This window comes from Manis pentadactyla, chromosome 13, assembly GCF_030020395.1.
Source record: "Manis pentadactyla isolate mManPen7 chromosome 13, mManPen7.hap1, whole genome shotgun sequence".
Lineage (NCBI taxonomy): Eukaryota > Metazoa > Chordata > Mammalia > Pholidota > Manidae > Manis > Manis pentadactyla.
Genome location: NC_080031.1, coordinates 47,811,552 through 47,883,640, shown reverse-complemented (window position 1 = coordinate 47,883,640; position 72,089 = coordinate 47,811,552). Strand labels below are relative to the sequence as shown.

General features: G+C 37.1%; 3 protein-coding genes and 2 pseudogenes across 3 annotated transcripts; 2 read left to right on the top strand and 3 right to left on the bottom strand.

Annotated features, from left to right (window-relative positions):
• Positions 1 to 4,959: 4,959 nt before the first annotated feature.
• On the bottom strand, positions 4,960 to 5,875 carry LOC118935003 (olfactory receptor 14A16-like; annotated as a pseudogene).
• Positions 5,876 to 26,232: 20,357 nt separating this feature from the next.
• Positions 26,233 to 27,156, top strand: LOC118935002 (olfactory receptor 2G3-like). The gene has a single exon (XM_057490446.1). It carries the CDS (start codon positions 26,233 to 26,235, stop codon positions 27,154 to 27,156), a length of 924 nt encoding a protein of 307 aa, XP_057346429.1.
• A 6,425-nt stretch (positions 27,157 to 33,581) lies between these two features.
• On the bottom strand, positions 33,582 to 53,108 carry LOC118935001 (olfactory receptor 10A3-like; annotated as a pseudogene).
• A 235-nt stretch (positions 53,109 to 53,343) lies between these two features.
• LOC118935000 (olfactory receptor 2G3-like) lies at positions 53,344 to 54,270 on the top strand. The gene has a single exon (XM_057490445.1). It carries the CDS (start codon positions 53,344 to 53,346, stop codon positions 54,268 to 54,270), a length of 927 nt encoding a protein of 308 aa, XP_057346428.1.
• Positions 54,271 to 60,474: 6,204 nt separating this feature from the next.
• Positions 60,475 to 61,326, bottom strand: LOC118934999 (olfactory receptor 49-like). The gene has a single exon (XM_036931013.2). The coding sequence runs from the start codon at positions 61,324 to 61,326 to the stop codon at positions 60,475 to 60,477; it is 852 nt and encodes a 283-aa protein (XP_036786908.1).
• Between the last annotated feature and the right edge of the window lie 10,763 nt (positions 61,327 to 72,089).

Below are 72,089 nucleotides of genomic sequence, written 5' to 3'. Positions count from 1 at the left end.
GTGTCTGCTATTTGTACAGACTTTGTTCACCAACCTTCATCTTAATTAAAAAAATATAAAGACTGTATTTTACTATTTCCCCTGTCACAGTCTCTCCTTTCCTCATTATTTCAAATATTATGCTTTTCTTCTATTATGATGGATATTAGGAAGGCCACAGAGTAAATGTTTAGGTTGTTTGGTTTGGGAGAGAAAGGATATAAAATGATTTTAATCTATTAAAAGAAACAATTCCAGTTGTTTTAATGAAAATTTTTAAAGTTGAGAATGTATTTTGGCAAAAAAAGTCAAATTCATTTAAGTGATTTTTAAAATATAATTTTATGGTGATAAAATAGACATATTGTATCTCTGCTGTTGTTCCTGGTAAAATAGTCTATAAACTACTCTCAATTCTTAACCATAGAATATCCCTGACAAGCTCTGAGTGACTGAGTTTAAAAAAAGAAGTTAATGGACGAAACAGGCAGATTTTCATGTCTATCTCTTCTAGCTTGAGGGAAATATAATGTCCAGGAAAATTTGCTTCAAAGATGATGTTCTTAATAATTCTATTTCACTCACATGTAACTCATTAATAGTTTAGGTCTGAAAAGAGAGCACACATTTTAATGCTTAGTATTATTTTTAAGCTACCTCTTAAATTTCTATCTTCATTAATAGCTACTTCCAATCAATTGTTTTAATTTAGTTTAATATTTAATACACTTTTAGATCAGTCTGCTAAATGCTTAAATTCATTGCTAACAGTTGCAACACCTGAGAATAATCGTCATACATCCTTCTAATAAAGATTAACAACCATAATAATTTAATGAACATCTAAAATAATGAGAAGAAAAAAGTACTATTTTTCTCCCATTGAAGTAAAAAGTGGTATTGTTAAACATATTGAGAACCAGATAAGATGAATTATTCAGATTTTATTAGTTTCATTATTTACATTAGCTTACATTACATAATTTGCATTATTACATTAGCTTCTTCTAATCTTAAATAAATCTTTAAATTGGAAATATTTTAAATATAACATGAAATTTCTTCTAAAAAGGGATTTGCTAATATACCTACAATCTTGGTGCATAAAAGAGCCTTGTGTTTTCCAAAGTTCTATTCTTGTGAAATTAATGCTCATCAAAAGGACAGAAGGCTCTTGTACACTCTCATTTCATAGAGATGATGACATGTGTTGATTCATCTGAAGACTCATCATCCGCAAATACTCTTGTTTCATCAATATCTGTATAGGAAGAAACATGGGGCCTGAAGACCTTGGCTATTTTACCTCTGTGGCTTATCTCTCATGGACTGGAATGTTGTCCAAGAATTCTAAATCATCATAATTCATAAATCTATTTCAGACAGAAAACAGTGCTATCTTTGTCTCCATTGACTTGCTTAATTGGCACCATCCTACAATAACTTTCAGTAAGTAATTAGTGCAATCAGTATGTCATAGGTTTATTGTTAATGATTTTCAACAGATGGACAGGAATGTACTTAATTCTAGCTTCCAGTATTTCAAATGTCATTTACTGAGTGCCTCGTGTGGGTGAGACACTTTTGTGGCATCATTTAGTAAAAGTAATGCAGGAAGTCAAATTCCAAAGGTGGGCCGGGGTGTCTGTCTCTTGCCAGAGAATGGACACCTTGGAGAGAAGTGCTGGTGTGTGAGGAGCAGAGAAGAGCCCCGCACAGGGAGGGTGGCTGGCAGTGGGTCTGTGAGGAGCACGGGGTGGGGGTGTTACAGGCGAGAGTCCAGTGCAGCTCCGGGGCAGCAGGTAAACAAGAGATTAAGAGTTGAGGGAAAGAACACGGCTGGAAGAATTAGGGCACGGTGCAGGTCAGGGAAAATCATTAATTGTTGCTGTGAGTGGAGGGAAAGCCATGGGTGGATTCCAGTGAGGAGTGGCATGATCCCCTCATGTTTGAGCTTGATCACTGATTAGACAAGAGTGTGGGGAATTCCTGGCAATTTTGCTACTAATGCTGGTTTCTGATGGTTTGACCTTTGTCCAATGATTACATGTATTAAGCTGCTCTATTCCAAAGTGAAAATAGTGCTATATTCACCTTCGTGACTTGGAGCAAGGCAGGAAGTCACATACCTACCCCTGGTGAGAGTTTATTGTGACTTGGATAAAACAAGTAGATAATGTGGGACAGTTGTTCAGTCGCTGATTATGTTCTTATTGTGATCCTAAAAATGGCTATCGATTTCAAAATACCTATTTATTTTGTTCCTGATAATCCTAATATAATCATACTTTGGGTAATTGCTTTTTTGTGATGTTTAAAGTATTTTTTGAGGCCTATTCACTAAAAGAGATTAAAATTAAACATACAATGCTACAAAAACTAAAATCATATTCCAAGTTGGAGAGCAAAACAACAGTCCAATGCATTTGCCATATCTGCAAGAATTCCACCACTACACAGATTGCTGCTTCGATTATTGTGAAGAAATATAACTGGGAAACTTACTTTCCTTGGCATTGGAAGGATTTTTTCTTTCCACCATCCTTGCTACTTTTACTAACAGCTCCTGTGCTGAAATTCACTGTCACTGTTATTTTTCTATTTGTGTTTTCATCTTATCTTTCTTTGAATGACCTTAAGGTAGTCTACCCCTTTCCAGCATTCACAAATTTCACAAGAATGTTTCAAGATGGAATTTTTTAATGATTTTGTTTGAGAATAAAATACTTTTTGTTTAAATTCATTTCATTCATGTTAATGGATAATTTTGCATCTTTTTATTTGATAATTTTATTCTTTCCTCTTTCTAGAATCATATTAGTTTGACTTTCTTAATTATTATTATTGTCTAATCTTCTCCAACTTTCAACTTTTCTGTTACTTATTTTAAGTCTTTCTGGAAGTTGCTGTTCTTCCAACTTTTCTGTGGTAGAATTTAACTTCCACATTATGTTTCCAACTATTAACTTTTTTATATTTGTTCTGTTTGGATGAATTATCTTCTGTTTTTGTCCTTGAGAACTTCTGCTCTGGGCTTCGTTTTTTCCTATTGTTCCCCACAGGACCTCTGTTTCTTCTATTGTTATTGTTATTTTCATTCCTGTCATTCAAATTAGAAATTTTTCATATTCACCTGTTGAACCTGTACTGTTAAGTTCATAGCTAAGAGTGAAGAAGTTTATTGGGAATTGAGATTGTCCATAACCAAACTTCATTGAGAAGACATTTACAAATTTTGAGAGGTCTCAAATGCTGATTTTTTTAAGAAGTCAGTTTTGCTAGAAGTGTACCACATCCAATATTTCTACAGATTGATAAGAGAGTGTTCAACTGAAATCTGTACAATATCTTGAAAGGAAATACCAGCTTCATAACAGGTAATAACTATTCAAGTAAAAACTCTATTTATGGTTATCCCACATCCCCACTTCCTTTTATTCAGGACCTAATATATCCAGGGATGTTTTCTTTCAACCTCTACAGACTCTACACTCAACTACTTCTGCTAGGCATTTGACTACACTCTTGACTGGAGGTGGGGAGCAAATCTGGAGTTTTATGGACATTTTAAACAGACACAGATCATACCCCCTCCACAAAGTTCAACTCACAGTGAGTCTCAGGCCTATAAATACAACACTGAAGTATAACACGCCTCCAGTACAACATAGAAGAAAAGCTAGGTAACTTTGGGTGTGGTGATGCCTTTTATACAACGCAAAGGCATGATCTGTGAAAGCAAAACTTGAAAACATGGACTTCAATGATATTGAAAGCTCCTGTTCTGAGAAAGTGTCAAGAGAATACACAAGCCACAAGCTGGGAGAACATATTTACAGAAGACATAACTGATAAAGACCCCTATTCAAAATATACAAAGAACTCATAAAATTCAATAGTAATAAATAATCCTATTAAAAAACAGGCCACAGATATTTATAGACACTTCACCAAAGAAGATATACAGATGTCAAATAAACATTGAAAAAGATGTTCGACATCATATGCCTTCCAGGACATGTACACTAAAGCAATGAGCCACCACGACACCGCCTTTAAATGGTCAGCGCCAGAACACTAACACCAGTGCTGGCGCAGAGCAGAGCAGCAGGAGCTCTCGAGCATTATTTGCAGAAGGCAAAAGAGTGCAGGTGTATTGCAGGGCAGTTTGGCAGTTTTTCACAAAAGTGAATATATTCTTACCATATGTTTCAGAATCGATGTTTTTTTTTTTATTTACCCAAGCGAGCTGAAAACTTAGTACATGCATAATACTGCATGAGGTTTTAACAGCGGCTTTATTCCTAATTTATTCCAAAATGTCATAGGTGAAATAATCATATAAATACAGATAACAGGATATTCAGTGATTAATGGAAATGAGCCATTTAGCCATAAAAAGACATGGAAGAAATTTAATGCAAATTACTAATTAAGGAAGCCAATATGAAAATGGACATAGGAGGATCCCAACTATATGACATTCTGGAAAATCCAAAACTGTGAAGACAAAAGAATGATCAGGGGTTGCCGGAGACTGATGGAAGATCCAGAGGAAAAGAGACAGAGCACAGGCAAGACTGGAGTGAGTGAAAATGTTCTGAGTGACATCACAGTGACACCCAGGCCATTAAACATTTATCCGAACCCATAGACTGTAAAACGGTATGAAAGAAGCCCTAATGTAAACTGTGGATTTTTGGCAATTACGAGATGTATTACATCCTTGGTTAAAAAGAAACATATGGTCTGTTTAGTTATATTGCTATGGGGTGAGGCTATGCATTTGGGGTGCACAGGTTATGAGGAAAATCTCCATACTTCCAATTTTGTTGTAAACCTAAAAATTCTCTAGATGTAAAGTCTTCAAAATATTATAACCAAAAATATTTTGTAAATTAAAAGGCTGCATAGCTATAGATGGTAATTATCATAGGAATAAAAGAAAGAATGGCTTTTAATTTTTGGTAAATACTCACTTTAATAACATCCCAGAGACATTTTCATGGCATTATTTCTTAGACTATATATGATAGAATTAAAGGTTGGGGGCACCAAAATGTAGAACACAAAAATTAAAAGGTTGGAAATAGAAAGATTCTGTAAAGTTGGCTTCAGGTAAGAAAAGATGCCAATGGAGAGAAATAATACAACTACCACCAGGTGTGGAAGGCATATGGAGCAGGCTCTTGACTGTCCTTCTGCTGATGGAATCTTCTTGACAGTGGAGAATATATAGACATAGGAAATGATTATGAAAATAAAACAGCATATATCCAACATCACACTAACAAGGATGGGTACAATCTCAACTATTAAATTTTCTGAGCAAGAAATAGCCAATAACTGTGGGGTGTCACTAAAAGAATGATGGACCACATTAGACCCACAGTAGGATAAGGATGAGGTACCAGCTGTGTGCATCACGGCAATCAGACCCAGCCAGGACACAGCTGCCAGCTGAACACATATATTCCTGCTCATAATGACCTCATAGTGCAGGAGGGTGGCATATGGCAGCAGAGCAGTCAAAGCACATCACCATGAGCAGATGCAGCTCTGTGGTTCCTGAGAAAACAACCAGAAAGACCTGGGAAACACATTCAAGGAATGAGATAGAGTTACTGTGAGCCAAAGAGTTGGCAATGGACTTGGGCGCTGTGGCTGAAATTAGGCAGAGATCCACGAAGGGCAAATTCTTCAGGAGGAAGTACATGGGGGTGTGGAGACGGTGGTCCAGAGTTATGATCATGATAATGAGGACGTTCCCCATCAGGGCGCACAGGTAAATCAAGGAGAAGAGCACTGAATGTGTGATGTATGCATCTCCTTTGGTAGGAAATCCCATGAGGATAAATTCAGTCAAAACTGTGAGATTTTTCACTGTTAGAGGCATGGTCTGTATTTAAAAAAGAATAAAGGAATAATCTATTATTAACAAACATCATTGTCAAATCTCAATTTGAACATATAATGAGTTTCTTCGTAAAGTAACCACACAATCTATTTTCCAAAAAATTTGCTTCCATCTAAGTCCTATTCAGTGTTTTGATTAATCATTATGTGATTAATATTGCTTCATTGAACTATATTCAGTTCACATAAATATGCTTATTATATTGTCCAAATGTGTCCTGTGAAAGATGTGGAAGGACTGAAAATTCAATGGACCTAACAAGCCTAAATAACGAATGATCCTTTTCGTGTTTCCCAACGAACACCAGGTAACAAAACCACAACTGGTAAACTTTGTCCCAGACTGAGTGTTCTCACATCCTATCCTGTGATCAATGAGACTTGTTTTATCACACCTTCCAAGAAGTTAAGCAGCAAACAATGCTTAGAAAAAAATGAAAGACAGACCTTCCTCAATCTGTCTATAAGTTAGTTATCTCTTTAAAGTGCTGTTAAAAATTTTTAACAGGTTACAGATTGATCTAGTGACCTCTTTCTCATTTACAACTCTCAGTCTTTATTGACACCCTATCAGTGTCATGTAGATGTCATTCGTGTTTTAGGGGCTGAAAATACAGCATGCCATTTTAATTCTTAGCGTTATATTTTTTTAGCTTCATTTTGAGTTTGTTTCCTTTGTTACTATCTACTTCTCCTTAAATACTGGGTGTAATATTTAACTTCATAAATTAAATATAAATACTTTCAGATTAATATAAATGCTAAAATACATCACTAACAGTTACACACCTGGTTGTCATAAATATTCTAGATCAAAATGTCATGAAATTATAAAACATCATGATCAACACAATACATTAATATAAAAAAAAGAAAGAAACTGAACCCAGTCAAAATATGTTTTAAAATGGTGGTGTTAAGTTGAACTATTTGGCACCAAAGAATAAAATAATCCCTTTAGATGCTTTTTAGTTTTTGTTATTCATAAAGTGAATATTTTAACTACTGCTTTTATTCCTCAAAACTAAAATAAAATTTTAAATCTACAATATTTTAAATCTAAAATGAATTTCCTTCCAAAAAATTTAATAACATACCTTCAATCTTGGGCCATGAAAATTTCAATTAAGTTTGCTTTTAGTTAAATCATCGCCATCACAAAGGAAGAAGGATGGTTAGAGGCTTATCTATTTTGTTTATTTTCTCAAAGAACCAGCTCTTGGTTTCATTGATCTTTTTCTATTGTTTTATTCTTCTCAATTTTATTTATTTCTTCTCTGATCTTTATTACATCTTTCCTTCTGCTGACCCAAGGCCTTATTTGTTCTTCTTTTTCCAATTTCAATAATTGTGTCATTAGACTATTCATTTGGGTTTGTTCTTCCTTCTTTAAGTATGCCTGGATTGCTATATACTTTCCTCTTAAGACTGCTTTCACTGTGTCCCACAGACGTTGGGGCTTTGTGTTGTTGTTGTCATTTGTTTCCATATATTGCTTGATCTTTATTTTGATTTGGTCATTGATTAGGAGCATGTTGTTAAGCATCCATGTGTTTGTGAGCCCTTTTGCTTTCTTTGTACAATTTATTCTAGTTTTATACCTTTGTTGTCTGAAAAGTTGGTTGGTAGAATTTCAATCTTTTTGAATTTACTGAGGCTCTTTTTGTGGCCCAGTATGTGGCCTATTCTGGAGTATGTTCCATGTGCACTTGAGAATAATGTGTATCCTGTTGCTTTTGGATGTAGAGTTCTACATATGTCTATTAGGTCCATCTGTTCTAATGTGTTGTTCAGTGCCTATGTGTTCTTACTTATTTTCTGTCTGCTGGATTTATCCTTTGGAGTGAGTGGTGTGTTGAAGTCTCTTAAAATGAATGCATTGCATTCTATTTCCTCCTTTAATTCTGTTAATATTTGTTTCACATATGCTGGTGCTCCTGTATTGGGTGCATATCTATTTATAATGCTTATATCCTCTTGTTGGACTGAGCCCTTTATCATTATGTAATGTCCTTCTTTATCTCTTGTTACTTTCTTTATTTTGAAGTCTATTTTGTCTGATACTAGTACTGCAACACCTGCTTTCTTCTCCCTGTTGTATGCATGAAATATCTTTTTCCATCCCTTGACTTTTAGTCTGTGCATGTCTTTGCATTTAAGGTGAATCTCTTGTAAGCAGCATGTAAATGGGTCTTGTTGTTTATCCATTCAGTGACTCTATGTCTTTTGATTGGTGCATTCAGTCCATTTACATTTAGGGTGATTATTGATAGGTATGTACTTATTGCCATTGCAGGCTTTAGATTTGTGGTTACCAAAGTTTCAAGGTTAACTTCCTTACTATCTAAGAGTCTAACTTAACTCACTTAATAGGCTATTACAAACACAATCTGAAGTTTCCTTTTTTTTCTCCTTCTTTTTCTTCCTCCTTCATTCTTTATATATTAGGTATCATGTTCTGCACTCTTTGTCTATCCCTTGATTGACTTTGTGGATAGTTAATTTAATTTTGCATTTGCTTAGTAATTAGCTTTTCTACTTTCTTTACTGTGGTTTTATTAATCTGCTGATAGCTATTAAACCTTAGGAACACTTCCATCTGTAGCAGTCCTTCCAAAATACACTGTAGAGATGGTTTGTGGGAGGTAAATTCTCTCAGCTTTTGCTTCTCTGGAAATTGTTTAATCCCTCCTACAAACTTAAATAATCTTGCTGGATAAAGTAATCTTGATTAAAGGCCTTTCTGCTTCATTTCATTAAGTTCATCATGCCACTCCCTTCTAGCCTATAAGGTTTCTGCTGAGAAATCTGATGGTACCCTGATGGGCTTTCCTTTGTATGTGATCTTATTTCTCTCTCTGGCTGCTCTTAGTAGTCTTTCCCTATCCTTGATCTTTGCCATTCTAATTACTATGTGTCTTGGTGTTATCTTCCTTGGATCCCTTCAGTTGGGAGATCTGTGCATCTCCAGCCTGAGAGATTATCTCCTTCCCTCGATTGGGGAAGTTTTCAGCAATTACCTCCTCAAAGACACTTTATATCCCCTTTTCTCTCTCTTCTTCTTCTGATACCCCTATAATGTGAATATTGTTCCATTTGGATTGGTAACACTTTTCTCTCAATATTCTTTCATTCTTAGAGATCCTCTTTTCTCTCTGTCTCAGCTTCTTTGTAGTCCTCTTCTCTAGTTTCTATTTCATTTATCATCTCCTCCACTATATCTAATCTGCTTTTAATACCCTCCCTTGTGCTCTTCAATGATTGGATATCCAACTGGAATTCATTCCTGAGTTCTTGAATATTTTTCCATACTTCCATGAACATGTTAATGATTTTTATTTTGAACTCCCTTTCAGGAAAATTCATAAGGTCAATGTCATTTAAATCTTTGTCAGGGGTTGTATTAATAATTTTACTTTGAACCAGGTTCCTTTGGCATTTCATATTTGTATATGGCACCTTCTAGTGCCCAGAAGCTATACTCTCTAGAGCTGCTCAGCCCCTGAAGCAATGTCAGGGGTTACAGGGGAGTGGTATTGGTGCCTGGGGGGAGGAAAGAGCTGTTTCCTGCTTCCTGGTTGGTATGCCTGTCTCCGCTGCCTGAACCAGTGGGCTGAGCACACAGGTATTAGCCTCTATGCTTTGTGTTTGTAGTTGCTGTAGACATATCTTCCATCTGTCTGGCCTAATGCCAGGGTAGGGTTTCCTGGTTTGAGAGGCAGGTGGGGCTGGCCAGGAGAAAGGTGCAGTAGGCTGTGTATCATGTAAGGGGTCCTTAAAGCTGTGTAGTGAGGGGAGCTAGAGCATGTGAACACCATGAAAGCTTGCATCCTGCTGGGCAGAGGGAACCTGGACAATTTTGTCTACCTGTATTTTCTCCTGAGCAGTAAGCTCTGTGCTATCCTTGCCCTTTTAGCAACCCTCTTGCTAAGGACTTCCTTGTTAGGTAGTATCTCAGACTGCCAGTCTTTATTTTTTCCCAGAGCAGCCAGATATGGATCCCTGCTTTCCACAAGTGGCTGAAATCTCAGTCTCTCCAGGAATTCTGTCTCTCTTAGCTTTCAAAACCCTAATTATGAGAGTACCATGGAAGCACCATGAAATGTAGGTTTGTGCTCTCACAGCAGATCTCCAGAGTATTCAGCAGTCCCAGGCCTCCACTCCCTCCCTGCTCCATTTCTCTTCCTCCCGCTGGTGAACTGGAGTGAGGGAAGGGCTTGGGTCCTGCTGGGCTACAGCTTTGGTACATTATCCTGTTTCATGAGGTCTGCTCTTTTCTGAGGTGTATGCAGTCTGGTACCATCCTTTTTCCTGTTGCTTTTTCAGGATTAGTTGTATTAATTAGATTTTCTTATTATATGCAGTTTTAGGAGGAATCCTCTGTCTCACCTCTCTTGCCACCATTTTTAATCCTAATTCTAGTCATACTTAATAGTGAGAAATTCTGTGTTTGTGCACTAAGGTTAGGAATAAGCAAAAATGTCCTGTCTCACCATTGCTTTTCAACATTGTAGTGTAAGTCCTAGCTAATACAATAAGACAAGAAAAAGATACACAAGATAAAGATTGGGAGGGAAAATATAAAATTGTCTTTGTTCATTCATTGCATAGCAATCTGTGTGGAAAGTCTGAAATCATCAACCCAAAGCCCTTGGAACTAATAAATGATAATAACGAGGTTGCCGGATAAAAGTTAATTATACAAAAGTCAATCACTTTCCTGTGTACCAGACCTGAGCGTGTGGAATTTGAAATGAAAAATACAATACCATTTATATACGCAACCCACAAGTTGAAATTATTAGGTATAATTTAACAAAATATGTAAACAACCTATGGGAGAAAAACTGCAAAATTCTGGTGAATGAAATTATAGAACTACTTAAATGCAGAACTATTTCTTGCTCATTGATAGGAAGATGAAATATTTTCAGGATGTCAGTTTATTCCAGCTGATCTACAGAGTCAGTACAATCCCAATCAAAGTCCAAGTTATTTTGTAAATATTGACAAGCTGATTCTAAAGTTGATCAGAGAGTCAAAAGGCCCTGAACAGCCAACACAATGTTAAGGAAGAATATAAGTAGAGGACTGAAACTATCTGATATTTAAGACTTAATGAAAACTACCATAATTAAGACAGTGTGGCAAAAGAACTGACAGATATATCAGTGGAACATGATAGAGGGCCCAGAAATAGATCCACATAAATATAACTAGTTCATTTTTGAAAAACAAGCAGAGACAATACAATAGAGAAAAGAGTCTTTGTAAATGGTGCAGAAATAATTGGACATCCACATGAAAAATATATAAACACTGACCTTATAGTCTTTACAAAAATGAGTTCAAAATGGATCCCAGACCTAAATGCAAATCATAAAACTTTAAAGCTCCTAGATGATAACATAGGAGAATATACAGATGACCAAAGTTGGTGATGACTTCAAAACATAAAATCAAAGGCATGATCCATGAAATAAAGAATTGAGTAAATGTGCTTCATTAAAATTATCTGCTTGGCAAAAGACATAGTCAGGAAAATTAAAAGATAAGGGCTATAGACTGACTGTGTCCCCCTAAATTCATACGTTGATACCTAACCCGCAATATGATCATGTTTGGAGGTGGGACATTTGTGAGCAAAGCCCTCAGTAATGCAATGAGGGCCCTTATAAAAGCCACCCCACTCCAGGCACCAGCCATCCTTAGCCTTTGACTTCCCAGCCTCTCTGACTATGTGAAATGAATGTATGCTTACCCTATCCAGCCTGTAGCATATTTGTTTTAAGGCAACAAGCAAATGACTGGGAGAAAATATTTGGAAAATATGCATCTAGTCAAGGATTCTTAGCCAAAATATACAAATAACACCTAAAACTCAACAGTAAAGAAACATCCAGCCCAATTATGAAATGAGCCAAGGAGATTAACAACACCTCAAAAGTACATACACAGATAACCAATGAGCATATTAAAGGATTCTCCACATAACATGTCATCAGGAAAATGTATATATAACTGTTGAGATGCCACTGCAGATCTAATAGAATGAACAAAATCCTGGACACTGGGACAACGAAATGACAGTGAAGAGGTGCAGCAAAAAGGACTCTCACGAGCTGGAACACAAAGTGGGAAGCCATGTTAGAGGAGTTTGAAGGTTTCTTAGAAAACTAAGTATGTTCTTACCACATAATCCAATAACCATGTTCCTTGGTAATTGCTAAAAGGAGTTAAAAAATTTATGTACATGATAAGCCTGCACATGGATATTTGTAGCACCTTTATTCATAGTTAGCAAAACTTGGGAGTAACCAAGATGTCAGTGAGTGAATGAAACACTACCCAGTGCCAAACAGAAATGAGCTACCAAGACAAAAATACGTGGGGTAAATTGGTCAGTAGAGGCAAACATCATGTAAATCAATTACACATCAAAACAAAAGTCAGTTGAAATAGGTAGTGCAGCACCTACATCTGGACCTCTAAAATTATTAATTCAAGCCACAGCCATTATTAAACAATACTATTAATTATACTTCTGGTGGAAATTCTCATTACAAGTGAACTTGCAAATATTTACCAATGGACCAATAAATTTCAGTCAGCCCTGGCATTTCAGTATTTTCCCAGCTAATTATGTTAGAAATGCTACCATTTTCTTAAATTGAAAGTTTCTGAAACAAAGAATAATGAGGCTTTTAGTTTTCTGGTTATCTTCTTTTTAAGCCTGAAATTATTCTGAAAACTTATCCTCACTCGTTCTTGTCCCAGTCCTCTTCATCACCCCCAAGTTGTTCCCAGACAGTCAGTATTGTTTTTCAGAACTTCAGCCCAATGTGTCTGCAGAAGCACCAGTCCTGAGCCATCATGCTCACCTCTCCCCATGATGCCAGGACTTTAGAACCCTTCCAGGACCAGCTGCCACCCGCCACATCCTAAGTCCCTTGGAACTGGATGAATGCAGACACAACATTAAATACACACTTAGATCCACAAGATTATTATGTAGTTAAATATTGCTCTCCTGCAATACCTACCTACCAGCTCTGGTCACAGAGGCAAGCTCTGGGCATAAGGGGACAGTGGGGCCAGGAGAATCCTCATAATAACTATAATATGAGCAGCATCAACTCTGTTCTTCCTTTTGCTGAACTGTATACCTCGAATACATTATTTTATCTACAATTCATCCAGTGGGTTAAATAGTACTGATCCCATTTTACAGATAGGAATATTAAATTTCAGAGAGTGTAGGCACTTCACAGGGTCAAAGTAAAGTTTAATGATTTATAAGGTTTCAGTATATGAGATGAATGAGTTCTAGACACAACATAGTGCTTATAGCTAACAACACAGTGTTTTGTGCTAAGAAATTTGTGCTAAGATCTCAAGTGCTTGTTCCATAAACACAAAAAAGGGACATGAGGAGTTTTTTAGAGGTGCTAGATATGTTTATTCCAAAAGTTTAATGAAACCCTGTTGTCCCTCTACAAGTTCCTACGTTCTGATACCTCTGCACATTTCCTGGAGTTGGCAGAATAGCCTGACTCCTTCCTAGCAACTGTTTTCGATTTTAATTTTAATTTTAATTTTTTTTTTTGCTTTGGGCAGAACGCTTTACAGAAAGTCAGGATGGTTGTAATTCCAGGGAGAAAATCCCAGGCAAATACCTTTGAAACCAAAATCCATCAAAGGGAGAAATAAAGTTTATTTCTTACAAGCAGTCATCCACTTCTGTTCCCCCAAGTCTCTTGTGACCCGGCTGCAGAAGAAGCCCCCACCCAAGCCCTCTGGTCCAGAAGTCCTCACTAGCCCTTGTAATTACCTGTTCATATGGAGATGGACTGCTCCTCTCCACCACCCCCTGGAAACACCTACAGTACGGAGATGCACTAAAGCCAAGTGAGAGATTCTGGAACTATTGCAGTTTTACCCACAGTGGTGTATATCCTTGAAAGTCTTGTTGGTATTCAATCCTCCTTAGCTATCATTTCTGATGCCAGAGACTGTGGACATGTAATTTACACATCTGTCCATCAAATAAGAACTATTTATACTGGCCTTAAAATTTAAGGATGTTTGATTGTTGATTTATTTCTAAGCTCCCTCAGGTGAAGGAAGGAATTGCTGTTTTTGTTGATTAAAATCATAATTTGCTAGTACTTTGCATAACACAATTCCTGATTTACATGGAAGACAATATCCACCTGAACCATCTCTACTTCCACTCATATTATAAACTTTTAGGATTAAAATTGCATTTTATTTTACTTTTCTCATAGGTTGCACAGTTTCTAACAATAAATAAATGTTCTAAACTTGTTGAGCTGATTAGTATCACTAGTTTGTTTTAAAAGCAAGTTAAATTAGCAAAACTTTGAAAGCTTGGTATCAAGTCATCATGTATTTCTTTCATTGATTTTAAGATATTAGCACATGCTAATTATGAAGCTATTCATTTTAATTTTATGTATAACAATTACCTAACTCTCAAAATTGGAGCTGTGCCCAGTAATTGAAAGCTTATTGTACCTTAAGGAAAGATTTTAACTTGGATTCAGGAAACAAGGCATCAGATTCAGGAGAAACTTACTGTCCATGTGAGGGAACTCCTACACTGTGTAAGGAAAGGTGACAACGGATTGATAGAAATCAAGTGTCAGTAAGATTGGCCTTATCTTGAGCAGCTCAGAAAGGAAGCTATGCGAGGAAGGTGAACTTTTGTATATTTGTTCAGATGTCCCCGGGGCACCGTCTCAGGTTACAGTAATACACCTGAGTTACACACTCCTTAACAATATGCAGAGCTCTCTTGCAGCGAATAGCCCCCTTGGGACCCATCAGCACAGTTCCCAGGGTGATATCTCAAGAGAGGCACGTGTTCACCATGTAAGATTGCTGCTTTTGGTTAGATTTTCCTAATAATTGCACAGTATGTATTCCCACAGAGAGAAAAGTATCAGACTTTCATGTGCTGATGATCCTGGGGGTCTTGTGCAGATGTGGATTTGGTTTAGTGTATCTGGGGATTTTGCTTTTCTAAAAGCCACAGTTGACTGTTTATTTTGTTTTATAGATTCCACATGTAAGTGAAATCATATGGTATTTCTGACTTATTTCACTTAGCATAATACCCTCTAGCTTCATCAGTGTTGCTGCAAATGGCAAGATCTTGTTCTTTTTTATGGCTAAGTGATAATCCATTATGTATGTGTACCATATCTTTATCCATTCATCTTTTGATGGACACTTTGGTTGCTTCCATATCTGGGTCAGTGTAAACAATGGGGCAATAAACATGGGATGCTTGTAAATTTTTGAATCAGAGAATTTGTTTACTTTGGGTAAATTTTGAGAAATGGGATTAATAGGTCATATGGTATATCTATTTTTAGTTTTTTGAAGAATGTCCATACTGTTTTCCAGAGCGACTCTACCAATTCATATTCCCAGCAGTGTAGGAGGGTTCCCTTTTCTCTACATCCTTAACAACACTTCTCTCTTTTTTTAATAATAGCCATTATGACTGGTGTGCAGCACAAACAAACAGAACAGAAAAAGACTTACAAACGCAGAGAACAGACTGGTGGCTACCATGGGGAAGGGGGATCAGGGTATGGGCAAAAAAGGTATAGGATATAAAGAGGTATAAACACCCACTTACAAAATAAATTAGTCATGGGGATGAAAGTATAACATAGGGGATATATTCAAAAATATTAATTTCTTCATATGTTGATAGATGGAAACCACTTATGATGTGCAGTTAGTAATGTATATAACTGTTGATCATTGTGTTGTACATCTGAAACCAACATAATATTGTATATCAACTAGATTTCAATAAAATAAATAAATCATATTAAAGCCACAGTTGATGCTGATGATGCTAGTCTGAGGACTCTACTACAAATAACAAGGCAGCAGAGTACACAGTGCTTTCTGGAAATGCATGTCAGTGTCAAGACAAATAGCTGTAGGCACATGAGAAGATGCTCCACATCACTAATAACTAGGGAAATGCAAATCAAAACCATAATGAGATATCACCTCACACCTGTTAGAAAGGCACAAACAAAGAAGTTTGAACAAAAAGATAAGATATAACAAGTGTCTATGAGGATGTGGACAAAAGGGATCACTTGTGCACTGTGGGTAAGAAGGTAATATGAGGCAGAAACTATAAAAAACAGTATGGAGATTCCTCAAAAAATAGAACATACAGAGATTCCTTAAACAATAGAATGACTATGTTATTTCAGCAGTTTGAATTATGGCCATTGATCCAGAGGAAATGAAAACATTAACGAGAAGATATGAGCACTCTCATGTTCATTGTGGCCTTATTTACAGTAGCCTTATTTATAGTAGTCAAGTGACCTTTTATATATGAATAGATTAAGAGAATGTGGTATGTTCACAATAATATACATATATATAGTATGTACAATCAATATTATATAGCCATAAAGAGGAAGAATCCCATCATTTAGAAAAAACAATGAGGGCATTATGTTAAATTACTCAGTTAGTGAATGACAAATACTATATTATCTCACATGCATGTCAAATATAAAACAAACAAAATGCAAAAAACACACAAAAATGTAGATAAGAAGAACAGATTGGTATTTACCATAGGTGGGAGGTGGGAGAGGGGGTGAAGGTGGTCAAAAGGTACAAACTCACATTTTTAAAATAAATGAGTCCTGGTGATGTTATGTATAGCATGGTGACTATAGTTAATACTGTGCTATGTGTTAGAGTTGCTAAGAAAGTAGATATTAAAAGTTCTCAAAACAGTAAATAGTTGTCACTATGTGTGATGATGGATGTTAAGATGTATTGTGGTGATCATTTTGAAAAACATACAAATTTTGAGTCATTAAGCTAAACAGTTGAAATGAATATAATGTTGTATGTCAATTATATCTGAATGAAAAGTGTGCTTTCCATATAGTCACACTTCCAAAACTTAAGGTAAACCTCTTTTAAGAGAAAAAACACATGTTATATCCTGAGAGACAGACCAAATGCTAGCCTTCCTATCCCCATCTTGAAATGAAGAAGATATGGAAGATGTGACGGAAATCCACTACCTATGTGTGTGGGTGGGCTCATGACATAATACTGCATGGAGAGATGTCTAATGCACATCAAGTAATTATAGTCAATACTATTGCCTTATATGCTTGAAAGTTGCTATGTGAGATCTTAAATGTTCTACCACACACAAAACAGGTAATTATGTCATATGATAGAGGTGTTAGTTCATGTCACTGTGATAATCATACTGAAACACATACATGTGTCTAATCATCATGTTGTACACCTTACCCAATATTATGTGTCAATAAAGCCAGAAAAGAACCACTTAAACTACATCAAGTTAATTGGTCATTTTGGCTTGGTTTTTATGATTTTTAAAGCTCGTTATTGACTGAAGAATGCAGAAACACATCACCATGGAGACAGGTCAAGGAAGCAGGAAAGAAGACTAGCCTGACCCTCATGCTACCTCCCAGCCCTCAGTTCTCATAGGGTTATGACTTCTCAGCAGAGTCATCATTAGAACATTGTATTGCTCTCTGATTATTCTAGTTACCTCTTGACAATTGAGTTTTGGAGATTTCCCAGTGGTTTCTCGATCATCAAATAGGAGATAGTCAATTAGAAAATAAATTTAAGCATATTCCTGACCTTTGATGATGAAGTTGGGTGAATCCAAGGTGAATTTCTCCAGCACCCCCAGGTTCATTCTACAACTGGGTAGGTCAAAGACTCATATTTGCCTAAATGTTAATTTAAAATCTTCCCATGAACTGAGATTTCAGCAGATTTAAGCTTCTCTGTTGCACTTTCAACATAAAGTGATCTAATATTTCCACATATCTATTTCTTAGCAAGGGTTTGCAAGATCAATTAATCAAAAGTCATTTGTACAAAAATGTTTCTGAGAGAAATTGAGCAGCAATCACTTGATTCCTATAGGTAGATAAGAGGTACCTTAGAACTAATTCTGCCATTTTTATTTGAGCATCTTCCCAGACGCTCACACTTGCAAAATCTCTATAACTTGTCTCCATAAGCAATCACTATTCTTTTTGATGCCCAGATGTTTATATTTTGGAAGATTGCTGCATACTTTTTATTTTGAACTCATGAACTAAACACATGACTGCTTCCTTATTATCACCAACCACCTTGAGGAAAAAAATAAATTAACACTATTTAACAAAATTGGGCATGTGTATATCACATGACCAATTAATTCTACTATTTGGTATATATCCCACCATAATGCACATATGTTCACTAAAAGAGATGTGCAAGAATGTTCATAAAAACATAGCCTCAAAAGTAGAAACCCTGATTGAACCTAAAGAGTACAGTGGATGAGTATTTGTTTTTGCAATAAAATACTCCTAGTAGTAAATAACAAGACTCTGGACTGGACTTCTATAAAAATGCACATATTGTAAATACAACATGCTTGACTATCACACATAAAATATGCATCAGATAAGGCAGATGCAAAGGATGACATATCCATAAATAAGGATCATGATGATAAAGACAAGAGAATGGTCAGTCTTGGAGACCTAGTGACAGGACTGAGGGGGGAGGGGTTCCTGAGATGCAGCTCATGTTCTTTTTCTTGATCAGAGTTTTGTTTACATGATCATATTTATATAGTGAAACTTCATAGAACTTTAGGCTTCTGCTTTGTGAAGTCTTTTTATATATGTATTTCCACAAAATTTTTCTTAATAGAACTCAAGAAACAGATTTTGTAACAAATTAAACAAAGATGAAAATAATCAACACACTGGAATAGATAAATGGCAGAGAGATAGATGGTAGATAGATGGACATAGAGTTAATAGATATACAGATGTATATGGATACATAGTATCAGTGTTTATGTAAATTGCCCAAACTCCCTGAAACCTTCTAAACACAGCTGCTTCTAAAATCAATCGACCCTTCACTCTCCTCTCATGAATTCTTATTCTTCCATCATGTAAGTATCCTGTATCATAAGCCCATTCTGTAGATATTATTTTTACTTTTCCACTAATTGACACTTTCATGTCCCCTCAGGAAATGCTCATCAAGTTCTCTGAAGGAACTCAACAGCAGGATCCTGGAAAGTCTTAGCCAATTACAAATGGAAATAAACCTCTCCAGTAAGAGGTACCAAAAAAATTTCCAGTTGCGCCTTCCCAGAGAGCTAAAGCACATTACTTCATCCTCCCAGGTGGACGGTCATGTTTCACATCACACATTATTTGTACAGACATGCAAGATGACCAGCCAGCTCATCCAACTCCAGCACCTTACTCCCTAGGACATGCTGGTCCTTGTGGCTGAGGAAGTTCCTCACTCCAACTGACCATAATATGGTCCACCAGGTGAGTCCTGATTAATAGAGATAACTCATTTCTACAAAATTGTGTATTATCTATTATGCTATCATCTCTGTTTTTATTTCAAGGAATGTTGAAGGGCTAGAAATTAAAGATTAATAAAATAGGTTGAATATTTCTACATCACAAGTACAGGGAGCTTAATTTCACCACTGCCTCTTTGCATATAGTAAGTCATGGAAAAAAGTTCTACTTCTTGCTTAACAATCTTACTGGTGTACAGGAGCAGGAATCATTGCAATTTTCTACTTCTACAACTATTCAAATATTTCCAAAGTATTTCTCTGAATATTGACATCACAAAATGTTTTTTGGAATTGAGATTCATCTTTATTTTCCCTAGCAAAGATGCAAATGGTAAATCAGCAAGGCACCACTATCATTTTCTTCTTGATTTTATCTATAAATGATAACATTTTACCTTTCTGAGTCTCAAGGGGTTTGAGTTAATCTATGTTTCCTTGGATAAATAAATATAGGAAGCAGAGGGATTAACTTTCTTGCCACACAACTCAGACTGCTGTTTCTGTGCTGTTTCTGTAGCAACAAAATCTGAGTCTGTCTTCAAAAAACTCAAAATGGACAGAGAAAAAAGAGAAAGCAATTGGTCAAACTGACTGAGCATGCAAAATGCCTCAGCTGCTTTCAAAATACTGCCTATTAAATCTTGATAGAAAGTCTTCTAAATAGGAACTTACTTACATTGTTAAGGATTATAGAACTGAGGCCTGGAGTCCTTAAGTGACTGGCTGTGAGCCACAGAGTGATAATTCAGAGACTGCCCTTCTCTGAAGCCTGTAACCAGGGTATAATCCTTGTGAGGATATTTAAGAAGAAAGAGTGAAACAGAAAAACTGAGCGTGTCTGTCAGTGGAATGTAATCCTGAAGTGGGAACAGAAGCCGAAACAATCACTGACAGTCTGAACAGGAGAATCTAGGTCATCAAAGATCGGGTCATTTGTCAAGTAAGAATTCAGGCAGGACAGCCGTGGCTGGGCGCAGGGACCCTGCCTCCACGAGGAGCCTGTCTCTGCTCAGGGCCATATTCCTGGTCCTCCTCGATTCCTAGAATTCCGCCGAAGCAAGGCACACAGAGACACTTGCGGCCACAAGACTGAGCTCTGCACTTCCTATTGACCCAACCTGATACTCACATAATTGTGTGTGTGTGTGTGTGTGTGTGTGTGTGTGATTTTGTTTGCTTTTATGGAAAAGGAAGCAACACACTGTCTTTTATGGAAATTATACCCACATCCAAGATCAAATGTTAATGATTCTGTTGTTGACCTTTGGGGAATTCTGTGTCATGTACACATGATAGTTACATCCTGCTCTTAGAGGATGTTTCTGTCATTGGCATATGAGGAAACTGGGTTGAGAATGAAAATTTTAGACTCAGAAAGAAATGGCTCTCCTCTGATTTTGATTTTTTTTTTTACCTTGAGATAGAAAGGCCTTTTTTTTCCTTTTATCCTGAAGTATAGTTGATGTACAATATCGTATTGGTTCAGGTATACAGCATAGTGATTCAATAATTATAAATATTACAAAACGATCACCATGGTACGTGTAGTTACCAACTTCAGCATACGATATGACTGTCTTCCTGACAGTATTCCCTATGCTATACTTTTCATGCCTGTGACTTACTCATTTTATGACTGAAAAATGTCCCTCATTATCTCCCTCACCTATTTTGCCCATTCTTCTCACCACCTCCCCCATGACACCCACCAGTTTGTTCTCTGTGTTTATGAGTCTATTTCCATTTTCTTTGTGTGTTTTTTTTTTAGATCCCACTTACAAGTGAAATCACAAGATGTGTCATTCTATGTCTGACTTATTTCAGTGTGCACAATGCCCTCTCAGTCCATCCATGCTGCCACAAAGGGCCTTGGCCTGTCTTTCCTTGAGAAGCCTCTTGTGATCTTGAATTATGGGCAGGGCCCCTCGCCCTGTCCTGGGAACATTCTTTTCTGCTTCTCTCTGCACACACACCAAATTAGATAGCATTTTAAGTTGAGATGACAGTTTTCCAAACTACACAGTGACCACCAGAAGGCATAGCCACTGAACTTTGAAATACAAATCTTTAATACAAGGCCAGATATATTAGCATATTATCAATATGTGCTTATAAATAAATTATTCAAATCATCAATGCAGACCAGATAATTTAGACTACCATGTAAAATTCTGACTGAAGTAAAAGAGCATCAACTCTTCCATTTCATGAGTCCCCAGGTCTGGAATTCACTGTCCCTGAGCACATACAGCCCTTACGTGGCGTTGGCCCCTGGAGTTGTGTGGAATGCCTCTGAGCACGTCCTCTCTCCCAGCTGGCCACTGTCACCATGCCCAGAATCCCCGCACAAGCCTGATGACAGGAAAGCACTGCGGTAAGCAAAGTAGTGTGAATGTTTGTGGGATACACAAGACACAATTAAAATTGCCAGGAAAGGAGGTGAATGAGTTCAGATTTTAGAAGAGATCCCAGTCGGGGGTTAGACCCTTAAGAATGAAATTCAGAACCTAAGCATAGGAGATTCAATTCTTTGGGTGACTAGGAGTGGCTCTTTGAGGTAAAAATTATAATTATATATACATATACACATATATATTTTCCCTGAGTATAAGGCCCTCCTTTATACAGCGTCCAGGAGCTAAAATTGCATACTCATAGATAGTAAATACAGAATAATCAAAATATGCGTTTTAAAACCACATACTCTGGGAATTCTGGTAAAATTTGGGGGAGATGTGGTGGGAGATATCCCACCAGAGGTGAAGATAAATGAAGTGGGACAAAAATCGGAAAATTCATGCATAGTCAACCACTGCCCTAGGCCACAGCAGGAAATTTGGCCAGAGTATTTCTTTCTGTTGTGAAGAATTTCACCAGCCTCTCAGAAAGTGGGTCTAAGGCTCAGTTCCTGGAGATGGGTGAGGGTGGCCTCCATTTCTTCTCTCCAAGGGGCCTTTGCTCATTTTCCTGACCCAGTGTTTTTTTCCACACCGTCGTGATAGTGTTGGGACTGCGGGATCTGCATAGAGGTGCCCTCAACATACCCAGAAAATCCTTCCAGTAACCAGGCTGCACATTAAAAACCCTTAACTAAAAAAATTTAAAAACCAATCTTCCAACTCCTTTTTTTTCCAAGTGTTTGATCTGGAGTGAGGTGAAATTGAACTGATTTTTTCACGTAACCACTTGCTATTCTAAGTTTTTAGTGAGCTGTCTAATTGCCTTTTATTCAGCAATTTTATTGAATATGTTATTAGCTATGTTAAATATAACCACACGGAATGTATTACATATATTAAACATATGCATAATAAATATATTTTGTCCTCAAGGGTTTATTTTTGAGGATGTTAATTTTTCCATTAATTATTGATTTTAATCACTTTTTATGGCTACTGTTCTTTCAGAATTTTAAATTCTAAATAATCTAAATTTTTCTCTTATGTGATCTTTCATTATGTGTGGATTGCATTTACCCATTCTGAGATCAGTTAAATATATCCATATGTTTTAATACCTTTTATTTTGTATAATTATTTAAACCACTTAACATTGTTGTAGAGAAGCAAAGATTTAACTTGAACTTTTACACTAATTGAATTAGTACAATAGCAAATTAATAGTAGTTTACCCACTGGTTTTTATTTTTTATTATTATTAATGTATGGTTTCTTTATAGTTTACGAATTATTTTAGAATCACCTCATCTATTTATTTATGTGTTAGAACAGTTGTATCAATATTGAAATACATTTGGTTTTATGTCTACATTCTTCCAGACAAGTTTCAGAATTATTTTTTTCAATATATAAAGTTTGTTAGAGATATTTATTATCACTGTGTTGATACTTTAGGGTAATTAGAGAATAGATTATAACTTGAAAATAATTATCTTCTTTCAGGACAGATGACATGAGCCCAAATTTATTCACATTTTCTTTAAAAGAATCCTTGAAATCTCCCAGCAAAGGTGTGTAGCACTCATGCATTTTTCTTATTAAAAGGTTTCAGACATATTTTTGTGCTTTTACTAGTAAAAATTATAGATTTTGACATCAAAGACTTGAATACTTCAATATTTTGGATAGCTATACATTTTTGATTAAGTATTTTATAAAACACAACACACATTAATAGTACACTTTCTAGATTTTTTGAGTTTTAGAAATGAGAATACTCTATTTATATAAAGAAATTAACTTACTCTGCTTTTCTGTATTTACATATTTTATCAAATTTCCAGTACATTGATTTGAATGATAATAATGAACATTATTTATTCCTGACTTTAAATGGGACCCCATTGTTTATTGGAGTAATGATTCATCACTTAGAAAGTATATTTTCACAAGCCAGAAATGTGAAAAGCTCATAAACATAGCTTTTGCTTTTAAATACAATCATATAAGGTGCCTTGAACTTCAATTTCTCAGGACCAGGGAGAGTCTTCTAGCCGCTTCCAGAAGCTCTTGGCAAGGAACCTTTCTGTGAGTTTTTTAAATGTGGATTGAAGCCAAACAGGATTTGACACTTGCCCCTTCCAGAACCTGGGTCCACAGATGTGTCCTGTCATCCTGCAAAGGGGTGGATCGGGGAAGGTAAAGGGAGAGGAAGGACAGGGAAGCCCACCACCACCCTCAGTTGGATTCTGTCAAGTTGTCCGATCACCGTCTCTTGGTCTTCCAAGTCTGAACCAGTGGCCACAGTCTCCCCTGTGTCTGGCTCTCACCACGACGCACATCCTGACAGCCACTGGGCATCCGTGATCCCCCAAGAGCTTATTCTCTTCTGTGTGGAGGCTCTTTCTCAGATTCAGCCTTTTCTTTTTCCAAAGGAATGTGATTGTGTTGATTGTTCTGGGATATTTTCAGAACTACATGAAACTCGGGGTCTCACCAGGCCCTCGATGCCCATTCTTCCCCGGGCAGTCCCTGCTTCCCACCGACAGGAGACATTGATGGTAGGCTGTATCAGGAATCCCAGCTGGGAAAAGACCCCAAACCCCTTCTACCCCAGAACAAGTGCAGCACGTAATAAGCTTCCTTCAACCTTTACATTGACCCACACACCCCACACTCACCTGTTCTCTGGAGGATTCCAGCGCTGCCCCTACAGCGGTCCAGGGGCTTCCTGTGCGGCACCTGTGCCTGCATCCAGTGCTCTTCACTGTCCTCCACGCCTAGGCTTCTGCTTCCCCATCATATTAGCTCAGGGTTTGGAAGGAGGGTGCCAGTCAAGTTATATTCTTTCCACTTTTTATTAACCATTAATGTAGATAGGGGCTTTGAGAATTAAAGATAAGAATGTGCTGGCTTGGCTCTCCAAATCTGCTATATTTTCTCTTCCCTGAGCTGTGGATAAGTTGATGAAAGAGGGTTTCAGAGCAGCAGCTAAATTTCACTGGATGTGATAGTTAATAAATGTTTTCAGTGCATTATGCAGTATGATATTAATGAGCATTTGGATAATGATGGCTGACGATATGCAGTAGCTTGAGCATTCCCACAACTGGAAATTCTGCAGACAGGTCTCTCTGCCAAAGCCATGCCTAAATGGCTAATATCTGAAAGAAAACTTCATTGTGCCTCATTTTGTTTTACTCATGCATTTATTCACTTCTGAGTATATACTATGTGTTGGGCCCTGATAGTGACTGCATGTAGAGAAAAAATAAAGCATCCTTCCTGCTCACAAAGAACACAATTACAGACAGGAAGGGAAAAAATGGATAGGAAAATAAGCATAATCAAGTTCTCTAGTTGCTGGGATTTAACTATAAAATGATGAATGAATGTTCAAGTTTATGTGGAGAACACTGTTAAGATATGAATAGCAATGTTAATTTATAAAAAGAGTGCAGAAGGAAAGATAGAATGCTCTGAATAAAGGTAGGGAATCATTAAACAATGTGGTATCCTTTAGAGAAATGTGAATATTTCAGTACGAATTTAGGACTTCTGAACTGCGATACTGGGTGTAAATATATCCTTAACTAGTAGAGCTCATTGGACTAACTTGAACAAGCTGTAGTACATAGAGCTATGTAACTGAGAGGAGCAAGTGTGGCTACAGCTAGAAAACTGGATGGAAAAAAGTGAGTATGGATGTTGTGAATCTCCAGAAATCCACTATATTGGTGCAGATGGGGTGATGATATTTGGTAGATGACACTCTTAGGAAACGTTGAGTGGGTAGAAATAAATGGACATGGCCACTGAGCAGGCATGGCCTGAAGTGAGAACTTAAAGATGATACTCCTGTCCTTAGCTGATACAACCATATAGGATGCAGAAAACCAATATTTCAAGGGAAAGATTAAAAAGTATATTTTGGACACTTTGCTGTACTGTACATTAGACAGGAGGAAATCAGGTATATAAGCTTAGAATTTATTTATTTTCGTTAAAAAATATATTCATTCAAGAGGACATTTTTAACCCTTTGTTTCAGAAGGAACAGTTTTCAATTGATCTAAGAAAGATCCATCAAGAAAATCAATATTTTAGGGAAGTTCAGAGGAGGACGCCCAGTAAACATTCCTGAGAGAAGGTCATAGGGGTAGAAAAAAGGAGGAAGAAAACTTTGGCAATTGTCTTTCCTCTTTTAATCTCTGTTTTTGTAAAATGTTATCTAGCAAAGTGATTAGAGTAGAACCTTAGGGAAAATGCAAATTTATTCACCAATGTATTTACATGACTCATTGGAATACTGTCATTTAAATAAGCTGCTTAATGTGTTTGATTTTTCTACAATATAGAATGGACCTCTGTGGACAAAATAGACCCATATTGCCAAGTGTCAAGTTGGTTTCCTGTTTGTTTCCTTTCTTAGCTCAATGTAGCCACATCTAAATACACCTTCATGGAGAGCAAGAGATGGTCAATCACACAAGACTGACTCATTTCATCCTGAGAGGCTTTGCAGAGGCCCCTGAGTTGAGATCTGTGGTCATCTTCTTCTTCTCATTTGTCTACCTGTTCGGCCTCCTGGGGAACATCTCCATCATCACAGCTGTGATCAGGGAAAGCCGCCTCCACTCACCCATGTACTTCTTCCTAAAGAACCTGTCTTTTCTGGACATGTGCTACACCTCAGTCACCATCCCCAAGGCTCTGGTTACCTCCTTCAGGGGGTCTGGGGTCATTTCCTACCTGGAGTGTGTAGCTCAGCTTTATGTGTTTATTACACTATCTTCTACTGAGTGTTTTCTGCTCACAGCCATGGCCTATGACCGCTGCACAGCCATCCACCGACCCCTGGTCTATGGGGCCCTGATGACCCAGAAACTTTGCTCTCAACTGGTTGCAGTGGCCTGGCTGAGTGGGGCCATGTACTCAGCCTTCCACACCCTCAACACCTTCTCGCTGCCCTTCTGTGGGCCCGTCATTGAGCATTTCTTCTGTGACATCCCTCCGGTCATGAGACTCTCCTGCACCGATTACCACCTCAGTGAGAAAGTGGGCTTTGCTGTGAGCAGCTGTGTTGTCATGAGCTCCTTCGCCCTCACCCTCCTCTCCTATGTTCCAATCATCTCCACCATAGCCCAGATCCCCTCCGTGGATGGCAGGTGGAAGGCCTTCTCCACCTGCTCCTCTCACCTGACCACAGTTGTTCTGTTCTACGGAAACGGGAGCTTCATGTACTTGAGGCCTGCTTCCCGTTACTCCCCAACCCAGGGTCGTGTGGCATCTATTTTTTATTCCATTCTCACACCTACTTTGAATCCTGTTATCTATTGTCTCAGGAACAATGATATGAAGGTCGCCCTACAGAAACTGTATTGTGCAAGGAAGAACTAAGTCCCATGAGAGCTAAATTTTGTGTTCTTTAGAAATTCATAGCATGGCTATTAATTTAAAATATAATATACCCATCTTCCTATTCTATCCTTTGCCATTTTCTATTGTTGACCAGGCCAATTGCACATATTTTCCTATAGCCTTGCAAAGATATGTATTCTCACCAGCACTTTCTGGACTCTTCCAACACAGTACCACATAAATTCTTATATTTCTCTATACTTTATCATAAGAATATTCTCTTAAAATGATGATTTCCTATCCAGTATATTTAAAGGAATCATGTGACCTGAGACTCTCTAGTGTTTATCATCATCCTCATGTAATGACTCCTACTCTTGAATTTCCAACTCACTTTTAACCATTTTGACCTGAATATCCCACAAGCACTTCCTTTTTCATATGTCTGAAATATGCTTATTCCTTCCCCTCAACTGTCAAACTGTTTTGCTGTTACTGGGTCAGCTCTTTGTACCATCGTTTGCCCTATTCCCTCAGCTAAAATATTTGATGTCATCTCATGTCATCTTTGATCCTTGTCCTTCTAAACTTGAACTCTAGGATCTCTTTTTTTTTCCTAAATGCATCATTAATCTCTAACTGGCCATCTCTTCTTTGTCCATGATTTCATGATCTCTTTCTGTAATCAAATATAGTTCTTCAATAAAGTTTACTTTTCTTGAAGGAAGAATTCTATTCAAAAACTCTTACACGGTAGCCCTTCAGAGGTAGTCAAAGAGGTGAATAATGAGGCAAGTGAGCTGGTCTCACTGCTCAAGTACAATTCCCTCCTCAACTTTCACCACCAATATTTTTATGGCAGTCCTAGTTAAAGGCCTCAAAATATATAGTATGTAAATGCTATTGTGGTTTCTTTTCCTAGCTACTGCTGCTCTTTAAATTCTTACCAAAAAAAGTACCATATTATCTTTCTAATATATCAATTTTTATATACACTTACAATAAATAAATCCTAAAGTGATTCATGACAGTTCTATAATAAAATCAAAGTTTGGTGTATGCTTTTTATTGCCTTTTATTATCAAAAACTCATTTATGTTCATTCGCATATTCATCTACATTTTCAACGCACTTACGGCATCCAGGAACTTTTCTGCATTTTCCTCACTGATAGTGTCACTTGTAACATACACAACCACTGCCGGCAGGGCTCAACTGCCACTTCCTCTGTAAGGTACAGTTCTTATCTACAAGACTCTACATATTTCATATTGAATACATTTTTGTATATTGAAATATTACAAATATTGTTAGTTTGCTATCCTCTTCTAAAAGTACTGCTGCACTGTCGCTACATTCGTATAATGTAATGTTTTCTTCTGTGTAAATATCTAACACCATTGCCTGTATTTGTAGGTTTTCCACAACAGGGTCAAAGTAGGTGGCCGTTTGTAGTTTCTTTCCCACACGGTAACCATCTTCTGATCATCTGTGGTGTACCTCAAGCTTCTTCCCCAGCACACCTGTGTTTTTGTGTTCCCCGTATCAGTTATCCTTCCTTTGTGTCCTTCACCGCTCCACTATCCACGAAGGTCTACTCAGTTGTAAGTTATGGAACAAAGAATATCAAGCCATTCACATAGTATAATTTTACTTCTGATATACTACATCTCATTTCCTGTACCATTCACTATCTAACCTCAGTTAGACTAAGAATCTGATTCCGCAAGGTGTGTGTATCCTGGAGACCCTCTGCTCTTATCAGGGCAAACTTTTGCAATGGCTTTCCTTTCTAATTGCTGATTAAGGTAACTTTCCTTATTTGGTGTTGTGTCTTTATGATAAGATCATAGTCTCACTCTGAGGGCTGTGGCAAGTTTTCTCTCCTAAAAATCAATATTGCATTCATAAATTTTGTTTATTTTTACTGTAGTTGCTATACAACATTACATTGGCTTAAAGTGTACAACATAGGGATTCAACATTTATGGACATTATTAAATCCTTACCCCAACTATTGCAGTTACTATCTGTAAAATATCAAGATGTTGCAGAAATACTGACCATATTCTTTATGTTGTATATTTCATCCTTGCTACTAACTCATATTATAATTGATATTTTGTGCTTCTTTATCCCCCTCACCCTTCCTACCCACCACTCCAGTCCCTCCCCCATGGTAACCACCAGTTACTTCTTAGTGTCTAGTAATATGCTGTTGCTTTGTTAATTTTATTTTGTTTTGTTTTTAGATTCCACATGTAAGTGAAATCATATGGTATTTGGCTTTCTTCATCTGGCCTGTTTCACTTAACATAATACCTCTAACCACGTTGCCACAAATGGCAGGATTTCTTTGTTTTTCACAGATGAATAGTATTCCATTGTGTCTATGTACCACTTCTGTATCTGCTCATCTATTGATGGACACTTACGTTGCTTTCATATCTTGGCTATTGTAAATAATGTGGCAATAAACATAGGGGTGCATTTATCTTTTTGAATCAGAGATTTTATTTTCTTCAGGTAAATGCCTAGAAGTGCATCTACTAGGTCATATGGTATTTTAATTTTTAGTTTTTTGAGGATACTTTTTTCCACAGTGCCTGCACCAAATTACATTCCCACATAAAGTCTGAGTAACTGATGTTAATTTTTCACAATTAAGAAAAATTTTTTGTAACAAAAAGTAAAGCATACAAATTTCTACATCTGGAAATACCTGAGGAAAAAACATTTATAGCTATTGCCTGGGCATTCTAAAGTGCCCTTAAATATACTGATTGTACACAGTTCTATATTTTTAAGATATGTGTTCATTTATTTTCCAGATAACTTTCATAAAAGTTTTCCCTGTGATAGTAATAGACTTTTGAAGCATCTTTCTAATATTTGTTTTTGCCTTCTGGACTTTTGTTTTGATATGCATATTTTATTTAGACTTGCCTTTCTTTCTTCATAGTTGTGTTTCATTCTTTTTCTATCTCTTCATTATTCAAATATGAAAACTAACTGCAGGTTTGTTTCACTTTATCGCATAATGGTACTGTGGTTATTTCAATTAGTTTACTCCCAAAGGCTGCCATTTTCAGATAAACATTTGGCATACTAACTGAAGTTGTTTTTGTAAGAAAAGTATATAAATCTAAGGATGCAATCTTTTAGGTTTCTCAGTTGTTCAGACTCAAAATAATCCAAAATATTTTTCCTTGCATCTTAATGAAACATGTAACTTGTAGTTGTTTAGTTGTTATTCAAAGTGTATAGAATGGTAAACATTTCCCAGATGATGAAAAGAGGTCAACAAATTTAAAAACAACTTCAGTTTTCCCAAAAACTTACTGGATTATGCTTTATTATATCGGAAATGGTTATTTTGCTTTTGTTTTTTTAATATCACTTTACCCCCTTCCCCAGTATTTCCTTGTAAAGGTTAATTTTTGTATAAACTTCAGCTATAAAGTAAGTTTTTAATTTTTAAGTCTAAAAAAAATTACATTTCCACAGTTTAAGAGGGTCCCCTTTTCTCCACATCCTCACCAACACTTACTGTTTCTTATCTTTCGGATAGTGGCCAGTATGAGGTGATATCTCATTGTGGTTTTGATTTGCATTTCCATGATGATTAATGATGTGGAGAATCTTCAAGTGCGCCTTGGCCATTTGTATTTTTTCTTTGGAGAAATGTCTGTTGAGGATCTCTACCCATTTTTTAGTCGAGCTATTTGTTTTTGTGTGTTGAGACATATGAGTTATTTATGTTTTGGATGTTAATTCCTTATCAGATGAGTCATTTATGAATATATTCCCCATACTGTAAGATGCCTTTTTGTTCTGCTGATGGTGCCCTTTGTCGTACAGAAGCTTTTAAGTTGGATGTAGTCTTACTTGTACTTTTTTTTTTCCTTGCCTAAGGGGATGGGTCCAGGAAAAATTTGCTTATGCTTATGTTCAAGGTTTTTTAGTTATGTTTTCTTCCAATGTTTTTATGGTTTCATTTCATTCTTTTTGATGCAATTTTCAATGGAGTTTTTTTCTTGATTTCTCTTTATGCTAGTTCATTGTTAGGATATCAGAACACAACAGATTTCTGTGTATTGATTTTGTATCCTGCAACTTCTCTGAATCCAGTTATTAGTCCAATAGTTTTTTTGTGGTCTTTAGGGTTTTCATTATGTGGTATCATATCCTCAGCAGATAGTGACAGTATTACTTCTTCCTGACAAAATTGGGTGACTTTTATCTCTTTATCTAATCTGATTACTGTGGCTAAGACTTCCTGTACTATGTTGACTAAGTGGTGAGAGTGGGCATCCTTGTCTTGTTCCTGATCTTACAGAAAATGGTTTCCCCTTTTGCCATTGAATGTGATGTTAGCTGTGTGTTTTTCATATATGGCCTTTATTATGTTGAGGTATATTCTCTCTATACCCATTTTGTTGAGAGTTTTTGTCATGAATAAGTGTTGAATTTTGTCACATGCCTTTTCAACATCTATTGAGATGAATATATGGTTTTTAATCCCTCCCTTTGTCATGTGGTGTATCAGATCAATATATGAATATTGTACCATCCTTACAATTCTGGAATAAACCTCATTTGGTAGTGATGGATGATTCTTTTGATGTATTTTTTAATTTGTTTTGCTAAAATTTTGTTGAGGATTTTTTGCATCTACTTTCACCAGGGATTCTGGTCTGTGATTTTTTTTCATTATAATGTGTTAATCTGGTTTTGGAATTAGAGAAATTCAGGCTTCATTGAATGTGTTTGCAAGTATTTCCTCCTCTTCTATTTTTTTTTTGGAAATACTTGAAGAAGAATGGGTATTAGCTCTTTAAATGGTTGGGAGAATTCAGCTCTGAAGCTGTCTGGTCTTGGTGTTTGGGCTGTTGGGAAGTTTTTGATTATCAGTTCAATTCTGTTACTGGTAGTTTATCTGTTGAAATTTTCTGTTTCTTCCTGGGTCAGTACAATGTATGAAGATGGTACATTTCTAGGAATTTGTTCATTTCTTCTAAGTTTTTCAATTTATTGGCATATAATTTTTCATAGAATTATATTATAATTCTTAGAATTTTATTGGTATAACTTGCAATTTCTCCTTTTCTTGTTTCTGATTTTATTTGTGTCCTTTTATTTTTCTTTATACTTTTGGGTATGGGTATGTACATTTTGATTATCTTCCCAAAGAAGCTTCTCTTGGTTTCATTGATATTTTTTCTTAGTCTTTATTTCATTTGATGTTTTCATTTTATTCAATATATTTCTTTTGATCAATTTTACAAGTTTTATTTCTTGTATTTCTTTAGACTTCAGTTCATAATATTTTCTAATTTAATCATGATCTATGTTTTGAGTTAGACATAAGATAGTAATCTGTTTTCTATTTCCAAACATAAAAGTTATTAGGTATTATCCCATTTTATTTAATATGTGCATAAAGAGCTTCACTATGAGTCAACAAGTTTTTGATACTCATAAATATTCAATTATAAGTGTAAAACAATTAGTATCATGCAGAAGGTAGGTGTTGCTCATGACCATTATGTATGCTGTATATATAACCATCACATCATTGTCTTTTTTTCAGTTTCTCTATTGTTTCTATTTTCTTTTCATAAATTTGGTAGGCTCATTAATGGCTCCCCTATACATCAAGTCCTAATTCCCCAAATCTGTGAATCCCTGTAAAAAATGACATTTTTATATGATAAAAGAGATTTTTCAAATATGACAAAATTTAGAACTTGAGGTGAAAACAGCCTGCACTGTGAGTTGGGCCCAATGTTATCACAAAGGTCCTTCTAAGAGAAAGACAGCAAGAGTCAGAGACAGCAGAGGCAAAAATGATGGCTGAAGGAAAGATGTGAAGCTGTTGCCCTGCTGAGGTCAAAAGAGAAAGATGGGCTCTGCACTAAGGAAAGCAAGGGGTCAGCTCCAGAGTAGGAGCAGGTCCGGAAGTGAGCTTCTCTCCTGGTGCCTCCTGGTGGCAACTTGGCCTGATCTTAATGATTCCTTTTTGGATTTATAAGGCAAACCCTCAGATTTATAAGGCAAAATATATGTGTTCTTTAAGGACATTATATCTGTGGTGCTTGTTCAGAAAGTTGTAGGAAACTCATTTGCCTGCCTGTTACCATCGGAAGTGTGTCGAATGGCCCGTTTGAGAAATGAATGTTTACTCAATTTCTGCTAGTTATATCACAGATTTAGACTTGAATCATCACAAAAATAAAAATTTCAAGATTAAGTAGAATCTAAATAAGTAAAATGGCTTTCTTGGCCCTCTTAGCTCCTTGATTTCAATCAGCTGAGATGAAAATAAACCAACTAATTGGGATCTGGTTTGTAAGCTCATTTGAGAAATGAAACTATTGAAGTTTTTTATATGTATTTTGGATTCCAGTCACTAAGAATCTATTATATAATGCTTCATTTAATTGCATGGTAGTTTTATAACCTCAACAGATCTCTCTCCATTGAAAAAATACTTGACATTGTATTGGTGACTGTACTTGACAGGTCAGCCTCCCTTTGGTAGGCGAATAGTTGGAGATGGGTCTCAGATATTTGGAGCTCCCAGTCCCACAGAACAGGAGGGTGGTGGTCAGGGGAGAAGAGCAGGTAGAGAAGGCCTTCCAGTGGCACTGCACGTGCCAGATCCTGGTGATGGTGGAAAACATGCATACGTGAGAAATCAGAGTGAGAACAAAAGCTCCCAGGATGATGCACTGCTGTCGGTGAAACTCAGTCCTTCACTGTCACAATAGTCCTTACAGCAGAGCCTCATGATAGGAGGAATGTCACAGAAAAAGTGATCGAGGATATTAGGTCCACAGAAGGGGAGGGAGAAGGTGTTACTGGCATGGGGGATGGAATAGAGAGCCCCCCAAATCCAGACAGTGGAAACAAGCTCCCTGCAGATGTTCCTGCTCATGGTGACCCCATAGAAAGGGGGCCTGTGGATAGCCATGCAGTGGTCATAGGCCATGGCTGTGAGCAGGAAGCACTCAGTGGCTTCCAGGGTGAAAAACAGGTGGAGCTGGGCAGCACATTTAGGAAGGAGACATCCTCCAAACCCGTAATGGTGTTGATGATGGCTGATGGCCTTGGGCACAGTGACCGAGGCATAGCACACATCCAGGAGAACAGATTCTTCAGGGAGAAATACACACATGTGCAGGTGGCTGTCTTTGTTCATCACTGTGATGACACAGATATTCCCTGGGACACGAAAGGTGTATATGATCAGGAAAATATCTGTGCATACAGCATTCCCAGTGGGGATGTCTGAGAAACCCTTTAGGATGCATCGTGCCACTGTGCTCTGATTTGTCAACTAATTAATATGGAAAGAAATGAAAAAATGAAGAGGAGAGATTTTTGGCTTGGATGGCACAAGATAGCATGCTGGCAGCTCTTGAGGACTGTATTTTTTTCCTTCAGAAATATGTTTCAATCACTTTTCTCATTCTATATATATATATATCTTTAAATAGAATTACTTACTTCTGAGTAAAGAAAAAATCTAGCCCAGCTGTTCATATTAAATAAAACTGATTGGAAATAAAGAGAAACAGTAGCTGTATTTTGACTATTTGGTCCAGCATTAATAAAAGGGTAAGATTTTTTTGTACGTTTAATGTGTGAGGCAAAAAAAACTGTATATGAACAAATGTACCTTGTCATTACCAAGTGGTTGCTAATATCAGCCAGTTTTTAAAAAATAAATGCAATGTAAGAAAAGTAACATAATTTACTCAAGGTTGTAAATGAAAAATCAGCAAAGCTGGAATTCAAAGATAGATTTTGATTTTAAACAATATAATAAACTCTAGACATTATTTAGAAGAGGGTCTTCTGGGATGAGCTTTAATACTGGAGATATTTTCATCACTGAAGGCATCAGTGTGAAGTTATTCAAGTGTAGACATCTAACTATGGGGAGGACTGAAGCACATCACCCACATGGAGACCCAGGAGACATCCTTTACTTTCTTCCTTGCCTAAAGTCACATGAATTTGTACTACTTTTCATCCATTCCTTGGATTTATTCCTAATGCAACAGTTTTTTATTCTTCAATCTCACTCCCACCCAAATAAAGATAGCACCTGGAATTTAATTTAGAGGGTTTTTTTTTTAGAAAATACAATATCCTATCTTCCACATATGAGAATAATTAATCCATGAGGGCTGGCCTTTACCTTTTACTACAAAAAAATCTGGACAAAAGTATATAAATGACAGACATAAGGCCATGCAGGGATGTGTTTTCTGAAGGGAAAAAAGAAATAGTAGATCTTATACAACTTCTACTCACAGCCTGGTGGTATTTTCATGACTGTAGGGACAGAGAACTAAAATTCAGAATCCTACATTGTCAATGATTTGAGGAAAATATTGTCATTAAACTATGCTGAGGCAGCTCGATTGGTAAACTATCAGGCAGGAAGAAAGAAGTTACATACAAGGGCTGTCACAAAAACTCAGAATCTACACTGGGGTCTTGTTGAGGGTTTTATCATTGATAGACATTTTATACACAGAATAAAAGTCCACAAAGTCAAGATAACTATGACTTTGTGATTCTAAGAACCCACACAAGGTAGAAAAATTACTCAAGCTTGAAGCTAAACCAGAAAGTCCTAGGAGATTATGTTCGGCATTGGTGGAAGACTCCAGAAAGATCAAATCCAAATATATTTGAAAATATAACTGGGGTGGAGGCTATTTCCTATCCAATCTACCAAGCTTAAAATTTTGCCTCAAAGAGATCAACCTGATCTGCAAGTAAATTAAATGCCAGTCAAAATTTAAGCACAACACTTTTAAATTAAGGCGATAAAACCCAGACATTAAATATCACATGCTCATGTTAAAAAAAATGCCCATCTTAAGAAAAGAATGACTAGAGATGTCAACAGGCAGAAAATTGAGACATATAACCAGGAGAAACCCATTATTGGGAACTTAACAATAGGAATAACATAAGTTATGAAATTAGCAGATAAAAAATGCAAGAGTTATCAAAACTATTTTGAGCTTTTGAAGGATAAAGTGAATATTATGAGCAGAGCAGTAAAAGAAAATAAACAAATAAAACTTCTTGAGATGAAATACAGGATCTGAATGTTTTGTCTATATTTACACTAAAGCATGTTTGATGCCCTTTTCTATGAAAACTCCCTATTTTATTTTGGCCCAAACACACATACAATATCTCCCTCCTTTCTTCAAATTCCATATTTTCAAATGACATATTTTTAAAATGATTTTCTTTCTTCACAGCCATATAAAAAATTATGTACATTTGCTAGGGATAGTAATGTGTTGATAGATTATGAGTTATACTTTAAGTACAATTTTAAATTCCTGAAAAATCAACAAGTCTCCATATTTGAACAATTATTCTTTCATGTCATTTTTAAAAGCAGATAATAATTTTCAATGTTATACAGTGAGTTTTGTGTTTGTGTGAACAAATATTTGTGCTCACACACACACACAGACCATGCATTCTCCACTGCTCATTTGCCCCTCTGACCAAATATTCAAAGAGCCATAAAATATCTTAATCTCTCTTCTCTTTCCCATATCACTATACATATGAAACCCAATTCTTTGAGATATCAGACTTATCAAGAACCTCTTCTATGATTTCAAAAAGAGATAATGCCTCAATAAACTAGGAATAGTGCAGAACTTCCTTAAGTTGAAAATGATATATATAAAAAACTTACAGCAAAATGATACATAATGGTAAGCCACTTAAAATTTTCCCTCTAAGACTAGGAATATAGCAGAGAAGTCCAGTTTCACCACTCAGTATCAACAACATATGAGAAGTCACAGCTAATACAATAAGACAAGAAAAAGAAGTACAAGAAATACAGAGTGGGAAGAAATAAAGTTGCCTTAATTCAATGAAGGCATGCTCATCTATATGGAAAGTCTGAAAGAACTGGCAAAGGACCTCTGTTACTAATACATGACTGTAACAAGTTTTCAGTGTAAAGTTTAACAAATGCAATCAATCACTTTCCTATATTACAACAATGAACAAATGGATTTGAAATAAAAACAACATGCCATTTACATTAGCATCCCCAAAACCAAATACTTATGTATATATCTAACAAATATGTAAAGGATCTATATGAAAAAAAAAACACAGACTCTGATGAATAAAATTAAAGACTACATAAATGGAGAGATATTTCATGTTCATGATCAGGAAGACTCAATATTTTCAGGTGTTAGGACTTTCCAACTTGATCTACAGATTCAATGAATTCTCAAACTATCAGCCAGTTAGTTTGTAGTTATTGACAAAGTTGATTCTAAATTTTATTGGAAAAGTAAAAAGCTCAGTATAGATACAATATTGAAAGAAGAAGAAAATTAGCTGAAATATCCATACTTCAAGATTTAATGTAAAGTTACCATGATTAAAACACTGGCAAAATAATTTACAAATAGGTTAATGGAACAGGACAGACTACCCAGATACAGACCCACATAAATGTAACCAATCCTTTGACAAAGAGCAAAGACATGAGCATATATGTTTCAATGGAGAAAATACAGTGTTTTCAACAAATGGTGTAAGAACAGTTGGACAATGGCATGCAAAAAAATAAATCTAAATTTAGACCTTACATCTTTCACAAAAGTGAACTCAACATGGATCATCAACCTAATTTAAGACACAAAGTTTTAAATCTCCTAGAAGATTGCATATGAAATAAAGCCACATGACTTTGAGTTTAGCAATGCCCTTTTAGGGCATGAACCATGAAAGCAAGACTTGAGAAGCTGGACTTTGTTAAAATTAAAAATGAATGCTCTGTAAAATATTGTTGAGGAAATGAAAAGATAAGGCCTGTAGACCGAAGCCTGGTGCCCTCTGAAATTCACATGTTTGAAGCCTAATTTCCAACATAACAATGTTTGAAGGTGGGACCTTTCAGAAGTTCTTAGGTAATAAGAGCAGAGTCCTCATTATGGGAGTAGAACCTTTACAAAAAGGACCCCTTAACAGCTCCTTGACCTTGGATTTCCCAGATTTCCAAACTGTGAGAAATATATATTTTTTTCTTAATTCACCCAGTCTATACTATTTTTGTTTTAGAAACATAAATGAACTAACAACAGTTAGTGACTGGGAGAAAATATTTGCAAAATTCAAAACTAATTAAGGATTATTATCCATAATGTACAATGAAGTCTTAAAACTCAACAAGGATAAAAAGATTTTCCATATAGATGATCATGCCATCATCAAAGACAGTTTTATTTCTTCCCTCTCAATCTGTATATTTTATATTTCCTTTTCTTATCTTATTGCATTGGCTATGACTTGTTATACTGTATGTTAAAAAGCACTGGTAAAACAGGATATCCCTTCTATGTTCCTGATGAGGAAATGAGCCTAGGATCTTAAAAACACCAAAGAATATATACAGATGACCATTAAGCATATGGAAAGATCTTCTACATCACATATCATTAGGGAAAGCAATATAAGCAATGAGAAATCACAACAAATCTATTATAATGACCACACTCCAGAACACCGAGAACAACAAATTTTGGTAAGAATGTGGATGAACATGAATTATCATTCATTGTTAGTGGAAATGAAAATGGTACAGCCTCTAGGAAAGACAGTTTGGAGGGATTTTTAGTAAAATATTTAAATGTAATCTTAGCATAAAATCTAGTAACCACACTACTTGTTATTTATCCAAAGGAGTGGAAAACTTATGTACAAACAAAACTTGAACATGGATAAACTCTGGTATATTTAGGCAATGGGTAATATTTAGTATAAGAGGAAATGAGCTATTAAACCTTGAAAAAACATGGAGGAAATTAAATCCGTATTTACCAACTGAAAGATGTCAATCTGGAAAGACTCCTTACTGTATAATGCAGCTACAGGATATTCTGGAAAAGGAAAATCTATTGAGACAGTAAAAAGTTCAGTAGTTGACAGGGATTTGGGTTGGAATGATAGGCAGAGCACAGTGGATTTGCAGGCCCTATGAAAATACTCTGGATACCATAATGTGCATACATGTCATTATGCATTTGTCCAAAATCACAGAATATATAATATCAAGAGTGGGCACTGAGCGATTTTTAAACTGACAACTGACCTCAACCTCAGTACTAAGAAGTCTTTATTATGTTCTGGCTTTTTCTCCTCAACTTGGGGAAGAAGTTTAGGGGAAGGAGTCGTGATGTAGATAGAGGTGCACATCCAAGCATGAGTGAATTAGAATTTAGAGCAAAACCCTCACACCGGGACATTGAGATGTTAAATTTAAGCTGTCATTATTAAGAAATGTAATTATTATGTTCTGAGGTTATATTGTTATTCCTAGTGAACTTATGTAGCCATATTGATGGAAAAATCACGCTTAGCCTTGTTAATTATAACATTTCCTGCCATTTGCTCCACCTGGTGGTATCTGGAACTGGGTACGATCAGCCTTCTAGTTTTATCTGGTTGTCCTCTCTTTTTACCCTGAAAATCATTCTGAAAATGTATCAGTTTCCTTGTCCTTCTCCTTTTCCCTCAATGGGTTACAAATGCTCATTACATTTTCCAAACCTCAGCCTGATGACTGTGTAGACACCCCGGTTTCCAAGCCGTTGCCCCTCAACTGCGCCATCCTGTTAGGGGCCAGCACTCCTCACACAACAACTGCCCCCCTGAGACCATGTCCTGGTCCCTTCAGATGGGGCAGTGCTGACAGCAGAAGGCTAAGTGCTACCCTTGAGCCCTCACCTCAGTGTGAGCATGTGGTGAAACACTGCTCTCCTTCAAGGTCCTACTCAGCTGCAAGGCCTCCTCAGAGGCTGTTGCCCCACTGTGGGAGCATGGGTCAGGAGACACTCATGATAACTATGACCTGTGCAGCATCGCTGTGCTCTTCCACTCACTGGACTGAGCACTCTGCATGAATTATTTCATCTTCAATTCATTTTATGGATTAATTATACTGCCCCCATTTTACATTTAAGAATTTAAAAATTCACAGCATTTAAAAACTTCCCATGGTGAAAATAAATTTCAATGACCTATGAAGTTTCAGTTATGCAAGATTAAATTATTGAGATCTACAGCTCAACATAACTAATGACACCATGTTGTGTGCTTATAGTTCTGTTAACATTGAAGGTATCAAGTGCTCTTTGCATATAAACCAAAAAAGACATCAATGGTGTATTTATTTCCTTGATAATGGAGATAGCATCACAGGTGTGTGCAATATCCAAATAGATCAAGTTGTATATATTAAGTGTGTAATACTTTCGGTATAACAATTATGCTTAAATAAAGTTCTTTAAAAACAATTAAATGAAATCACATATTATCTCAATAGTCCAGAAGCTATTAAGAGATCTGAACTATACCTAAAGTCACATGAATGCTGTGCCTCCTTTCTGGCAATGGTTTTCTTAAATATATCCTTAAATATTTTTAGGGGAAATTACTTACAAAGGTAGGGCTGTATATACCCTTGAATGCTTCCAATGGATCCGATCCTTCATCATTATAATTTGTGATGCAAATGACTAGATGTATAAATAATACATCTACCATCTTCTTCCTGGAATTCAGGACCATGTATACTGGCCTCAAAAATAGAGCAGGCTTGGTGATACTATACAGAGAAAACCCTAAAGTCTACACTAAAAAATTACTGGAACTAATAACTGGATTCAGCAGAGATGCAGGATACACAATCAATACACAGAAATCTCTTCAATTCCTATATACTAACAATTAACTAGCAGGAAGGGAAAGTAGTAATATATACAACTTGATCTATTTGGATATTGCAAGTCAATTGAAAATTGAATCAAAAAGAATAAAATGCCTAGAAGTAAACCTAACAAAAGAGGTGAAAGACCTGTACTCTGAAAACTATAAGGCACACTGATGAAGGAAATTGAAGAAGACACAAATAGATGGAAATCTATCCCATACCCTGGGATAGGAAGAATTCATATTATTAAATGGCCATCCTGCCCAAAGCAATTATAGCATCAATGCAATCCCTACCAAAAGACCCAAGGCATTCTTCAATGAACTAGAGCACATAATTGTAAAATTTATATGGAACTTCACAAGATCCTAAATTGCCAAAGCAATCTTAAGAAACAAGAACTAAGCTGGGGGCATCACATGCCTAGTCTTCAAGCTATACTATGAAGTTACAGTATTCAAAACTGCATGGTTCTGGCACAAGAACACACATATAGATCAATGGAACAAAATAGAAAGGCCAGAAATAAACCAAGTGTATACATTTATTATTATATGACAAAGGAGAATTGAATGCACAATTGGGAAAAGAAAGTCTCTTTAATAAATGGTGTTGGGAAAACTGGATAGCTACATACAAGATAATGAAACTGGATGACTGTCTAACTCCATACACAAAAGCAAACTCAAAATGGATTAAATAACTAAATATAAACATGAAACCATAAAACTTTTAGAAGAAAACATAAGCAAAAATATCTTGAGCATAAACATAAGTAATATTTTTCTGGATACTTCACAGGTAAAGGAAACAAAATAAAAATGAACAAGTGGGACTAAATCAAACTAAAAAGCTTGTATATAACAAAGGAAACTATCAACAAACCAAAAAGCAACCACAGCATGTGAAAATATATTTGTAAATGACTTAGCCAATAAGAGGTTAGCACTAAAGCATATAAAGTACTCATAAGACTGGACACCAAAAAACAAATAACCTGATTTAAAAACATGGGTAGAGGAGCTGAATTGACATTTTCCAAAGACATACAGATGGGCAACAGGCACAAGAAAAGATGCTCCACATTGTCAATTATCAGGGAATTGCAAAGGGTGTTATGGTATGTGAATAAGTAATATGGCAAGTAAGGGTATTATGCTAAGTGAAATAAGCCAGGAAGAGAAAGACAAATACTATGTGATTTCACTTAAATGTGGTATCTACAGCAAAACAAAACAAAATGAAGAAAACAGCAGTAGGACTCATAAGCACTGAGAAGTGACTGGTGGCTACCCTGGGGGAGGGGCTGGGGTACATGAGGGAAGCAGGTAAAAGTTACAAAGAAGCACAAATCTCATTCATAATATAAATTAGTCACAAGGATGAAAACACAGCATAAAGAAAATAGTCAATAGTTCTGTAATATTTTCCTGTGTTGACAGATAGTAAATGAATTAGTTTGGTAAAGTATTTTACAATGAATTTAACTACTGAATTGCTATGTTGTATGCCTGAAAGCAATATAATATTGTGTATCAACTCTACTTCAATAAAAATATATCAAAAACAATAAACATGTTTGGAAAAATATCTATTAATATGCTCTGCCCATTTTTAATTGTATTATTTTTTTGTGTGTTGAATTGCATGAAATCTCTAAATATTTTGGAATCTAAAATAATAAGACAAATAACAAAGAAATAAAACAGGAATAGGCTCAAACACAGAGAATGACTTGTAGCTGCCATAGGGGAGGGGGCTGGTGGATGGGCAAAGTAGGTGAAGGAAATAAGGAGGTACAAACTCTCGCTTATAAAATAAATTAATCATGAAGAAAAGTCCAGAATAGGGAATATAGCCAATAATATTGTAATATCTTTGTATGGTGACAGATGGTAACTACCCTTCTGTGGTGAGCATTTTGTAATGTGTATGACTGTCAATCACTATGTTGTACACCTGAAACCCACATGATATTGTATATCAACTATACTTCAATGAAAGAGGAAATAAATAAATGAACGTTGATTTACTTGTAAGTTTTCTTTTGGGTATGAACTGTTGCTTTGGTTGATTAAAATTAAAATTTTCCAGTATTTTGTATAATAATTTTTTAAAAATCTGACTTACTTTGATAAGAATATCCACTCTGAATCATCTCTACTTACACATACTCTAAACTCATGACATTAATATTGCATTTTATTTTATATTCTTTCATCATAGCTACTGCAGTGTTTAGCCAGGAATACATGATGTGTGCCTATTGTTGAATTAATGAATATTAGTGCCACCACATAATTATTCTAAAAATAATTTTAAATTAAAACTTTTCACAATCGGACCCCAATTTACCATATTCTTTCTTTCATATGATTTATAAGATATTGACATTTTGTTGCTACATTTCAAAGCTATTTATTTTAGTTGTATATGTCTCTGTTACCTGACTCTTGACAACCGAAGCTGTACACAGTAAATCAAAAGTATAATGACACACCTTAAAGAAAGAATCTGACTTGGATTCAGGAGACATAAGGTATCAGATTTCAGGAGAGCCTTTGTCAACCTGAAGGTCCTGATCTACCATGTGTTCAAGGAAGGCTCACAAAGGACTGGTGGGGATCTAGTGATAAGACTGGTCATATCTTGAGTAGCAACAGAATTTAAATGATAAAATAAAGGAGATACGGGGTGAGGGTGGACTTTTGCAAATTTGTTCAGAGGCCCCCTGGGCACCATTACCTGTAAGAGTAATTCGCGGCAATATTCCTGAAGAATAAGACAGCACTCTCTTGCTGCACATAATCCCCTGGGAACCAACTAGCACATATTCCCAGTGTATTTCAAGAGATGCAAGCAATCTCCATTTTAGGTTGTTTTACACGTAAATAAATGTAATGCTTTTTGCTATGCTTTTCTAATAACTGCACCCGATATATTCCTGTAGATGGAAGAGGGTCAGAGTATACTAAGCCAAGGATTCCTCTGGGAAACTTGTTCTAGTGTGGATTCTGTTAGCACATGTCCCGAGATTCTGCTTTTCTAAAAACCCTAGCTGATGCTGATGCCAGAATAAGGACCCTCTCTAAGTAACAAGGCAAGAGAATATGCCTTACTTTCTAGAGATGCTTTTCAGCGTCCTGATTATCAAAGCTTCCCACATATCCATGTTTTTAAAACTTAAGGTAAACCTTTGTAGCAGACTAAGTAAGCAATTTTAGATTCATAAGATGTAGAGAACACAGTGTCTACAAGGTGTCGCTAGTCCATGTGGCTTTGAAGCTACCAACTTGAAATGAGCAGGAGATAGAGATGAAAAGCAAACCCGGTGATTCCATTCCTGGCTGAGCCGCCTAAATGACGACCTGCAGAAAGATGCTCAGCCTACTGCCTGGTGACTAGGTGGTGACCCTGTACTATATGCTTGAAAGTTGCGAAGAGCGTAGATCATACCTGTCTCTCCACAGGGAAGGAGTGTTGATTGCGTGATGTGATGGATGCTCCTGGACCCTATGGCGGAAATTCACTGCAATATAATCAGGTGTCGGATCATCATGCTGTGCACCTTAAAGCTACACGGTTTTGTGTGTCAGTTACATCACAATAAAGTTGGAAAAATAAACACAAATTCAATCAAGATACTTGGTTTCTTTGGTCTGTGCTATTTTTAAAGGTCTGGAGCTGCACAGAATGCAGAAACACATCGCCATGGAGACAGCGACACAGCGAGAACAGAGCACAGCAGCCCGAGGGGGGCATCGCCAGTCTCCCACAGTTCCCAGAAGTATAACTGCTCAGTGGTGCCATCCAATCCGGGGCATTTCAAGGGTCTTTATTAGTGATATAGTCTTGCCTTTGTAGTTGACTTAACATATCTCTTCACACCCTTGGTTATTTTAGAGTCTGTGACATGGATTTCTGGTCATCAATGGGAGATAACAGTGAGAAAATAAACGAAAGCACATTCCTCACCTTGGACTCTGAGGTTGGGTGAATCCAAGATCAATTTCTCTTGTGCTCCCTGTTTTAGTCTCTACCTGAGTAGGATGAATGTCCAGAATTGCCCAAATCTCAGTCCACAATTTGCCCAAAAAGTGAGCATTCAAGCAGGTTTAATTTCCTCTACTGATGTTTAAACATGAACTATGTGGTCTAACATTTTCACATATCTACTTTTATCGAGGCTTTACAGGATCTATTAGTCAAATGTCATTTGTACAAAAAAAAAAATTTTGAGAGCAAACAGCACAAAGCACTTGATTCTCACAGATAAGTAAGATGTACCTGAGAAGTCAGTCAACCATTTTACTTTTGAGTATCATCCTAGAAGTTCATAATTGCAAATCTTCACTTCTCTCCATAAACAAACAATGGACTTTTAAATATCCAGTTTCTAGTTGTGGGAACTGATGCATAATCTTTTTTTTATTTTGATATCATTAATCTACAATTACATGAAGAACATTATGTTTACTAGGCTCCCCCCTTCACCAAGTCCCCCCACATACCCCTTCACAGTCACTGTCCATCTGCGTAGTAAGATGCTGTAAAATCACTATTTTTCTTCTCTGTGTTGCACAGCCCTCCCCATGTCCCCCATGCACTATACATGCTAATCGTAATGCCCACTTTCTTTTTCCCCACCCTTATCCCTCCCTTCCCACCCATCCTCCCCAGTCCCTTTCCCTTTGGTAACTGTTAGTCCATTCTTGGGTTCTGTGATTCTGCTGCTGTTTTGTTTCTTCAGTTTTTCTTTGTTCTTATACTCCACATATGAGTGAAATCATGTGGTACTTGTCCTTCTCCGCCTGGCTTATTTCACTGAGCATAATACCCTCTAGCTCCATCCATGTCATTGTGAATGGTAGGATCTGTTTTTTTCTTATGGCTGAGTAATATTCCATTGTGTATATGTACCACATCTTCTTTATCCATTCAACTGATGCATAGTCTTTATTTGGACATCCAAACCTCTTTGTATTAATTTAACACATGACTACTTCCTTATTCTCAGCAACTGCTTTGAGGAAAAAAAATATTTCCTTATTATATAATGAAACTGAGCATATGTACCCCAAATAAACAATTCTCCTATTCGTTATATATCCCACTGAAATGCATACATTCACAAAAAGAGATAGGAAACCCCAAGTGACCCTCAGAGTAGAATATGTAAATACATTTTTTTTTCTTTTCTACAATGGACTACTTCACAGCAATCAGAAAGGACTCTATGCTGGACTATTATAAGAAGGCATATATTATAAACACATGCACAATATGAATGAATCTCACAGACAAAACAAAAGTCAAGTTATGAGTAGATGAGAACATCTTATAACTATGGATTTATCCATCAGGACAGTGGTATTCCTGGAAGCACAATGACAGGAAGGAGTCACAAGAGATCTGAGTCCCTACTTGTGTTCTTTTTCCTTATTAGGGTTTCAGGTTGATGCACACCTTCATATAATAAAATTTCCTAGAGTTTTAGAATTCTGATTCCTACGCTCTACTTCTTAAGTTTATATTCCTGTGTGTGTGTGTGTGTGTTTATGAACTTATTTCAAAGGTGCAAGCATTTTCCATACTAGCTGGTTTTACAGGTAAACATAATGCTTTATATTTACATATGTGTAAATATCTATTCCCCAAACACCCTGCATGCCTCTGAAGCATTTCTACTTCTGAAAACTACTAGACTCTTCACACCATCCTAATGAACACTTTCTCCACTATCACCTGAGCCTGGTATTATGAGCCTCTTCTGTGGATATTATTTCCATTTTCTTGCACTAATCAGTATTTTCATGTCCCCTCAGGAAGTACTCTTCTTCAAGTTCTTTTAAATAACCCCTGACTGGGGCCCTGAAAAATCTTAGGCAATTCTACATGGAAATAAAACTCTCCAATGACAGCAAACTCTCCAGGCAGCAAAAATATTCCTAGGAAACCTCTCTAGAGAGCCAAACACAGTGTCTCATTCTCCCAGATGGCCTTCCGTGTTCCACCCGGCACATTTTTTAATAGTTATATGGGAAGAACCGGCTCACTTACCCACATCCCCAGAACCATACGCCCTTCAACATGCTGACCTTGGACTGAGGAGATTCCATTCTGTATCTCACCACCTGGACAGGCTTAGATGCAAAATGTGAGCCTTGTTCCCTCAGGTGAGACCAGATTAATAGGGATAAAACTCATCTGTGTACCGATTGTATGTTATGTATTTGTTATGTCCTAATCTCCATTTCTTTTAGATATGTTTGTTGCATGGCTAGAAATTAGAAAAATTGACAAAATGGCTTGAGTATCTCTCTACATCACAGCCTCTATGTGTTAATTTTATCACTGCCTCTCTGTGTAGAGTTACATAGAAAAACAAAGTATCTACTTCTTTCTTAACAAACTTACTGATGTACAGGAATAGAATCACTGCTAATTTTTAGTTCTACAGCTACTCAAAAATCTCCATCTCTGAGTTTCAGGTATTTGTAATTTAATGCATATTACTTTTGGTAAACATCTCTCAGAAGTAAAAGGCTCAGTGTAGTTGCCCTGCAACTCAGGCTGCTGCTTCTGCAGTGGAAGATGGAAACCTGTCCTCAAAAAATTAAAAGTGGACAGACAAAAGAGAAAGCAACTGCTCACACACACTGTGCATCACGACGCATGAGCTCCTTTGGAAGAGCCAACCACTCACTTCACTCCCTTGCAGTAGGAACTTAATTATACCCATGCTGGCTGTGAGGGAGTTGAAGGACCAAATCCTTCATGAACTGGTTCTGTGCCCACAGAGAAAGGAAGGCCAATCACCCCATGAAGCCTGCAGTCAGGGTATAGTCTTTACAGGAATATTTAAGGAAAAAAATGAAACAAGGAAAACAGAGCATGCATGTCCTTGGACAGGCTGGTTTGGGAACAGAGGCCAGAACAACACCTGAATAGCCTGAACAGGAGGAGGTAGGTCATCAATGATCCAGGACATTTGTCAAGGAAGAATTCAGGAAGACGGTCACAGCTGGGACACTGGGCGCACCTTCCTTCCTGAGGGTCTGTCTCTGCTTGGGCCGTCTGCTTGGCACTCCTTAGTCCCTAAATAAAGGAAGGTGCATATACATGTTTGGGGCAAACTCTACACACTCACGTATATATACATATACATATGTATATATATGTGTGTGTGTGTGTGTGTGTGTGTGTGTGTATATATATTTTGTTTTCTGTTTCTAGATGTAACATGTTCTTTTGGAAATTATATATACCTCCAGGTTTAAAAGTGAGTGAGTCTATTGCTGACCTTTTGGAAAACATGTTTTCATGTACACTTGAAAGCTGTATCATGCTCACTGGGACGTTCCTATCGCTGTGTGATACACTATTTGAAAGTGGGATCTATGAGGAGACTGTGTTGAGCACAGCAAGGACTCAACTCAGTCTCAGAAAGAAATGGTTCCCTTCCCCTTTGATTTCTCAGACTGCATCCTGGCCTCCACTTCCTGAGAAAGCCCCCTTTGATCCCATGTTAATGTGCGGTCCCTTTCCTCATGCTGGGGGCATCTTTTGCTGCTTCTCTGCACATTTACCACATTAAACAGCATTCTCAGCTTGAGTGTTGATTTGCCAAACTACAAGTTGACCTCCAGAAGGCTCAGCCACTGAACCTCAAACATCAGTCCTCCTCACAGGTCAGTTATATTAGTGTATTCCCAACATGTACTTGATAATAAATTAATCAAATCACTAATACAATCAGGATAATTTAGTTTCTCATGTAAAATCATGACTGAAGGCAAAAAAAAAATGAGTACAGCAAAAATTTGTGTGCTGAGCTCTTTCATTTCCTAAGCCTTTCAGGTCTGGACTTCATTGCTACTGAGAATGCAGTCCTTAGATGGCCTTGGCCCTGGAAATACCTCCTGCTGAGTGCTCCTGAAGTACACCATCTCCATCAGCAAATAATGTCACTGGGTCATAAATTCCAACTAAGGACTGGTAACAGAAAAGGAGCACAGTAAGTGGAATGGTTTAAATATTTGTGGAATTCACAAGATGTAATTAAACCACTGGGGAAGTAGATGAGTGGGTTCACATTTTAGAGGGAATAGAAGTTAGGAGTTAAACTCTAAGAGTGAAATGCAGAACATGAGAAGAGTAAATCCCTTCTTTGAATAAGAAGAAGTGGCTCTCTGAAGTAAAAATTATCTGTCATTATACTTTTAGTGTTTTTCTGGATATAAGGATGGTCCTTCCTATTCAGCCTTCAGGAGCTGAAATTATGTACTTACAGACAATGAATATAAAATATTCAGAATCTTCCTTTTTAAAACGCAGCTGTTGGGAATTCAGATAACAAGCCAATTTGGAGAATCTAGTTCCCTAACCCACCAGAGGCTAGGGTAAATGAATTGGGTCAAAATCTAGAAATTCTATGCACAAGCAAACCACTGATCCAGGCCACAGAAGAATATTTGCCAGAGAATTTTTTCCTCCGTGTAGAATACCACCAGTGGTCTCAGGAGACGCATCCCCTGCCCGACTAGAAAAGCCTTCAGGTAACCCAGTGGCACATTAAAGCCCCTGACTGAAACATAAAAATTAGGAAAAAGGAGGAAGCCTCTTCCTGACCTTCCTTCAAGTGTTTGATCTGGAGTGAGCTGAAATGCTTTTTCCACCTGTTACCTGGCAATTTCCAATTGTTCAGTGAGCTTCCCAATCACCTCTTACTGAAAACATGTTTATTAAATGCAATGAATAAAATCATATTAAATGTTTTAGAATTATCATATGGAAGATATGCTTATTAGACATATCCTTTCTTCCTCAGTGTTCTCAAGAACTTAATTTTTCCATTAGTGACTAATTTTAATCATTTTTGATAGTTACTATAATTTAAACATTTGAATTCTACATAATCAAAACTTTTCTCCTATAATATCCTCACTGATATGTGGGTTGCATTTACCCATTCTGAGATGATTGGAATATCCTCTATATATGTTAATGCTTTTTAATTCTACTTAATTATTTAATCCACCTATACATTTTTGTATAGGAATCAAAGATCTAACTTGATCTTTTACACAAACTTCGAATTAACCTATAGCATTTTAATGACAGTTCATGCAGTTTTAAAAATTCCAAAACGGTTTCTTTGCAAGTAAGAATTATTTTAGAATCACTTCAAGTGTTCAATTATGTTTTAGGATGAGTTGTATCAATATTTTAGCACTTTTGGTTTAATCTTCCTAAAAATTTCAGAATTACTTGTTCAATATAGCAAATTTGTTAGAGATATTTATGTGACTGTGCTAAACTATAACGCAACTAGAGAAGAGATTATTCTTTGAAACAATTATCTTCTTGCAGGGACAGATGACATGAGTCTCAATTTATTCACACCTCATTAAGAGGATCCTTGAAGTTTTTCAGTGATGTGTGTAGTGTTTATGCACTTGTCTTATTAGAAGGTTCGTAATATATTATTGGTGAATTTGCTAGTGTTAACCAAAGATTTTGACATCAAAGGTTTGAATACTTTTGACATATTGGACAATTATTAATTTTCTGATTAAATATTTATACAACATGTACTATTAGTGCACTTCATAGTTTTATTTTTAAATTTAGAAATGAGACCATGGTCTGCTCATTTTAAAAAGTTGACTTACTTCTTTTGGTTTCAGTGTTCCCATCTTTTACTTAATTTCTAGTGCATTGGCCAGCAAGTTTTGATTGATAATTATGAACATCTTTATTTATTCCTGATTTTAATGGAGACCTACTGGAGGACCCTTGTGTTAAAAATTAAGATAGAGAAATCATGATTCTTCACTTAGAAGATATCACTTTTCACAAGCTAGAAAAGTAAAGTTTGTAAGTGTATGTTTAGCACTCTGTGAATAATCTTAGCAAATATTTTAAAAATCACTTTGTCCCAATGAAAAAAACACTGTATTCTAGCCACTTCCAGGTGCACTTAGTAATGACGGGTTTTGTCAGTCATTTAAATGTACATTAAAGCCAACCAGGGCTTGACACCTGCCCCTTCCAGACCTGAGTCCCCAGACTCATCACGTCTTCCTGCACAGGGCTGGTCTGGGGAAAGTGACGGGGGAGGCAGGAGAGGACCGCCCACCCCCACTCTGGTTAGCTTCAGTGAAGGTGTGCAGTCAGCTTCTCCTCGTCCCCAGTGGCCGCCGACAGCCTGTGCCGTGCAGGCTCCGCCGTGACGCACACCCTGAAATCACTGCTGCATCCATGACCACCTGAGCACCTGTTCTCTTCTGAGTGCTCCATCCCCTTTCACTCTCCAGGGGGACATGATCGTGTTGGTTATGCTGGGATATACTCAGAACTACACAAAACTTGGGGTTTCACCAGGCCCTCAGTGCTCACCCCTCCCGCGCAGGCCCTCCAGTTACCTCCCTTCCCACCGACAGGAGACGTCCCTGGTAGACCATGCCGGGAATCCCAGATGGGGAAAGACCCCAAGCCCTCTCTACACCAGAACAAAGCACAGCATGTGGTGAGCTTCCTTCAGTCCTGTCCATGGGCCCGCACACCCCACGCTCACCTGTTCTCTGGAGGATTCCAGCGTTGCCCCTCCAGCGGCCCAGGGGCTTACTGTGCGCCACCTGCACCGGCATCCAGTGCTCTTCACTGTCCTCCACGCCAGGGCTTCTGCTTCCCCAGCAGGTTAGCTCTGAGTCTGGAAAGGAGGGTGCCTGTCAAATTATATTCTTTCCATTATTTTCTTTTTTATTAACCATGACTGTAGAGAGAGGCTCTGAGAATTAAAGACAAGAATGTGATGCCTTGGCTCCGAGGTCTGCTCCAACCTCTCATCCCCGGAGCTGTGGACAAATTTGGGAGGGAAGTCTCAAAGCATCAGATAAATTTTATTGAATATAATGATATTTCAATGACCTTTATCACTGTATTAGACAGTGTGATATAAATTAGCGTTTTGATAATCTGTGGCTGTCAACATGCAATAGCTTGAGCATTCATGCAGTTAGAAATTCTGCAGAGAGCTTTCTCTCTCTGATAAAGGCTGCATATGTGAAGGGAAACTTCACAGTGGCTTGCTTTCTGGTTTACTCATTCATTTATTCACTATTGTGTACAGACTGCATTAGACCCTGATACTCACTGCATATAGAGAAAGGATAAAGCATCCTTCTGCTTGTAAATAACACAACCACAGAAATAAAGAAAAATCACAGGAAAGCAAGTAAATATAATCAAATTTCCTAGGTGTTGGTATTTAACTATTTTTAAAATTGATTATTAAGTGGTCCAGTATATGTGGGGACAGTATTAAAATTTAAGTAAGCACATAAATTCCTAAGAGTGTGGAATGGAGGATGTTATATTATGACAAAAGGCAGGGAATCATTATGAACAATGGGACACCCAGGAAAACATAAATATTTCAGCATGATGAAATAAAAGTAAGCAGGACTTCTATATGATGATAATGGCTGTAAAATATCCTTAAGCTATAGAGTAAAACTACAAGAACAGTAGAAATATCTAATTAAACAAGAGTGACTTAGTTCATCCTCAGAGACTTTCATAAGACTAGAAGTATCTGTGCTGCTGAGAAGTAAGTGTGGCTACAGCTGAGAACTGGGTGGGAAGGTGCGGGTAGAGGCTGGGGCTCTCCGAACACCCACATTATGGGAGCAGATGGGGATTACAGTTGTGTGAACACATGACAGTCACAGGAAACACTGAGTGGGTGGAATCAAAGGACATGGCTATGGATTAGACGTGTCCCGAAAAGTGAAGGATTTAAGGTAAATGTCATCTCTTTAGCTCTGATATGACCATGTATGGAAGTAAAACACCTATCTTAAGAAAACCATAGCAAATTAAGTATTGGACACTTTGGTAAATTGGGGATTAGATGGACAGGAAGCTACTGACATAAAAGCCTAGAAATCAAGTATTTTAAATAGAATCATTAAAAAGAAGACATTTTTTCCATGGGTCTTTGTAGCATTACTTTTAAGTTTAGCAAAGAAAGACTTTTGGAAAAATCAGTGTTTCAGGAACAGCTAGAAGAATGGACACCAGAAAAAGAGAGGCTGAGAAGGTGATATGCAGAAGAAAAAGGAGGAAGAAAATGTTGGCAGTGTCTCACCCAGCCCTTACCTCTTTCCTGTAAAACACCATTTTCAAGCAATGCTACCATACTTGCAGACCTGGAGCAAGTGCAAATTGGCTCACCAATAAGATCACTTGACTCACTGAAATACTATCATTTAAATAAGCTGCTTAATGTGTTTGATTTTTCCACTGTACAAGATAGACCCCTGTGGACAGTGTCTATTAGACCTGGATAGACGTATCACTTTGGTTTCCTATCTGTTGCCTCATATAGCTGTACCCTGACATCATATCTGAATAAAACTACAGGCACAATAGAAATGTCTAATCACACAAGACTGACTCATTTCATCCTGAGAGGCTTTGCAGAGGCCCCTGAGTTGAAATCTGTGGTCATCTTCTTCTTCTCATTTGTCTACCTGTTCGGCCTCCTGGGGAACATCTCCATCATCACAGCTGTGATCAGGGAAAGCCGCCTCCACTCACCCATGTACTTCTTCCTAAAGAACCTGTCTTTTCTGGACATGTGCTACACCTCAGTCACCATCCCCAAGGCTCTGGTTACCTCCTTCAGGGGGTCTGGGGTCATTTCCTACCTGGAGTGTGTAGCTCAGCTTTATGTGTTTATTACACTATCTTCTACTGAGTGTTTTCTGCTCACAGCCATGGCCTATGACCGCTGCACAGCCATCCACCGACCCCTGGTCTATGGGGCCCTGATGACCCAGAAACTTTGCTCTCAACTGGTTGCAGTGGCCTGGCTGAGTGGGGCCATGTACTCAGCCTTCCACACCCTCAACACCTTCTCGCTGCCCTTCTGTGGGCCCGTCATTGAGCATTTCTTCTGTGACATCCCTCCAGTCATGAGACTCTCCTGCACCGATTACCACCTCAGTGAGAAAGTGGGCTTTGCTGTGAGCAGCTGTGTTGTCATGAGCTCCTTCGCCCTCACCCTCCTCTCCTATGTTCCAATCATCTCCACCATAGCCCAGATCCCCTCCGTGGATGGCAGGTGGAAGGCCTTCTCCACCTGCTCCTCTCACCTGACCACAGTTGTTCTGTTCTACGGAACCGGGAGCTTCATGTACTTGAGGCCTGCTTCCCGTTACTCCCCAACCCAGGGTCGTGTGGCATCTATTTTTTATTCCATTCTCACACCTACTTTGAATCCTGTTATCTATTGTCTCAGGAACAATGATATGAAGGTCGCCCTACAGAAACTGTATTGTGCAAAGAAGAAAAACTAAGTCCTCAAAAGCTACAATTTGAAGATCTTTAAAAGTTCTTGATGGGTTATTGAAGGCAAATGTCACCTAACACCTCATTTTCCTTTTCCCTCCCCTTGTGTTTTCTACCGGTGATCTGGCCAATGAGAACACATCTGCCCACACTGACACAAAGTTGTAGCTCACCTCTCACATGCTTCTTACCAGCTTTGCCGATCTCTTATAACTCAACACCACATTAATTTTTGTATTTTTCCAGGTTTTACCATAAGAACCTTGTTTAACAAATTATTTTTCTATTTAGTACATCTGAAAGAATTCATGTATTTCCTGGGCTTTTATATATCTTTCTAGTGTTTATCATCCTCTTCATGAAATGAGTCCTACTCTTGAATTTCCAGCTCTTGACCTCATTCACCTGAACATCCATAAAATACTTCACTTTTCCCATTTCTAAAATCTACTTAATCCTTTCTTCTACCATCAAACAGCTTCTTTATCATTCCTAGTTCAGCTATTTGTACCATCTTCTGTTCAGTTTTCTAAGCTAAATTTTCTAAAGTCATTCTCATTTCACCTTTGTTATTTGTCTTTTCTAACATAACTGATCTCCGGGTTCTGAATCTTTATAAGTATATCATTGATTCATTGTGTGCTTTCTGCCTCTTTCTTAGTCTACGATTTCATGACCTCTTTCTGGAATCAAACATGCTTATTTAATTCAGTAGTTTTCCAAGTTTACATATTTTTTAAAGGAAGAACTCTATTCAAACATTTCACCTGGCAGCCATTGTTCAAATTTCTCACAGTCCCTGGTACCCTTTCAAATATTATTCTGATTCAATTTCCCAGTATCTCTGCTCTCCAAATTCTTGCCAGTGAAGAAACAGTTTATCTTACCAATATATCTATCTTTATATACTCTTATAATATGAAAATCCTAGAGTGACTCCTGCCATTCTCCAAGTCAAGGTTTGCATGATTTGCATTACATCATCTGAAACCCATTTATATGTGCTCTCACCCTCAGTTACTTTCTCAAACCTATTCAACCTTTAAGGCATTCAAGACCTTTTCTCATTTTCATGGTCTATAACAAATACTATTTGGAACACACCATTGTCTGCAGGGTTCAAATGTTATAAGGGGGCTTATCTGCAATAATCAGCAGTTAGCCCGATTTTCAGGTGTAACTTTACCTTATCGTGTGAATTTACCATATCATGTGGAATAGATTTTTGTACATTGAAATATTGCAAAATGTGACCAATCAGGATCCTCATCCAAATGTCCTGCTAACCCATTGCTACATTTATGTGGCTTGGTGTTTTCATCTGTGTAAATACTTTACATCTTTACCTCTATTTGTAGGTTCTCCATAACATGGTCAGACTACATAGACATTTTTAGTTTCTTCCACTTACAGAAACCATCTTGTGTACTATTTATGTTAACACTCAAGCTGCCTCTCTAGCAAGACTTCATTTTTGTGTTCCTCATCTCAAAATCCTTCTTTTGTGCCCTGCATGCATTCAATATCCATCAAGACTCCACTCATTTATATGGTCTGGCACAATGATTTTCTCTACAATCCTGTGGTCAGTGCCATGCCTAATCTAATCTCTTATCTAATTCTACTGAGGATAAAATCCCTCAGGGTATTTAAATCCTAGAGACCCACTCTTATAATCAGGCAGACTTGCAATACCTCTCTTTTCTTCTTTCTGATTATGGTAATTTTCCTGATTTTGTATTTCTTATTTATGATTGTATTTTTATATTCCTAAGGCTACAGCAAATTTTCTTTCCTATAACTGAATATTACTTTGATAACTTTTGGAGGGGTGGCTCTGTATGCACCCCTGAAACCTTTTTTTTAAATATTGAGAATACTCTAAATCTCCAACTATATGTCATCCTACCTGCCTGTTTAAACTTTAGAAAAAATAAAAAAGACACACTTTGAATTTCTTTGAGGCACACAAGTAAAAGAAAAACTTATGAAAAAAGTAAACAAAAACTGGATCCCCACCCAGTTCATGGTTTCTTTTGTTGTGCAGAAGTTTTAAGTTTAACATAGTCCTACTTGCCAACTTTTACTATTGTTATTTGTTTTCTCAGAATTATGTTATAAAGCTCACTTCCAGACAAATGTCATGGAATTTCATCCCTATAATTGTATGATATCAGGTCATAAGTGTTTGATTCATTTTGTGCTAATTTTTGTGAGTAGTACGAGGTAGATGTCCAATATCATTCTGCATGTGTTTCTCCAGTTTTTCCAGGACTACTTGTTGAGAAGACTCTCTTTTCCCCATTGGGTATTCCCCCTTGTCTATTAGTTGACTATAAATACCTAGATTTCATTCTGGGCTCTCTCTTCTGTTTACATATCTATTTTTGTGCCAGTATCATATGTTTTTATTACTATGACTTTATAGTATAGTTTGAATCCAGGAAGTATAGCACTTCTGGCTTTGTTCTTTTCATCAGGATTGACTTGGCTATTTGTGGCTTTTTGTGGTTCTACACAAATTTAGGGATTATTTATTCTATTTCTGTGAATAATGCTTTTGGTATTTTTATGGTGATTATGTTTCTTCTGATCCATGAACACCGGATATATTTTTCATTTGTGTCTTCTTCAATTTCTTTCAGTAAAATCTTATAATTTTTAATGTACAGATTTCTCACTTCCTTAATTTACTGCAAACTACTTGTTATTGATGTTATTTTGAATGGGATAGTTTTATTTCTTCTTAAGTTCTTTCATCACTAGTGAAAAGGAATCTAACTTATTTCTGTATGTTGATTTTTCTATCCTGTCATACTGCTGAAATAATTGATTAATCCCAATAGTTGTAGATTGACTCTGTAATTTTCTCTATATAAGATCATCTCATTAGCCAATAGCAATAATTTTACTTTTCCTTTCTGATCCAGATATTTTTTTTTATTTTTTGTCTTGCCTAATTGCTTTGATTAGGACTTTTGGTACTATAATGATTAGGAGTGGTTAGAGCTGGCATTCTTATCTTGTTCCTCATTTTATAGGAAATGCTATAAAATATTCTTCACTGTTACCTGTGCAGAATTTGCTACATATGACCTTTGTTATTTTGAGGTTCCTTCTATACAAAATCAGGTAAGAGTTTTACACAAAAGTATGATTTTTTGTCAAATTTTTTTCTGCATCTGCTGAGGTGATAATGTGATTTTTTACCTTTCATTAATGTAATGTATTATTGTTTTATGCTGAACCAGCCTTTTCACCCAACTTGTTCATGAGATATAATCTTTGTAATGTGTCCTTGAGTTTGGCTTGCTAATGATGTGATGAGAATTTCTGCAAGTATGTTCATCAGGGATATTGGTCTGCAGTTTTCTTTTCTCATAGTGTCCTCTTCTGCTTTTGGTATCAAAGAAACACTAAACTCAGAATGAGTTGCGTTTCCCCCTCAATATTTTTAATTAAAAAATTAAAACATATAAGACAAATAATGAAGAAGGAAATTGAATTAGTAATCAAAATATCCCAACAAAGTGAAACCCAGACCAGAAGGCTTCACAGGTGAATTCTTCCAGATATTAAAGAATTAACGCCAGTCCCTTGCAAATGTCCCAAAACTTGAAGAGGAAGGAATATCTGTAAATGTGTTTTATGAGATCATCATTATCCTCACATTAAAGCCAAACAAATATATCACAGGCCTATATCCCTTATGAACATAGATGCAAAAATCCTGAAAAAATTCTAGCAAATCTAATTCAATAGTATCTTAAAAAGATCATACACCATGATCAAGTGGTATTTACAGCTCTTATTCAAAGATGGTTCAATACATGCAAATCAATAAATGTGACACTAACAGAATGAATAATAAAAATCATAGATGCAAAAAAAGCATTTGAAAAATTCAACACAATTTCATGATAAAAACATTCAAACTGAAGAAATTGAACATATGAACACATCATAATGAGTAATCAAGGAGATTCAAATGAAAAGCTAATTTAAGTAACCAGTGTTTCAAGCAATATTACAAAGCACATATAAAATGATTATATTAAATTTTAATTAATTAAATAATTAAAAATACATATTGATTGCTCAGCATTTGATCACCTTATTAATTAGCAAGTATATATTGACCACTTAGAATTCATTCATTCATTCAGTGCTGATTCAATCAATACCTATCTACAACTAACTAACTATTCTCAGTCACTGTTATAGATATTAGGGGTAGAATAATGAATAAAAAGGACAAGAAATCTTTTCTCTGTTATGATTTATCTCATACGCAATGAAGTCAGCACATACTTAGCATGTGATGTCAGAACACATCTAGAATGTAGAACACATTTAGTCAGCAATGGAAAAACAAAAATGAATAATACAGTCATCTTAAATATCATCTTAAATGTCCTCTGGGAAAGATATTTTATGACCAAATTTCAATAATGGGATGTGTGTCAAAAAATTAGAGGGCACACAAGTTAGTGCTGAACTCCAAGAATGTGCATTACCGCAGAGGTCTGTCTTACTGGAGGCTCACTGAGGGGAAAGAGGAGAAACTGCTGCCAGGCAGCCTGTATCTTTTCTATCATCAGGCTGACCTGTATCTTTTCTGATCATCAACCTCAACATCTGCTGTGAAGCTGCTTTTCCTCAGAGTCCCTGCTGACTCATATACAGACCCCAATTATATTTCCTGGTACATAGGAAAAAAATAATATCAATGGATATGTTTGGAAGAATCATTCTACAGGTTCTTCCACTACCCAGTAGCACCCTGAGCACTGCGGATGGCTCCAGAAATGCCCTGGGAGTCTAGATAGGAGAAGAGAAGGTGCTGAAAAGAGACAGGCACATTGAAAATATTATTACTAATGTTGATTTTGCTAGAGAATGAGAGTCAAGATGTGTACTTGAACATATAGAGGGTGTACCAAGTTGGAAATGAGAACTGATAGATTGGAAATAAGCTGTAAATAACTGCCAAATTAAGTGCAGATGACCCTAGGTCTTTACGCCCTGTTTTCTATAACTGCAGCCAAGGCATGCAGAAAGCATTGGAAGAGACTGATTATATCAAAGATGGGATGGCGTCTTCATGATGTTTGTATTTCAGTAAACATTCTATCCAACAGTATCATTTGGAAATCATGTTTCTTAAAAGAATTTAGCTATCGTCAGATAAATAATGCATGTAACAGGAATGGATATTCATTCATGCTCAAATGAATACTTCCTTGGGTCAATTTCCTCACTCACATTTAATCAAGATTTTTGATTGCTCACTCAAATGTAATCTCTCTCTATCATCGTGAGATTTCCAAGTAAATTACTTGATTTTAAGAAAAAATCTCATTATGTAAAAATATATGTGGTCTTAAGGTGAGCAACTGAAGTCATTCCAGTGGCTCTGAAAGGCGACATGGATAAACTTCTATGACAGCGTCAAGCTGGCTGTCCTTTCTCGGACGTTCCTTGGGACCTGTAAGCTCTGATGGATTCCACTGCCGCAGGAGGACAGGCCTCAGCACCCGTGGCACAGAAATAGGAGCATAACTGTTGCGGACTGTAACTTATGCAGAGGTTTGAGAAGATGAATTTATAAATTAAAATTTAAATATCTCATGGGGTAATTTTATTGGTAACATTTCAAAAATCATCTCAAAAGAAATTTATCTTTACTTCACAATAAGGAACTCTATATTAGATTCAGCAATATATTGATACTGATAGAGAAAAAAATTATCAGCGAATTAGGTATGGAAGGTGAAATGTACCTCAAACAGAGCTCTCAAGATTTCAGAGCAGTGGGTTTGCAGGAATTTGGTTTTGGAATCACTGAATGCCCAGGAAAGTGGGAGTATGAGGGGAGGGCTGGTTTATGTACATATGTGTATATGTAAGCATACATGTAAAAGTGTACCAATGTACTTTTTTGTCTACTGAATCTCTACAAAGATTTTAAGACTCTATGTGAACACTGTACCTAGATAAGGAAATACTGATTTAGAATATACATAAAATACACATTTAGAATCATACATTCACATGTGTTTCTCCCTTATGTAAGAATTTGAACATTTAAATAATTGCATAAATAACAATGACTTTGTTAGGCATGCAACATGACTGATGTCTGAAAATATCATTTTTGTAGCATACCTGCATATTTACTGAAGGCATCTCTCTGGGATTCTTTGACTTTCTCATTTTGGAGACTGTAGATGAAAGGATTCAGCATTAGTGTTACAATGGTGTTCAGCACTGTGGCAAATGTGTTGATGTTCATTGCACTGCCCTTTTTTGGATAAACAGAGGAAAATGGAGCTTCCATAGTAAAGTGTAACCATGGTGATGTGTGAAACACAGGTGGAGAAAGCCTTCTGGCATCCCTCGGAAGAGGGGATTCTAAGGATGGTAATGACAATGTACGTGTAAGACACTTCTGTCAGGAGCAAGGATCCCAGGAGCAACAGGACAGAGGAAATAAAGTCTTCCAGCACAGCCAGGGAGGTATCTGCACAGACCAGCTTTAGCACAGGGGCGCTGTCACAGAAGAAGTGGTTGATTACATTTGGCCCACAAAAGGGCAGAGGGGCAGTTAAGATGGATGATGCCAAGATTGACAGAAAGGCACCCACGTAGGATCCCAGAAGCAGCAATATGCACGTCTGCTTGTTCATGATCATCGCATACCTCAGGGGGTTACAGATGACGACGTATCGATCGAAGGACATGACGGCCAGGATGAAGAATTCTGTAGATCCCAGGAGGAAGTAGAAGAAAGACTGAGACATCCTGCAAAGGATATTGCTCTGGTGAGGGAAAACATGTTGGCCAGCATCTTTGGCAACTTCCAGGAAAAGAAAGATTGGTGACAAAGAAATACATGGTGACAAAGAATGCAGACGGTAGTACCCACACACCGACAGGACAATCATGCTGTTTCCAATCATGTACATGAGCAGGAATGCAGAGAAAAGAATTTCTACTTCTGTCTCATTCTTAAATCTGGGAAGAATGAACTTGGTGACTAGGGACTTGTTTCTGTGATCCATAATGTCCCCACTTCCACCTGGCATAATAAAAAAGATTTTTAGGGTTCATCTTTGCATCTTAGCCTTGGAAGTACCCTACCTGTAGCAAATAAGTGCCTTTTATGGTGGGGATGATAATGATAACAAATTATTATTTTTGTTGTATGTACCGAGAAAACAGGAATATTGTAGGAGAGGAAACTTTTACTTACTGGCTATGCTGATAGCTGGAGAATCTATATTGTACTACAAAGCTGATCAAACTGAAGGCAAAAATAAAAGTTTGCATCTGGGAGCAATTTCAGTTCCCATATTAAAAGACACATAGAATTTATAAGACACATGCAAGTTTGATGCTGACAGATGTTAGAAGGGCTACTTTTAGATAAGGGTGAATTTTATTGCTGCTTTTCAGTAGGTGTGATGGAAGCTTATGGTAGAGGCCAGCTGGACCGTCTGTCACAGACAGTCAGTGTTGGAAACAAGGTCTGTGTTTTCTAATTAGGTTTTGCTGTTTTTTTCTGACCCAAAATATTTGTTAATTTTTTTCCCACTTTTATTCTTATATATTTACTGTATAATGAGGAAGCAAGTAAGGACAGATACATTTCTGACTTAGGCATTTAATCATTTTATGATATGGGTAAGAGATACAGCTTGGATCAAAGTTGGAGCTTGCACCATGATTCTTTACAATGCCCACAGTAACAACGTAGTGTTTAGTTCACATGGGATGAAGGACTGCCATCAGTTTACTTTCCTATAATCGTAGAAAGGAAATGCTAATGGATTGGGTGGGGGAAAACTGATAATGGATCACAGTGTATTACTTGAAACGGCCTTTCTGGGGGGCTGTAAAATGGGTGGTTTGAATATGCGCAGTCGGTGGGTGTCTTGGGGGCACAAGCAGTGCCAGGCAGGCTACACATTCCAGTTGAGACCATAAAGAGCCCTTCAATCCCCAAATTTTGCATCAGGATGTCAGTGTGTGAATAGAAGAGGAGAAAGAAGAGGGGGAAAAAAAAACACAGCATTGGGGAAAATGGAAAGGAAAGTGAGCAAAGAACATTCATTGAAAAAGAATAGCATGCCAGGTTCCCTGCCTGCCTGCTGAGACGCACCTCAGGATTTTTGTTGTCTCTCCAGTACATGGTTGGAGTTTTTCTCCTTTATAACTGTGTGATGTGGGTATCATATGTGGTCGGAATCACGCCCGTAGATGACTTTCTCCTCCCGACAGTCTCAGAATGTTAAAAAACATGGAGTGAATATAACCATAACAACAGGAGAGTTTATAAGCACTTTATGGGAATGAATGTTTCAAAACTATGAAGTACCGGTGGTCACATCTGCAGATGATTGGACCTTGGAAACAGGAGGGAAGGCTGAGGACATTATTGCTGCTTCCCCAGGGCAGGGCTTCTGGTGAAACAATATCCTCAAGAGGACAATTTATAAGAGTAATGCTAATTAAAAGAAAAGTAAAAATGTCCCAAATTAGAAAAGTCAAAACTTGTAACACAAGTTCTATCAAAAACACACTGAGCCTCAAAAAGAAACCTGAGAAAATCATTAGAGATGCTTCGGTCAGGAGTCAGTCCTGCAACTGCAGCGTCATGTCGTGTACAGGCATTGGGTAACGACTGTTTACATTTATCAAATACAGCTACATTTATTGAATCCTCACTATTCTCTACCCAGTCTTCTAAAAATTAGACAGGTATTTTTTCACCTTTATGAACACCGTGTATGAGAGTTTGTGTTATTGATTATAGAACTGATTTGACATAACTATTTCACATAATAAATAAAAATAGTGACATGTCAGGAAACTATAAAATATGAATTTATCTAATATAAAGCATTATTTTTTAAAATTACTAACATGTACTGAAAGTTTGGTACATATTTTAATTCAGTGTGACATACATAGTAATCCATGCCATCAGAGGCATGGAAATTAGTCAAGAATAAAAATGACACACAAGAAAATGAATCGTATATTTTTATGTAGTAAATAAAAATATATTTTAGATATATAAATACAATTAGGATTAGCTATCAAGAGAAAATTTCAGAGAAAAACGTCTGGTTCACAAATCAGTGGCAAATTACTAATTAAGTCAGAAATCGGTATGTGTATATATGTATGCATGTGAATAATCCAGTCAGCAAGAGATGTCATCATTCAGGCAGACTTATTCATGTGCAGATGAAAACTTAGGATACATTTTTTTTTTGCACTGCACATTCGATACTAATTCTTCTCATATAATGTTTTTGTTTATTTGTTTCTTTCTTTCTTTTTCTCCTTTGCTTTTAGGCTGAATTACCAAGTCTTGGTATCCCTCATGATATTTTCCTCATGATAAGGTTTCCCTTATTGTCCATAATGCAACTTTAGTGGACTTTATTTGTTAATATAGCACAAATTGTCCTTTTAAAATTATGGTTGACCACCTACAATTCTCTCTTTCTGGAATATGCTTACTATACCACGCTCCCTTATCTGATTCAAAACCTATGTATTTCCATAATTTGAGTTTAATCATTTTTCTTCTGAACATATTATCACCTTCTAAGCTATGGTAAGACACCCTCTTTATAAGCTATTGCATTTCCCTTGTTTTATAATGCTTATAACACTCCCAATTTATTGTATTATACTTTACAGCTAATCAAATTATCCCAAGAGATCAGGGGTCATATTTGTGTTCCTCATGTAGTATCTCAAATATTAAGAGCATTTTCTGATTGGTGGTATCAACCCAATAACTATATTTTGAGTGGATAAATAAACAAATGGTTAACTTCAGAAAATAAACCATTAGGGAAAGAAATCTAGATCTATTCTGTAGTTGTTGAGCTTTTTGCTGTCTAGGATGCAGCAAAGTTTGTATTCAGTTTATGCAGGAGAATACATAAATTTGGAATTTATGTCAGAGTAGAAGGATTTGAATTTTTGAATACATGCATGGCAACTGAAGGCATGCACACTGATTAACGACTCCATTCTGATGCCATCTGTCTGAAGTCAGGTGCAGCCACAGGTTGAGGACCCAACCCCACAGGTCTGCCCCACCCCAAGTGAGACAGTAATCATAAAGAGTGAACCTGCTCAGGTCACTAACCTCTGTCTGACTTGGCTAGAAATTGGGGTAAGCACAACACTTGCCCATTGTGAAAATTTGCTAGAATCGTTCACAGAACTCAGAAAATGCTTTATGCCCTGTTACTGATTTATTGCAAAGGATGTTTTGAAGGATACAAAGCTACAGCAGGTGCGGAGATGAGTAGCACAAGGACTGAAAGGGAGCCCAGCACAGTAGCTTCTGTCCCTGTGGAGTCTGGGACATGCCACTCTCACAGCACACAGCTACTCTCTTGTTCACCAACATGAAAGCTCTCCAAGTCACTTACACTAGACAATTTTGTGGAGCCTTCAATACATAGGCATGACTGACTAAATCTGTGGCCATCTGTGATTAATTCAGCCACCAGTCCCTTTCCCCTCTAGGGAGGCCTGGATGAGGGACTCAAAGTTCCAACCCTCTAGTCACATTTTTGTTCCCCTACCAACTGTTACCCTGTTCATCCAAGTTTTCCTAAAACCATCTCATTAACATAAATCCAGTTGTGCAGGAAAGTGGTTTGTTATGAAAAGCAAAAGATGCTCTTTTTTCATTGATCACTCTTATCATTTAGGAAATTCTAAGGGTTTTAGAAGTTCTTTTTTAGGAATTGAGATGAAGCCAATAATATATTTAATATAAATCACAATATCACAAACACTAAAGAGAGGAAAATACCAAAAGCAATTCTAAATATGACACTAAAGAGATGATGGATAGTGCTATTTATCCTAATATCAAGTGTCAAAGAAAGTCTTTTAAAGATTCACAGTCAAGTGTGGAGTTTGCTGAAGGCTTCTTAGGCATGTGTGGGGTACTTACTACATCAAATTTAAAAATGCACCTCGACTTTTAGTTTGCTTTGAATGTATATCATGAAAAATGGAAAAAATAGGTTAAATATTTTTCTTCATCTTTGTAGATTTTCAAGTTTGTTTTTCTGTGTCTATTAATTTTGGAAATTTTCTTGAGTGAACCCAAATTTTTAAAAACCCCAGAGATTTCCAGTGTCTGGTTCTGCATACAAGGAGTTTGTGAGTTGCCACTCCATCTTATCAACAATTTAAAAAGCTGAACAGACAGACAATTACAAATAAAAGAAAAAGGAAAAAACTTGTCTGGGTCTGTAAGTGAGGGAAACACAAAGGGAAACTGCTGTTACCAAAATTTGAAAAACAAGGAAATAAAAGGACCCACACTTCCTGATTTCAAAATATTACAGAGCTAGAGAATCAAAACAGTGTGCTAACTGCTACAGAGTCTGGCATATAGACCTGTGGAATAGAATAAAGAGCCTGAAAATAAAACCTCACATACATACTCATGGGATCTTTAAGCAGGATGCCAAGACCACTCAATGGGAAAATGATTGTCTTTTCAATAAATGGTGTTGTTGAAACTGGAGATAGTAACAAACAAAAGGAATTAGAGCCCTTTCTTACAACATAATACAAAAATTAACTCAAAATGGACTAAAGACTTAAACTTAACACCAAAACTACAAAGCTCCTAGAGAAAATCTAGTGGAAAAGATTCATGACATTGGATTTATCAAGGATTTCTTGGTTATGACACCAAAAGAAAAGGGAACAAAAGCAGAAAGGGACAAGTGAGATAATATCTATAAGAGTGAAATTCTTCTTCACATTAAAGAAAACATCTATAGTGAAAAGGCAAACTAAGAAATGGCATAAAATATTTGAAAAACATACCTGAAAAGGAGATAATATCCATAATATATCAAGAAGTGCTATAACTCAACAACTAAAACAATGAGAGCACATGGTTAAGAAATGGTCAAAGGAACAAAGTTGGCAGACTAATGGTATTTGATTTCAAGACCTATTATAAAGCTACCTTAATCAACATCATGTGTGATTGGTGAAAGAATAAACAGGTAGATCAATGGAAGAAAATAGAAAGCCCAGAAATAGGCTCATATAAATATAGTCAACTGGTCTCTGACAGAGGAACAGAAGCAATACAATAGAACAAAGATAATCCTTTCAACAAACTGCTACAACAACTGAATCACAAATGGTAAAAAAGAATCTGGATACAGACTTTACACCCCTCAAGAAATTAACTTAAAATGCAACATAAACATTTCCATAAATAGAAAATGAAAGCAATAAAAACAGAAGAAGAAAACAGTGGAAAACCTAGATGACCGTGAACATGGCAATGACATTTAGATACATCAAATCGTGAGCATGGGATAGATTTCCATTTATTTGTGCCCTCTTTAATTTCTCTCATGAGTGTCAGAATCACTCTAATACAGAAACAGAAAAAAATAGACAAAAAATAAAGTAATAGAAAAACATCACTGGTAAACATAGATGCAAAAATCCTCAACAAAACATGTACAGACCCAATTCAAATAGACATCAAAAACATCATCCATCATGATCAAGTGGGATTAATTCCAGATTCAAGGATAGTACAATATAAATAAACCAATGGGATACACCACATTAACAAAAGGCAGGATGAAAGCCATATGATCATCTCAATAGATGATAAAAAAGCACTTGACAAAATTCCAAACCAATTCATGATACGCTCAACAAAATGTATATATAAGAAACATACCTGAACATAATAAATACCATATATGACAAGGCTACAACTAAACTGTATTGGATATCTAAAGCTGTGCTGTCCCACACAGTAGCCACTGGCCCCATGTGGCTACTGGGCAGTTGAGATGTATTTGGTCAACATTGCAATGTGCTGTAGGCATAAACTACATGAAAGACTATGAAGAATTAGATAGAAAAGTAAAATCTCACAAAAATTTTATATTGACTATTTATAGTAATAATGTCAGGAGTATAAATATTATATTAATAAAAATATGTGCATCCATGTCATAAATACATTGCATATAAAGTATTATAATCATATATCATTAATATCAAAATTGGTTATAATACTGTATTTGATTAAATAAGTATATTATTAAATCAACTTCATTTTCAAAATTGGCTGCTAGAAAAAGTTGAATGCACATGGCTCCCATGCCATTTCTGCCAGACAGCTGTCCCAGGGTGCTATCACCGGCATGGAAAGGGGAGAGAAAGGCGACCGAGGGCAGCCGTGCTTATTCTTCCCCACAGAGAATATCCTGAGCACCCTAGTCGCGGCCCCCAGGACCTCCTCACTCCTCAGGCTGCAGATGATGGGACTGAACATGGGAGTGAAGACGGTTTAGAAACAGCCAGGACCTCATCTTCTGCTGGGAGAGGAGGCTCCTGGGCCGAAGATACGTGTAGACAAAAGGTGCACAGTAAAAGGTCACCACGGTTAAATGTGTGGAATGGTAGTAAAGGCCTTTTCCTGTCCCTCTTTTGAGCGCCTATGGTGGACAGCAAAGAGGATCCGGCCATAGGAAGCAGTGATGCCAATGAAGGAAGGAGCAGAGAGAGGCTTGTGCTCACAAACCAGTGTACTCATAGACTCTGCTGTACATGCAGGCCAGAGGCAGCATGGTGGGACATCACAGAGGAATGGATCGATGGCCCTGGAGCGGCAGTAAGGGACACGGAGGGCACGGACAGTGTGTGCCGGGGAGCTGATGGACCCCAAGACCCAAGATCCTGTGACCACCTTCACACACATCCTTTCACTCCTGCGGATGGAATAGTGGAGGGGGTGGCAGACGGCCAGGTAACGGTCACAGGCCATGGAGGCCAGGAACAAGCCTTCCGAACATGCCATGGGCAGGAAGAAGCAGCTCCGCAGCCCGCATCCCAGGAGGGAGGTGCCCTTCCAGCCTGAGAGGAAGTGGAACCCCATCTTGGAGACAGAGGGGAGATGTCCATGCGGTACATGAGGAAGAGCTGGCTGAGGAGGGAGTACACGGGGGTGTGGAGCCTGGAGTCCCTACCTGTGAGGTGCATCATTGCCGCGTTGCACACAGAGGTGGGAAAGAATACAAAAACGGGGAACAAGAGAAGCAGGCCCGCTGGATGCGGGGGAAGCAACCCCAACAAAACGAAATCATCTGGAGTTTGGTCCAAACTCTCCATGTAATATTGCCTCTTTCCCTTCAGTGGAAGAATGATATTCTCTTCCATAGTTTAGTTTCTGTGCAGTAGATTGAAACAGAATCAAACACTCGCCAAGCTGCTCACTGGAGAAGTGGGGATGTCCAGGAGGCCTCTCCTGAGATGTGGCTTACATGTTTGTACTCACCCTCTTCAAATTTAATTGTTTAAGTAGAGCAGAAGAATGAGTATTATGTATTCATGATTAAGAATACAAATCAAGAAGAGGTTAAAATGAATAAATTTTCCTTTCTTGAAAACTTTCCTAGCTCCTTATGTCCCTACCTTTCCCTGGGAATTTTTATAATTCAACTTTTCATAGCTTATCTTTTCCTCTTTATGTCACCTCAGTTCTGACAATTTGTTCTTTCCTTCACTCAGTCTCCCAAATACATACAAATTTTTATTGTGGTATTTTATATATTTTCTGTATGTTTTACTTCTTCCTTTACTCAGTTTCAGTGTGGGATGGGACTTCCATTTTCTGTGTCCTTTTCTGTCTGAGGGAGAATCTGATGCCCTCTTATGTTCAATATTTGGGCAATTCTTATTGGATATGGACTTTATTTAATGCACTGGATTACATGAAGGACATTTGATTATATTATAACTTGGAGAAATTGTTTCTGTGGCTACAAGTTGGCTCTACAACTAATGCCACATTTGGTCATCTTGGAAAACATATTGCTGACATTTATGAGCTTTTTCAAAAAACCTCAACTTAAAGGACCTACTATATATATGCCAATCTCAGGGTTCTACATCTGCTAACTCGATCCCAGTAAAATTATAGGAGGGCTGTAAAGATGGAATTAAATGAGCTCCATGAGCATTGAGTGGGTCCTCAGTAGATGCCAATGCCCTTTGTCCATTCTGTATCTTAACCATTGAGAAGCTTCAGATCTAGGGAAGGTAAATGTCAACATCAACAACACACACCATTCCAGGACCACACATTATAGAATACTAACAGGTTCGTATTACCTATATTTACATTTAAGTTCACTCGGCTTCTCAAATGTGCTATGGAACAGCCTGTACTCTGTGCAGCAGAGAATATTCCCCTAAGGTAGGAAGACCACATCTCCAAAATATCTCCCTGGGTTGAAGCTAACTCAACTCAATTCAATACACTGTGGTGATTCACCTTCCAAAGTTCTTGAGATTGTGTTTTTGGAGACAAAGTAGCTTTATAATGAATGACACCACTGCTTGCTAACAGTTCACTGAATGACTGAAAATGTTTAAGCAGCAGATGTTGCTGAAACTGTGTCTCAGGCTATGCCACAAGTGCATGTCACTGATCAAGAGTCTTTGCATCAAATCTAAAGTCTCTTTTGGACATAAGAATCTCTTCACCTGCTAAAATTTAGGAAAAGGACATTTCCAAGGATGCTTTGTATCAGCCACCCCTTACTGTTCCTGTAGCCCATCAATCTCTAACATAAAACCTGTGGCCACATTTAGGGCTCTGCTGTCCAGAACTTGTTGGAATCAGAAAACAGTTAAACTAACTCTAGTTAAATATTTCTCCATTCATATGTATTGACTGGTTAAAACATCTTCCTTTCCTATTATCTTTTTACATTGAAAGCACAGTTAAGACATTTTACACATAATCTCTTCAGGTTCTCTTGATGAAAGACAGAGGCATGAGTTGTTATATTTTATATGCAGACCCCTACATCATCAAGCCTTAGATATTCCTCTTTCCCTGTGACTGATCCCTAATGTACAAGTCCATGAGGGCCAAAATCCTGGGCAGTTCACTTGATGTTGCTTATTTGGAGATCCACTAACTTTCACACTTAGAATAAAGCAACTAACCCATCCGATGCCCTTGTATTCTGCTGATGCCCAGGATCAGATCACAGAGGGATATTCTTGATAATTTGAGCCCATGACTTGAGAACTATTAGAGATGTCAGATGATGCTTCTTGAAATGTTGTAATAAGAGATATAATGATTAGAGAGGCACAGGAAGTGCTTACGAGTGCTTAGCACACCTGGTATCAGGGACAGTTTGCTACCCTTTGTCTTGGGAATTTGCAGAAGGAATTATTGATGATTGTAACTAAATTGAATTTTGCTGTGTCAAAATACTTTCTTCTGTTTGTAGGGGAGACAATGGATCCATGAAAACACCAAACCAGTCAACTGTTCTACTGAGGTGGCACGTTGACTCTTAGAAATAGTGCAGTAAAATGATGATTTTGACTCAGAGAAGAGTCTAGCCTTCCAGGTGCACCACTGATTAGAAAGCTGAGTGAGAAAAATTACTTATGATTCCAGCTTGTTGTTAAGTCTTTAAAGTTTTGCTAAAGGATATTCTAAGAATCAAATGGGATGCTGTATGCCAAATGCTTGCCTAGTACCTACTGCTGAGGAAGGACACAAGTGATTTTAGGATCTCTTATTATTCCATTCAATCCACAGATTTGTATTCCAGAAAAGTGTACATTTAAAGTAATTTGGACTCTTTATTTTCTTCTAAATGGGGTCACTTATCTTCATAAATGATGAAAAAACAGCATTTAACAAGATTTTAGTTAATATAAGTGTTTACTATATATATACATATATATGTTGTATATATAAAATACAATATTGGACACGTTAGATTCACTCCTTTACATTTGGGGAGGGGAAATATTATAAACACATACAAATATTTCTAGTGTTACTAATTTTATTGTTGTACATACAAATGTTTTATTAGTCTTCTATTGATAATATCTATGTTTTTCCCTCCTGCAGTGTGGTGCCCTTTGCATGTACATTACACAGTTTAAACCCAGTTAAACTCCAGGCTCAACCTGTTATCAAGCCCATGAGGTCCAGTCAAGAAATAATCAGTTTTAAGGGACAAGCAGGTTTTGAGTACCCTGGGATAAGGAGGCTCTTTGAAGATGATTTTGTGAGTACAGGAAACCTTGGTGAAGACAGACTCTAACTAAGAAAATATACTGAATGGTCATGGTAATACGAGAGGACAGGGAGAAGAGACTAAATGAGACCAGATGTCAAATAGGATGAGATCTATACTGTGGATCATGGCTGGGTCAGTAGTCAGGGATCTGAGGAAAGCAATACTAAAGTGGTCACTTTTGGGGAGAGGCAGAGATTGTGAATATAGCCATATGCTCTATGTGTGGACCTCAGGATAAAATCTTCATAAAAGTCTCCAGTGGTGTGTTGGGAGTATTTGTTCTTCCTAGGCTGTGTCAATCTCTTTTTCCAGCCAACTCAGTACTGACTTCATGAGCCTCTTTACACTGTAACTATAGCATCTTGTCTGGAGTCAGTGTATGAGCTCAGCCACATGAATTTGGCCTCACCAAGGATGACTGTGTTACTAACCAACCTCCCAGCATAAGCCAAAGGTAAGCCACTGTGTTTTGCCAATGGGTTTCAGCCATGGGCAAGTTCACTATGGATTCAATGAGTCCAAAATTATTATAATGGAACCTTCTTGGGTTGAAAAGGGTTATAATACCCAGGTTTATTCAAACGGTGGCATGTCAAGCACAAGAATCCTATCCATTCAGAGCAAGTCTGCATGCAGCAAGCCAGTCTCTGCCTCTGGGCTTCTCTGCCCCC

What these genes read in the sequence shown, in the direction of transcription:
- LOC118935002 (XM_057490446.1), top strand. Translation starts at nt 26,233, where the DNA reads ATGGTCAATCACACAAGACTGACTCATTTCATCCTGAGAGGCTTTGCA.
- LOC118935000 (XM_057490445.1), top strand. Translation starts at nt 53,344, where the DNA reads ATGTCTAATCACACAAGACTGACTCATTTCATCCTGAGAGGCTTTGCA.
- LOC118934999 (XM_036931013.2), bottom strand. Translation starts at nt 61,326, where the DNA reads ATGGATCACAGAAACAAGTCCCTAGTCACCAAGTTCATTCTTCCCAGA.